The sequence below is a fragment of the Solanum lycopersicum genome, chromosome 3 (assembly GCF_036512215.1).
Source record: "Solanum lycopersicum chromosome 3, SLM_r2.1".
NCBI lineage: Eukaryota > Viridiplantae > Streptophyta > Magnoliopsida > Solanales > Solanaceae > Solanum > Solanum lycopersicum.
In genome coordinates, this window is record NC_090802.1 from 37,991,297 (window position 1) to 38,063,385 (window position 72,089).

Sequence of the window (72,089 nt, forward strand, 5' to 3'; positions counted from 1 at the left end):
GGTTCCGTAGGTTCGGTCTGCTTGACAAACCATTACTAAAACGGGCATAACTTTTTACTCGAAGGTCTAATTTTAACAAGGTCGGTGGATATGGAAAACTAATTCAATTATTTATCTTTTGGTATGTCATAGGAAACCTAATTCATTGTGTACTAAAAGTTTTGATCATTTAAAGTTGACTGACTGTATTTCCCCCCCTAATTGTCTGTTAATTTCCACCGACCGTAAATAAAACGACAGTCCATTCTTGTGAATCAGGGTTCTTGTTAGGGAAAGGGTAAATGGGGTGTTGATCGATAGACGTAGACTACTGACTGTAGGTCGTTCTATTGTTTGACACATAGTCAAATTTTCCTAGACTGAGATTTTGGGAATTTCTGACTCTATTGACGGATGTGCAGGATGGACTATTGGTCAAACTACAGTCCACCGATGGACACCATCTGTTTAACCTGTAGATTTTTAAAAATAATATTTTTTAGTCTATTTTGGATATGGTGTATTATAATCATCAACGTGAACATCAACATCAACGTGAATGTAAATGTAAATGTGAATGTGCACGTGAACGAAAACGTAAATATTACCATCAATTTTAATGTCAATGTAAACATCTATGTGAATATCAACATGAATGTCAACGTGAACCTCAATGTAAACATCAACATAAATGTCAGAATGAATGTTAACGTTAATGTCAACATGAACATGAATGTCAATGTGAACATGAACGTCAATGTGAAGGTTAATGTGAATGTCAACGTCAACATTAATGTAAACTTCAATGTTAACGTGAACGTAAACATCTAAGTGAAGGTTTATGCTTACGTACACATAAATGTCAGCTTGAACGTAAACGTAAACGGTAATGTGAACGTCAACATAAACATCACTGCAGATGTCAAAGTGAATGTAAATGGCAATATGTACATCCATGTAAACATGGACCTGAACCTCACCATGGACATCAATGTAAATGTCAATATGAACATCAACGTCAATATGAATGTTAACGCGAATTTAGACATCAACGTAGACATGAATATCAATCTCTGTAAACATCAACATAAATAGAAACGTCAACATCAATATAAAGGTCACTCAATGTGAACATCAACATCAACATAAACCTAACATCCTGGTAAAACAAAATGTGATTGACAATATAAATTTAATCATCAACGTAAATATCAATGTCAACATGAACATCAATTTCCAGGTGAATGTTAATGTAAATGTGAATATAAACGTCAATTTAACCGTGAGCATCAATGTGAATGTCAATGTGAACGTTACCATCAAGGTCAATGTAAACGTTAGCGTTAGTATGAATGTCAATATCAATATAAACATCAACATAAACATCAAGTTTAAAGTTTGCGTGAACGTCCACATAAACATCTAAGTAAATGAAAACATCAATATAAAGGTTAACGGCAATGTCAACATCATTGTAAACATCAACATAAACGTGGATGTCAACATAAATATCAATGTAGTGTCAATGTGAATATCAATGTCAACATCAACATCAACACGAATATCATCATTAATGTCATTGTCAATGTAAACGTCAATGTGAACATCAATGTGAGATCAACGACAATGGCAACATGAACGTATATGTTAATGCCAACATCAATGTGACCGTAAACGTCAATTTCTATGTGAACATCAATGTAAATTTCAAAATAAACATCAACATAAATATGATAGTCAACATAAACGTAAAAGTTATAGTCAACATAAAATATAACTTTCAAGAAAATGTAATCGTGTACTGAAGAGTCTTTTATGTTTTAAGAATTGGTATTGGGGTACATAGGCATTCCAATGCCCAATATTGAGTAATATTGGGTATATAAGAGAATATTCGCTTAAGGGTGTTAGCAATTTTTTATGTACTAAGATATACTTTGATGTTCAAATGCCCCAATTAAAGCTTGTTTAGGGAATGTACCTGCAATGAACACCCTAAGCTAATAAAATTTTTATTCTTTAGATTACACAAATTTAAGTACGGGGAATCAAAGTGTCAAGCCTAGGTACCATAGCACATTATCATTCAAAATCATCATGTAGAGTAAGTAGTGCTCAAGTATATAGTGAAGATCGCTGGGAAAACAAAAATGGGAAGCAACACATGTACAAAAATATGTTCTAACCAACCAAGTCACAAGCGCAACCGAATTTTGTTAGGGCGGTTAGGTGAAGGCGTACATATGGGGTCAAGCCATATGGGGATGAGCTTCCTAATCAACTCTCATATCTAACTAACTTACTTAATTAGATAACAAAGAAATAACCGAAATTAACTAACTAGTTCACCTAACAACCTAACACCTAACCAGGTCACACAAGCCTAGTAACTAACACAAGAAACATCTGAGTACCTAACCTAGGATGGTCTAAAAGGGTTTGTTATGGTCCTAACGACTTAGGGGTAGTTTATTAATTACCCTAGGTAACTTACTAATTAAATTATAATCCTTAAGCAAATTTACATAATTTGGCTAAGTAAAATGTTATTCAATTTTTAGTCAAGTTAGTTGTCGCATTTTCGTAATTAGCTAATTAATTTATTTAATTAGCTTAACTTGGTAATTATATGTTCCTGAGACCTAGAATCATGTTATTCTAGTAGAAACGCATACCTTAAAACAGTGAATAAAACACAAGAAAAATAGAAAATACTCTCGAGTTCTCTTAGGCAATTTCAAGGCTATTCTTAAAGATTTTTCGTGCAAATTTCAAGGTGATATTCTTAAATTAAATTCTACTGTAATTTATGAGTTTTCTCTCTTAGATTCCTTTATCCAAGAGGCTTTTCAACGTGTTATTAATTAAAGAATATCGAAACTATGATTGTTCCCAGTGACATTGTTGAACGTCCATCTCCCTAGTTATCCTTGTTTTTAATTCTAATAGTATGTATATGTGATCTTGAACATGTTTTTGGTATGTGGTGCCAACTGATCATTATGTGTAGGTTTCTACTATTTAATAATGTCAGATGTGACATATAGGTTAGATCCATATAATAAATTCCAATTGTGTTTGAGAAGATGAAATCATTATAAGTTATTTATGAAATTCAATTTATTGTTGATAACAATGAAGATTACTAATTTCTATTTGTGTTTTTCAGTAATTATGTTTTTAAATGTTTTGAATGTAATGTTTCCTAGAAGAAATAAGAATGTGAATCAAAACTTGTTAATGAACCTTAAATGCCAAATTAACTTATTAGCTTAGCAAAACTAAGCACTAAATTGTTTTATAAGCTAATCAAATGCAAAAATTTTGCTGCTTATCATGATGATATGTCTATTGTACATAATTAAAGTTAATGTACTTTGTCAATGATATTCTCTTGACCATTGTTTAGTGAAAGTTTGGTTTATGGCATCAAATTAGCTAGCAAAACAATGTCCAATCATGTTACTTCAAAATCATGTGATGTCCTACCAATCTCTACATCAATAAACTCATAACATAGGGTATGAAAATCAATGGGAAAGGTCCCAACATACTCTATCCACATGAACATGAGCTTCTTCTATCAAAGATGATTGTAATTCTTACTTGAGTGAGTTGTGAAGCAACTACCCATACAATATCTTACACACCCACTTAAAAAATTCTATGGACTACCTAAGATAAAATTATTCTCACTTAATACATCGACATATAAATAATAAGGCATTCTCCTCCCAAAGGTTATCAAAAGACATACTTAAGTAAATCAAGAAGATAACGCCCATGATTGACCACTTCAACATTTCCTAAATAATCCTTAAAACTAGGTAAGGCTTAGAGAAGGTCAACATAATAAACATCCTTCCTAACTATAGTCATTCCTAAGACTTATTTAGGTAACATACGAAGGGACACTTCCTATGCCCCCTTCTCACCTTAACTAGACAACCCTTAACTAATTAAGGTAAGTACTTGTTTATTTATCATGCTTTATTAACTTAAGTCATTCATTCATTAGTTAATTTATGACTCATTAATCACATAAGAAGATTCATGTCATAGTCTTGGACAAGACCTAGGGACTCTTACTAACAAATTCAAAGACTATCGTGCAATGTCTAGATAGTGCCCATACCACTACCAATGTAAGAACCCCAAAATGATTTAGGGTGTCTACACACTAACTTGTGCCTATAAGCTTGTTAAGATATTATAAAGTGTTATAAATCACGCTTGGGTGATTTGACATCATTTGAATGTCAAATGTCAACAGATGACCGAGATGTTTGATGACTAGCAATCTAAGGGGCCTGATGTGTGCTTATGTGCTTATGTGTGTTTCATGAGCTTATGTGTTCCTTATATGATAAAAAATGATTCCGTAAGTAGTATGATGTGTTCATGATGTTTAGAGGTAAAAATTTCCAAGAATGTCCAAGACATGCGAAAGATAGACCTTGAGACATGCATGTGTGTATCTTGATGGTGCCTCACATAGTTGGACGTGTTGCGTGTAATTTATTTGGGTGAAACTGATACAAAAGGTCCTTTACATGTAAATTTTAATATTTACATTTTAAACGTATGGGTATGACTCCCTAAGGAAGCAAGAGTCCTTACACAAAGGCCTAATTGTTGTCGATACACTACCTTTGTAGTAGCAATCGACGAGTTCAATTGATGCCTTGTCAGTCCATCGATGCCCCATCGATTTGGAGCGTAGGTTGAAAATTAACTTCAGGATCTTAAGACACCATCCTTCATAGCCGAATCATTCACTGGAACTTGATCATTTGTAGTAGCTTGCACATATGAAGGAACTTGATTGACTTGAGGAGTAGCCCCACATTCTCAATCTCTTCTTCTACTCTTCTCGCGGTTGTCATTCTTGTGTTCATCGCCTATAACCACAAGTCAACATCAACATAAATGTGAATGTCAATATCAACGTCATCATCGACATAAATGTTAATGTGAAGGTCACCTTAAATGTCAACATTAACATTGATGTGAACGTAAACGTCAGTGTCAACGTCAATGTAAACTTCAATGTGAATGTTAATATGAACTTTCATGTCGACATTATTGTCAACGCAACATCATTGTATGGATGAACGTTAACATAAATGCGTTGGCTAATGTGAATGTGATTGTTGAACGTCAACATCAATGTAAACATCAATATGACCTAAATGTGAACTTCGTCATGAATGTCAATCGGAACATTACCGTCATCATCAACGTGAACATCAACATCATTGTTAACATCAACATCAACGCCCACATCAATGTCAACATTAACATCAATATCAGCGTCGATAAACAAGTCAATGCTAACATGAACGTCAACGACAACGTCGTCATTAACATAAACATTAACATTTTAGTAAATCCGAACATGATTGTCAACATAAACATAAACGTCAATGTAAATAGGAACATTAACATAAACTTTATCATCAATTTAAAGGTGAACGTGATTTTCAATGTAAACATAAACGTAAACTTGCACATCAATGTAAATGTCCATTAATATTCATGAAAACATCAATGTTAGTGTGAACGTCAACATCAACATCAATATAAATGTAAGCATAAACGTAAACATAAAAATCAACATAAACATTAACAACATGAACGTCAATGTTTACGTCAGCGTGAACGTGAATATGAACAGCAATGTCAACATCTACACAATGAAAATGTCAACATAAATGTGACCGTCCATCTCAACATCAATGTAAACATTAACATAAATGTGAACGTCAACATAAACGTATATGTCAGCTTTTATGTAAACGGCAATGTCAATGTTAACGTCAATGTGAAAGTTAATGTGAACATCATTGTCAATGTGAACGTCAATATGAACATCAAAGTGAAAACAATGTCAATGGCAATGTCATCATGAATGTCAACATTAACATCTATGTGAATGTCAATGTTAATGTAAACTTGCACATCAATGTAAATGTGTACGTCAACGTAAACGTAAAATTTAATGCCAATGTAAACAAACATAAACATAAATGTCAACATCAACACAAATGTCAATGACTACGTCAACATCAAAGTCTATGTGAATGTGAATGTCAACATCAACATCAATATCAATTTCAACGTTAACTGCAACGTGTACAACAATGTAAATGTCAATATCAACTTCAATGCAAATGTCAACATCAATATCAACTTGATCGTCAAAGGAAATATCAATGTAGACATCAACGTGTATGTCAAGGTGAATGTGCACATCAACGTGAACAAAAAAAGTCAATGTCATCATCGATATAAATGTCAATATCAACATGACTATCAACATAAACATTATCATCCACGTAAATGTCAACATGTAGGTAAGTGTAAATATTCTCTTTTGACGTTCACATTGACATTAATATTAATTATGACATTGACATTAATGTTGAAATTGACGGTTAGATTCACATTGACGTTCACTTTAACGATCATGTTCACATTCTCGGGGATGTTCCTGTTCATGTTGATGTTTACATAGAGTTCATATTGACATTCGTGTAGACGTTCACGTAGACTTTAAAGTTCATGTTCACATACGTTTCAATTGACGTTAACGTTCACACTTATGTTTGTGCTGATAATTACATTTATGTTGATGCTGATGTTGATATTAACATTCACTTTGACATATGTATTTACGTTGACATTGACGTTTATATAGATGTTTATGTTTATAAGACGCTGACGTTGACTCTCATGTTGACGTTCACAATAACAATCACGTTAACATTCATATTGATATTCAGATTGACATTTACTTTCGCATTGACATTAACTTTTATGTTGATGTTTACATTGGATGTTGATATTTACATTCACATTTACATTGATGTTGATATTTATGTTAACGTTTATGTTGACATTAATATTAACACTACCTGTAAGGTTGACGGTCATGTTACGCTCACGTTGACGTTTATATATATGATCACATTTATGTTGATGTTAACTTTAAAGTTTACATTCAGGTTAATGTTAATGTTCATATTGACTTTAATATTGACGTTGACGCTTATGTAGACTTTGATGCTAATATTTACATTTACCTTTACATATACGTTTACATTCACACTTATGTCAACATTGACGTTCATATTAATATTGATATTGACGTTGACGTTTATGGTGATATTGCGATTAAAGTTCACGTTGACATTCATATTGATGTTCATATTAACATTCATGTTGATATTCATGTTCACATTCATATTGACGTTCATTTTTATGTTCACTTTACGTTTATGTTAACGATCACATTGACATTTACTAACACAATGACATTTATGTGGAAGCTAATCTTGTTGTTGAAGTCCATGCTGATATTGATGTTTATTTTGATGCTAACATTGACATTAACGTTCACATTTACGTTGACTATGATCTTGGTCTTAATGTTGACGTTTATGTTAGCATTTACATTTACATTAACGTTCATGTTGACCTTCACGTGGACATTCACGTTCACGTTGATTTTTAAATTGACTTTCATGTTTACATTAATATTGAGTTCACGTTCATGTTGATATTGACATTTACTTTGGCGTTCATGTTTAGGTCATTGTTCACATGGACATTCACATTCACTGTTACGTTTGTGCTGACATATATGTTTACATTGATGCTAACATTGACATTAACTATCACTTTGACATCCATGTTAACATTGACATTGACGTTGACATTGAAATTAACATTTATGAGATATTTATTTTGACTTTCACGATGATGTTCACGTTGACAATGTTGACATTGACATTCACGTTCACGTTTATATTGAAGTTGACATTGACGTTGATTTTGACTTTGATGTTGATGTTGATGTTGAAATTAATGTTCACATTGACCATTATGTTGATGTTAACTTTTACGTTGACATTTAAATTGACATTCATGTTTACGTTAATATTTATGCTGACGATCACGTTCATGGTAAATTTAAAGTTGACCTTTACATTAGGTTCTTGTTGATATTCATGTGTATTTTCATATTTTCGTTGACGTAAACATTAAAGTTAACACTCAGGTTTATGTTGAGATTTACATTGACGTTAATATTGATGTGGACTTTCTTGTTGACGTTAACTTTTACATTCACATTGACATTCATGTTGACGTTCACATTGATGTTAACGTTGATGTTTATGTTGACTTTGATGTTGATGTTGACATTTATATTAAAGTTCACGTTGACCATTACGTTGATGTTTAATATCATGTTCACATTTGCATTGACATTGAATATCACGTTCATGTTCGTGTTAATGCTTAGGTTGATGTTCACGTTCACGCTGATGTTCAGATTGACCTTTACGTTGTCATCCTTGTAAACGTTTGCATTTAAGTTGAGGTTAACTTACACATTAACATTTAGGTTTATGTTAATGTTCATATTGACATTAATATTGACGTTGACCCTAATGTTTATATTGACGTTAATACTAATGGTTACCTTTACATTTACGTATACGTTGATGTTCATATTTACATTGACGTTGATGTTCGTATTAACAACGAAATTGACATTGACGTTTATTTTGACATTAATAATAAAGTTCACAGTGACATCCACATTGACGTTTATATTAATGTTTATGTTAAGGTTCACGTTCACTTATATATTGAAATTGATGTTCACGTTGACTTTCATTTTTACATTCACGTTTATATAGATGTTGATGATCACTGTCATGTTTACCAACAAATTGAAGTTAATGAGAAGTTTTTGTTGATTTTGATGTTCACATTGACGTACACGTGAACACTTATTTTGTGCTAACATTTACATTTATTTTGATGTTGATATTGACATTAACATTCACTTTACATCCATGCTGATATTTACATTGACATTGATGTGAATGAGACCTTAACAATGACTTTCACATTGTCGTTCACATTAACATTCACATTGATATTGACATTCACGTTGATGTTGACATTCATGTTGGCTTTGAAGTTGACGTTGATATTGACGTTGACTTTGATGTTGATGTTGACATTGACATTATCGTTCAGGATAATCTTTGCATTGACGTTAACATTTACGTTTACATTTACGTTGACATTAACATTCACATTAACATTTATATTGACTTTCATGTTCACGCTGAATTTTAGGGTGATGTTCATGTTGGAGTTCATGGTGTACGTTCACGTTCACCTTGACGTAAATTTTAATGTTAACATTCAGATTTACGTTGACTTACACATTGACGTTAATCTTAATTTTGACGTTAACGTTTAAGTTGACTTTGATGGTTATGTTTATGTTGAAATTTACAAACACATTGATGTTCACATTTATATTATTTTTGATGTTCATATAAACATTGACATTGAGATTGATGTTTATGTTGACATTGACGTTAAAGTTCACATTGACGCATATTATTGTTCATTTTAATATTCACATTCACGTTCACATAGATGTTTATTTTCACGTGCGTTTATTTTTTTAGTTTGACCTTTACATTTATATTGATGGTCACTTTCACGTTTACCAATACGTTGACATTTACGTGAATGTTGATATTGATATTTACGTTCATGCTAATATTAATGTTTATACTGATGCTAACATTGTCACTAACTTTCACTTTGACGTTCACATAGACATTGATATTGATATTTTCATTGATGTTGATGTTTATATTGACATTAATGTTCATATTTCCGTTCATGTTAACATTCATCTTGACATTCACATGGACGTTCACATTCACGTTGATGTTTACATCAATGTTCATGTTGACATTGATATTGATGTTCACGTAGATATTCACAAACATGTTCACATTAACATTCATGTTTCACTTCATTGTTCACATTGACGTTCATGTTCACTCTTATGTTTGTACTATCATTTATATTTAAGTTGATTCTAAGTTTACGTTAACATTCACTTTGACGTCCACTTTGGTATTGACATATTTTTAGAAGAAATGTCCTCAGAAAAGATTAGTATATCATCAATATAAACAATTGAAATATGACTTATATGATTGAATTTAGAATTCATAATATTTTGAAATTCTGATTGGGCAATTTTTTGCCCAAAAGGCATGACATTCCATTGATATTGTCCAAAAAGAGACATTGAAAGTTGTTTTATATTTATCCTGTTCAGCAATTTGAATTTGCCAAAATCTCGATTTTAATCAAATTTACTTAAACATTTGCTTTAAGAGTTCATTTTAAAAGATCCCTTTTGTTAGGAGTCTGATAACGAATCTATTTTGAAACTGAGTTTAAAGGTTTGTAATTAATACCAAGTCTTGGGGAACCTCGTTCTTGTTCAGTTGCATTGTTAACATAAAATGCTGAACAACTCCATGGTGATTTTGAAGGATGAATAATTTTTTTACTCAAAAGTGTATGAATTTCATTCTTAAACATTTCCATTAATTCATGGTTCATCTGAATAAGCCTAGCTTTCGTAAGGATGGCTACATCAAAGTTAATGTTAATTCCAATGTCAACATCAACATAAACGTTAATAACATCATAAACATAAGTGTGATTGTGAAGATCAATGCGAACAACTTAAAAACTTGAACGTCAATGTGAATATGAACGTGAACATCGAAATGAATATCAATGTGAAAGACAATGTAAACATCAACGTGAATGTTAATGTTCATGTGAATGTAAACAAGAATGTTAACGTGAACATAAATGTCAATATCAAAATCAACGTCAATGTAAATTTAAAAGTCAATATCTAAATGAATGTTAATGTTAATGTTAGCATCAACATGCACAACAATATCACAATGAACTTCATTATCAACATAAGCGTCAACGTATATGTCAACATGTTCGTAAACGTGAATGTGATTATCAACATAAACGAAAATATAAATATAAAATGAACGTCAATGTGCACATCAACGTCAACATTAATATGAATATGAACATAAATATGAACGTTAATATGAACGTCAATGTGAACATCAACGTGATCTTTAATATCAACATCAACATAAATGTCAATGTTAATATAATTATTAATATGAACGTCAATCTCAACGTATATGTGAAAATAAACGTATACGTAAACATTACGGTAAACATTAGTATCAACGTCAATGTAAACAACTGTGTAAACATCAACATCAATATTAACGTCAATGTTAACATCAACATAAACCTAAATGTTAACATTCAAGTTAACATAAACGTAAATATGAACATGTTCATGAACGTCAACAAGATTGTAACGTGAACATTATCCTAAAATTCAGCATGAAGGTGAACTTCAACATAGACGTTACTGTGAATGTGAATCTGAACATTTATGTCAACGTAAATGTGAATGTCAACATCGAAATCAATGTGAACGTCAATGTAAAAGTCAATGTGAAAATCAACGTGAAGACCAACGTCAATGTCTCATAAACAATTATGTCAATGCTAATGTCAATGTGGACGTCAAAGGGAATGTTAATTTAAATGTAAGTATCAACTTAAAAATAAATGCTAGCACAAACTTAAGTGTGAACATAAATGTCAATGTGAACAATGACGTTCATGTTCACGCATATGTTTGTACTTACAGTTACATTTATTATGTTGTTGATGTTTGTATTATCATTTTCATTGACATATATATATACGTTGATATTGACGTTTATATTGATGTTGTTGTTTATAAGACATTGACATTGACACTCATGTTGACGTTCACATTAACATTCACGTTAACGTTCATATTGACATTCACATTGACATTAACTTTCATGTTGATATTATAGTTGACGTTGATGTTGACATCGACTTTGATGTTAATGTTGACATTGACATTGACTTTCACTTTGATCTTTACATTGATGTTGACATTTATGTTCACATTTACATTGACGTTGACGTTTATGTTAAAATATATGTTGACGTTAACGTTCACACTGCCTTTCAAGTTGAGGTTCATGTAACACTCACGTTGATGTTCATATATACGTTCACATTTATGTTGATGTTAACTTTAACATTAACGTTCAAGTTTATGTTGATGTTCACTTTGACGTTAATATTGACGTTAACGCGGATACATAAGTTGATGTTGATGCTAATATTTACATTTACCTTTGCGTATACATTGACATACACACTTACGTCAACATTGATGTTCATATTAATATTGATAATGACGTTGACGTTTATGTTGATATTGACATTAAGTTCACGTTGACGTTCACATTAATGTTCATATTAACGTTCATGTTGATGTTCATGTTCACATTCATGTTGTCATTAATATTCATGTTTATTTTCCTTTTTACATTCACGTTTAGGTTTATGTCGACGATCACATTGGCATTTACTAACACATTTACATTTAGGTGGACGCTAATGTTGATGTTGAAACTCATGCTGATATTGATGTTTATGTTGATGCTAACATTGACATTAACCTTCACATTTACGTTGAATCTGATATTGATGTTAATGTTGATGTTTATGTTTGAATTTACATTTATATTAATGTTCATGTTTACATTCACGTTCACGTCGATTTTTTGATTGACTTTCATGTTGACATTCATATTGAGTTCACATTCATGTTCACATTGACATTTACTTAGGTGTTTATGTTTCAAGTCAATGTTCACATGGATTTTCACGTTCACAATTATGTTTCTGCTGACATTTATGATTATGTTGATGCTGACATGGACATTAACATTCACTTTGACATCCATGTTAACATTTATTTTGTCGTTGACATTGTTGAGATATTGATGTTGACTGTGACGTTGATGTTCACATTGACAATTTTTACATTGACATTCACATTAATATTTATATTGAAGTGGACATTGACGTTGATTTTGACTTTGTTATTGATGTTGATATTGACATCAGTACTCACATTGAACTTTACGTTGATGTTGACTTTTACATTTACATTTACATTAACATTCACATTGACGTTAATGTTTATGATGATGTTCACATTGATAGTGACTTTCAAGTTGACCTTTACGTTAGGTTCTTGTTGAAATTCATGTGTAAGTTCAAATTTACGTTGACGTAAACTTTAACGTTAACATTCAGGTTTATGTTGACATTCACATTGACGTTCATATTGATATTGACTTTCATGTTGACGTTCACTTTTACATTCACGTTTTTTTGTACGTTGATGTTGACGTTGACGTTGATATTGACTTTGGAGTTGATATTGACATATATATTGAAGTTCATGTTAACGTTGGTGTTGATGATGAAGTTAATGTTTACATCTGCATTTACATTGAAAGTCACTTTCATGTTCATGTTAATGCTTATGTTGACATTCACATTCACACTGACGTTCATGTTGACGTTCACGTTGTTGTTCTTATATACATTTGCATTTATGTTTAGGTTACATTTATGATTAAAATTCAGGTTTATGTTAATGTTCACATTGACATTAATACTGACGTTTACATTGATATTTATGTTGATGTTTATATTAATTTTTAGCTTGACATTTACATATGCATTGATGTTCACATTTACATTGACGTTGATGTTCATATTAACAATGGAATTCACATTGACATTTATGTTGACGTTGACAATAAAGTTCATGTTGACATTCACATTGACGTTTATATTAACGTTTATGTTAATGTTCACGTTTACTTTCATATTGACATTGATGTTCACGTTGACGTTCCTTTTTACATTCACTTTTTTTTATGTTGATGATCACGTTCATGTTTGCCAACAAATTGAAGTTAATATGGATCTTGATGTTGATATTGAAGTTCATGTTGATATTGATGTTTACGTTGATTCTAACATTGACATTAACTGTCATTTTGATGTTAACGTTGACTTTGTTATTTAGGTTAACATTGATATTGATGTTCACATTCATGTTGATGTTTACATTGATATTCATGTTGACGTTCACGTTCATATTCACATTGAAGTTTACATTGATGTTCACGTTTCAAGTCGTTGTTCACATTGACATTCATGTTCACTCTTATGTTTGTGCTGACATTAAAATTTACATTGATGCTGACATTGACATTAACATTTACTTTGACATTCATGCTTACATTGACATTGACATTGATGTTAATGAGACCTTGACATTGACTTTCACGTTGATATTCACATTAACATTCATGTTCACGTTCACATTCTCGTTGATGTTTACATTCACGTCGGCATTGAAGTTGATGTTTATATTGATGTTTACTTTGATGTTGTTGTTGCCATTGACATTGACGTTCAGGATAACCTTTACATTGACGTTGACGTTCACATTTACATTTACGTTGACATTTATATTCACATTAACATTTAGGTTGACATTCATATTCACGATGACTTTGAGGTATATGTTCATGTTGACGCTCATGTATAAGTTCATGTTAGCTTGACGTAAACTATAACGTTAACATTCAGGATTATATTGACATACACATTGATGGTAATATTGATATTTATGTTGACCTTTAAGTTGACTTTGATGCTTATGTTTATGATAAAATTTATGTATATATTGATGTTAACATTTACATTGATGTTGATGTTCATATTAGTATTTACATTGACGTTGATATTTATGTTGACATTGACGTTAAAATTCAAAGACATATATTATTGTTCATTTTGATGTTCACGTTTACGTTCACATAGATTTTTATATTGACGTTAACGTTCATTTTTAGTCACCTTTACAATGATATTGATCAACACATTCACGTTTACCAACACGTTGACATTTACGTGGACGCTAATGTTAATGTTTACATTCATGCATATATTAGCATTTATTCTAATGCTAACATTGTCACTAACTTTCATTTTTTACGTTCACATTGACGTTGATATTGATGTTCCCATTGATGTTAATGTTTATTTTAAAATTTACTTTCATATTGACGTTCACGTTAACATTCACTTGTAATTCACATGGACGTTCACATTCATGTTGATGTTTACATTAATGTTCATATTGGCATTGATGTTGACGTTCACATTGACATTCATGTACATGTTAACATTAACATTCACGTTTCATTTTGTTTTTCACATTGACGTAAATATTCTCTCTTATAATTGTGCTGGCATTTATGTTGAAGTTGATGTTAACGTTTACATTAACATTTACTTCGATGTCCACATTGGCATTGGCATTGACATTGTCATAAACGTTTATGAGACGTTGACGTTGACTTTTACGTTGATGTTCACATTGACTTTTACATTGACGGTCACATTCACATGTACGTTGAACTTAAATGTTCACATTCATATTCACAGTAACTTCTATGTTAAAGATGATGAGATAGAGGAAATTAGTGGTGAGTTGGTAGATAAAATGGGGAAAGAAGTTGTGACACACCAAAAAGTGACCCCCATTCCTAAACCACAACCCCTATTTCCATAATGTTTGGTGAAAAAGGCCGAACATGGTAAATACCGGTGTTTTATTACTATGTAGAAACAACTTTCCACCAATTCCCTTTAATAGAATCTCTTGAACAAATTTCTGATTACCCCAAGTAATTGAAAGATATCGTTTCTAAGAAGAGATCACTTTGTTTTGAAGATGATCATCTGATGCAACACAGTAGTGCTATTGCTACAAGGTCTCATGTGCAAAAGAAAGAAGATCCAGGTGCTTTCACTATTCCATGTTCAATCGGGTTGTTATACTTTGCTAAAACACTATGTGATCTTGAGGCAAGCATAAATAACATGCCTCTCTCTTTTAATAGGAAGTTGGGTTTTTGTTAAAAAAATCTCACTACGATGCGGCTACTTATGGCTGATTGAATTGTTAAGATGCCTATTGGGATACTCTGTGATGTGCTAGTAAAAGTGGAGACACTTATTTTCCAAGCCGATTTTGTGATTGTTTATTGTGAGATGTACTTTGAGGTGCTTATTTTTTTGGAGACTTTTCCTTGTTACCGCTCGTGCCTTATATAGTATGGAGAAAGGGCAGATGAAGTTTTGGGTTAAACAATGAAGAAACGACTTTCAACATTTGTTGGTCCATTAGGCAGAATGGTGAGCTCCAATCGGTATCTGTGATACCCTACAAGGTAGAGAATTCTTCCGAGGTACAAATAGAAGAGCATATTTGTGTTGAGGCACTAGCGAAAGTGATCATGAATGTTGATAGTGACTGTATTGAAGAGTAACACCATGTCCCAGTTAAGGAATGTTAACCAAATTGCATATCGGAGTACGCATGAAACGTGCTATCTGTCGGGGTTCCCTTAACCCTTAGGATCGGCAAACCCATGAGCAAGTGCCATTCACATGGATCCTTTCTCTTCATCGGCTTTCAAAGTTCTAATTTGAATATTTTCTACTACTACAAAGATCTGCAACAACGGCCGCTCAACCTAGGCTCACGCCCAAGGTTTTGCAAGGACCGTCGTGTCCTCATACTCATCGAAGCCTGGAACTTGACCCGACGGCCGGGTGTAGGTTGCGCGCTTAAGCGCCATCCATAGTCGCACCGTCCTACCTATTTAAAGTTTGAGAATAGGTCGAGGGCATTGCGGCCCCGAGGCCTCTAATCATTTGATTTACCTGATTGAACTCGCACGTGAGCTCCAGCTATCTTGAGGGAAAATTAAGAGGGAACCAGCTACTGGACGGTTCGATTAGTCTTTCGTCCATATACCCAAGTCAGACGAACGATTTGTATGTCGGTATCCTTGCGGCCCTCCATCAAAGTTTCCTCTGGCTCTGACATAGTTCACCATCGTTCGGGTGCTGATATGTATGCTCATACTCGAACCCTTCCTAGAAGATCATGGCCGATCGGCGGTGCACCCCTTGGGGGATCCCACCAATCAGTTTCGTTGCACCTTACGGGTTTACTCGCTCGTTGACTCACACATATGTAAGATTCCTTGGTCTGTGTTTCAAGACGGGTCGAATGCGGAGCGCACATGCCAATGTCTAGAGTGCGAAGATGTCGAAGCACGACATAGGCGCGTGCTGCCTTCCACAATCAAGGAGACGGCGTTCTACGGGAGTATAGACAGCCCGGACTTCGGCCGCCCCCAATTTATTTTAGTCCATGCCACGAGTCGATCGGCGAATCGTGTTGTCACCGTTTCACATTCAAGTGAGTGAACCGCCTAACCCCATCCGCTTCCCTCCAAACAATTTCAAGCACTCTTTGACTCTATTTTCAAAGTCTTATTCATCTTTCCCTCGCGGTTCTTGTTTTCTATCGATCTCTCGCAAGTATTTAGCCTTGGATGGAATTCACTGCCCAATTTGGGCGGCATTACAGAATGACCTGACTCGTACACTGCGCCTTGTGGTCCATTAGGGTCTGGTTACGATGGGTTTCCCACCCTCTCTGGTGCCCCCTAACAGGGGACTTGGGCCTATTCCGCAGTTGAGGACGCTTCTCCAGACTACAATTCAGACGATGGAGCCGCCCGATTGTACGGCTTATCGTCAATGTGAACATCAACAAAAACATAAAAGTTAATGATGAAGTTATCATCAATGTAAATACAAACGTATACATGAACATCAACGTGAACATAACATGAACATCAACCTGAAAGTCAGTATGAATGTTAACGTCAACATAAACATTAACATGAACATGAATGTTAATGTCAATGTCAATGAAAATGTGAATATGAATGTCAAAATCAATGCAAAGTTCAACGTGAATTTCAATGTAAATGTTAACATAAACATCAAAGTAACCATAAACGTCAATGTCAGCATCAATGTGAATATAAACGTCAATGTCAAAGTGAACGTCGACGAGAAAATCAACATCAACGTCTCATCAACGTCAATGTCAATATAAACTTCAATGTCAACTTCCATTGTGGAAATCAAAGTGAGTGTTAAAGTAAATGTCCACATCAATGTAAATGTAAACGTCAGCACAAATGTAAGCGTGAATGTGAACTTCAATGTGAATGTCGACTTGTAACGTGAACATCAACGTAAATATCAATGTGAACATGAACGTGAACATCAACATAAATGTAAACATATACATGAATGTGAACTTCTACGTGAATGAAAATGTGAACATAAACATCAATGTCAATGTCAACGTAAATATCAACATCATTGTAAACGTCAACGTCAACGTCAAAGTGAATGTTAATGTTAACATTAGCATCAATGAAAATTTCAATATCATCATGAACATCATCATCAACATTAGTGTCCATGTAAATATCAATGTGTTGGTAAACGTGAACCTGACCATCAATATCAACGTAAACATGAACATAAAAATTAACGTCAATGTGAACATAACATAAATATGAACATGAACGTTGATATGAATGCCAATGTGAATGTCAATGTGAACTTTAACATCAACGTCAATGTAAACATCAAAGTCAATGTAAATATGAATATCAACGTGCACGTAAACATCAACATAAATATCAGAATCAATTTAAACATTAACGTCAATGTGAACGTCAACATAAACCATAATGTTAACATTAAAGTTTACGTCAACATAAAGTGCACGTACATATGAACGTCAATGAGAACCTAACATAAACGTCATCATGAAAGTCAGTGTGAATGTTGTGATGACCGAAGTCTACACCTCAGAAGAGACCAGCTTCATTGACCTTTCAGAGGTCGCAGACAAGCCTACATACGTCATTCTTACTTTGTTTAGGTTAATTTTAGCTAAAAACATGAAACTGTTTTTTTTGAAACATACATACTAATTATTCTATAAGATTCATGATTAATCACAATCAACCATCTAACATTAAGATTATCAAATGAAAGAAAAAGTTTATTATAGCATTAAATGTATACTTGCAAAAATGGCACAAATAAAATGTCTAAAGCAAAGGGGAAAGACACGCTATTGGAAAATACTACACTAGGTAAAATCCGATAAATAAGGTAGAATATAATGGGAAAGCATCCACAAAAGAAAGAGGACCTACCATGTCCGGATGAATGTTTCACATCCGGATAGTTTCAGCGTCAACCTATAGCTCTAGTGTCCACCTATCCCTGCACCTAAAATTGTAGAGTTGTATGTAATTAGTACACACTATAACAAAGTATGGGTATATGAAAGCACACAACAAGGACATGCATGAGTAAGAATATTTCATTCTTACAACAATGATAATAGAAGGTCAAGTCAGTGGACTTGCCAAATTGAGATAAATAAATTTTATGAGCTTTCAAATTTTGATTAGGAAAGTAATGCCATGAGAGTAACATACATCATCATACTTATAATATTGCACACAACACATAACATCTTACACATAGCATATATCTTAATTCATATAACACATAACATTGTTCATATCATTCATTCGTATGTAATTAGACTTTGGAATCATGGACATGACATTAAGACTTCCCATAAATGAGGGATCAACATATGGGACCTCAACTAGGGAGTCTTCTTTAGCAAGCACATAGTGTGTTTCATTCACTAATACATACTTTATTTCATTTCATTCATGGGACAATGTAAACACCAAGTATACCTAGGATGTAGTTTAAGACTTTCATAGGGTTCATTGTGCAATGACACAGATTGACCTATTGCCATTACTTGAATCTAACTCACCTATGGATTATCCTATCCTAACAACTTTGGTGTCACTAGTTTCGTTATGTGCATCATTTGAGGCAGGATTCATTCATTCATTGGGAAGATTAACCTTAACAGACATATATCATTTGAGCATCATGAAAGCCAGTGTCATGAAACCCCATACAGAAAAGAGGTGGAATCACCGGCAAATGTGAGCCAAAACATACTAGCGTACATGGGAATTGAACCCCGCTAGATCCCTATATTGGCCGAATAGGTTCGAAGCCTACGATTTATAAAGAGACCCATACCCGGCATGCAAGACAATCTCATCTCATCAGAGTTACGTGAACCTCTGCCTTTACCGAATGAAGGCATCACCACTCATAGCTAGTCTATGAGTGCTCAGTATAAAGTTCAATTACAGTCTACTCATACGTCATCGAACATGGTTTCTTGTATGAGGACATCATAGCTCAATATATTATTTTCATCTCATCAGTAGTATTAAGTGTGTTAATCTCAATACTTTCATTGAAGTGTTCACAGAGACTGGTTTGTTCATTAACTTTACACTCTCATAAGTGAGTATGTTTTGGTAAAATTAACTTAGGCTCATCTGAGATTTCTCTTATCTTTTATATTAGCCTCATATCATGTTGTCGCCGCATTCATTATCATTACTCCTTTTGATTTTCATATTTACACACCCGTTTTTATGTTAATGTTCATCTCATCATATGACAATGCATTTTGACATTTAATGTGTTTAAAACTCTTACTTAACCCTTCTAGGGTTTCGTCATTTCATTGTTCATTTCATCATTTCATTATTCATTTCATAATATGCCAATTCACATTGTCATTAGTGTGTTTCACACTCTTACTTAACCCTTCTTGGGTTTTATCATTTCATTACATACATCATAGGTTCACTTACTTTTAAATGTATGGTAGATTAATACGTGTACACATACAAACCATGAGGCTTCATTCATAGTTCGTTTAAGTGACTCATAACTTCCTAAGATTATGTCATACAAGACATATGCACCTTGTTTTTATGTCAAAATCTCGATTTCGATCTAAGTAGGAAGCATTATTATTTAACATTCAATTCACATATGACTTATGTATCAATATGGAATTTGTGCAAAGGAACCCAGTTTTCAAGTCTCTTGAACAACACTTACATTTTTTTATTAATTTGTGTTTGATCCATACGACTTTGTGACCCATGTTCGAATTTTTCCCTTAATTTCTCTCTACATATTTCTCTGAATGGAACTAAGAGGATGTGGGATCGAACCCCCAAAACCTCATTTACTTTTTATTTTTATTGCCTTTAAATTTCTCTCCTTTGGCCGAGGGCTTGTGGGTACGAACTCCCGTAGCTCCTCTTTAATTTCTTTTAATTTTTACCCTTAAATATGCCTAGAATGTCGTGGGTTCGATTCCCACGATTTACATCTCTCTTTTTTTCATTTCCTCAGTATCTCCTTACCTACCTAGAGCTCGTAAGATCGATTACCAGGCCTCACATTTCTTTTCTTTCATCTTCTTTATTCTCCTTCACTGCCTAGAAGTCGTGGGTTCGATTCCCACCCCTCACATTTTTTTTCTTTTACTCTTCCTTATATGTTATTTATACGCCGTGGGTTCGAATCCCACTCCTCTCATTTGTAGTTTTTTTTAAGTTACATTATCTAAAAATACCATTGTTCGAATCCCCTTCACCACATTTCTTTTTACTTCTTTATTTTCATGGTTTTAAACATGGTGAGGTCACGGGTTATATCCACCATGACCTCACTTGTTTTAATTCATTTTTTTCAAACATTTTGAAACCTCTTTGCTGACAGAAATTCATCAGTAGAAGCTGCAAATATTCTTTTAATTTTTCAGCATCCATACATCGAGTTACACCTTAGTTTTTAGGGGAATTTCGTAGTGCACTTAGAACGTTTTAGGTGTTTTTCATGGATTCATTTAGCCAAAAGATTATCCCTCAAATCATCAACATTTGAACTCATATAAATATCAAATATACATAAACATGTGTACATGAAATATAAATAACCATCATGCCATTTCAAATCCTAAACCATGAAAAATAGCCACGACCACACACACATACACAAATAGTTACATTTTTGGAGACAAAAACATATGTCCTCACAAACGTAACCTTTAATGTGAACGTTAGTGTAAATAATGACCTGAAACATGAACGTCAATGTAGATTTCAATGTGAACATGAACGTGAACATCAACATGAATTTCAGCATAAACGTCAATCTAAATATCAATGTGAACGTTAACGTCCACGTGAATGGCAATATGAATGTTAACGTAAACATCAATATGAACATAAATGTCAACATTAAGGTCAACATCAGTGTCAACGTTAATGTGAACGTTAATGTCAACTTGAGAATTAACATAAATATCAATATTAGCATGATATTCAACATCAACATCACCATCCTCGTAAATGTTAGTAAATGTGATTGTGATCATCAACATCAACGTAAACGTGAATGTAAAAATGAACGTCAATGTGAATATTAATAAAAACATAAATGTGAAAGTGAACAAGAACATGAACGTTAATATGAACGTCAATGTGAATGTCAACGTAAACTTTAACTTCAACGTCAACATAAACATTAATGTTAATGTCAACGTTAATATGAACATTAATGTCAATCTAAATGTGAATGTCAACATATACGTAAAGGTAAATATAAATATCAGCATCAATGTCAACATAATTGTCAATGCCAACGACAACATTAACATTAATGTTAAAGTAAACATAAACCTGAATGTTAACGTTAAGATTAGAATCAACTTAAATGTTAACGTATATATGAACGTCAAAGTGAATGTAATGTAAAATTCAACCTGAAAGTAAGTGGGAACGTCAATGTCAACATAAAAATTAACATGAACGTCAACGTGAATGTAAATATTAATGTAAATGTGAACGTGAATGTCAACGTCCATGTAAAGGTCAACATAAACGTCAATGTCATTGTCAACATCAACATCAAAGTCAATGTGAAGGTCAATATAAACTTTAATGTCAATGTAAATGTCAATTTCAATGTCAACATTAACGTAAATGTCAACGTGAACATTAACGTTAAAGTCAACATCAATGTCTTATCAACATCAATATAAATATCAAGGTCAATGTAAACGTCAACATAGATGTCAAAGTTAATGTTATTATGAACATTAGCATCAATATAAATGAAATATCATCACAAACATAAGTTTGAACGTGAACGTCAATGTGAACATTGACTTGAAATGTGAACGTCAATGTAAACTTTAATGTGAAATGAACTTGAACATCTACGTGAATGTCAACATCAACGTCAATGTAAACGTCAACATGAACATGAACGTCAATTTGAATGTAAACTTGAACGTTATCGTAAATGTTAATGTGAATTTAAACGTCAATGTCAACATGTAAATGTCAACATCAATGTCAACGTGAACGCAAATGTTAAAGTAAACTTTAATGTCAACATTATATTCAACCTAAGCCTCAATATCCACAAGAACGTAAATGTCAACGTGTTGGTAAAAATGAACATCATCATCAACATCAACGTAAACTTGAAGATATTAACGTCAATATGAACATCAACGTCAACGTCAACATTAATAGAAATGTTAATTTGAATATCAATGTAAAATTTAACATAAATTTAAGTGTAAACGTCTATGTTAATGTCAATATTAATATAACGTCAACGTCAATTTAAACGTGAACGTCAATGCAAACATCATAGTCAATGTTAACATTAACATTAATGTGAATGTCATCATAAACATAAATGTTTTATAAACTTTAACGTATACATGAATGTAACTGAGAACGTAACATAAACGGCAACCTGAAAGTTAGTGGGAACGTGAATGTCAGCATAACCATTAAGGTGAAAATGAATGCGAATGTCAATGTCACTGTAAATATGAACGTGAATGTCAATGTCAATGTAAAGGTCAACGTGAATGTCATTTTCAACGTGAAAGTCAATGTTAATGTAATGTCAATGTTACACGTGAACGTCAACATCAACGTGAATGTCAATGTGAATGTAAAAGTGAATGTCAATGTCAACATGAATTTCAATGTCGATGTCTCATCAATGGCAATGTCAACTTGAAAATCAAAGTTAATGTTAATGTCAACATAAGCATCAATGTAAATGTAATTGTCAGCACAAACATGAACGTGAACGTGATGTAAATGTTAACGTCTACTTGAAATGTGAATTTCAGTGTGAACTTCAATGTGAAGATGAACATGAACGTCTACATAAATGTCAACAAGAATGTCGATGTGAACATCAATGTAAACATCAACTAGAACCTGAACGGCCACATGAATGCCAAGACAAATGTTAACTTGAAAGTCAATATGAACGTAAATGTTAACGTCAATTCCAACATCAATTTCAACATCAAAGTGAACGATAATGTCAATGTTAGCATCAATGTAAAAGTATATGTCAGCATAAAGGTAGACATAACCGTGAACGTCAACATCAACATGAACGTGAACATCAATGTTAACATCAACATGAACATCAACATAAATTCTATTTTAAACGTTAATGTTAATATGAACGTGAATGTCAATGTGAACTTTAACGTAAATGATAACATGAAGTTGAAGTCAACGTCAATTTGAACTAGAACGTGAACAAGAAAGTAAATATTCACATAATTGTGAACGTTAATGTAAATGTTAACTTAAAAACCAACTTAAACATCAATATCAATGCAAAAATCATTGTAAATGTCAACATAAATATTAGCATCAACGTCAATGTAAACGCCAGTGTGAATGTTAACGTGAACGTAAATGTCAACGTGAATGTGAATTTGAACATCAACATTAACGACAATTTGAACGTTAAGATTAACATGAACGTATATATAAACATCATGGAGAACGTTAACGTATATCTAAAAACAACGAGAATGTAAATATGAAGGTTAACCTGAATGTCAAAGTGACAATCAATGATAATTTAAATGTGAACGTGAAAGTCAATGTCAACATCAACATAATGGTCAATGTAAACACCAACGTTAACATTAATGTCAACGTTAATTATAATAACAACATTAATGTAAACGTCAATATCAATGTCACCATGAACATCAACTTGAGTTTTACCATCATCGTCAACATCAACGTCTACGTCTACATCAATATTAATATCAATGTCAGTGTTAAAAAAAATATCAGTGCCATTATGAATGTCAATGGCAACGTGAACATCAACATTAACATAAACCTCAACATGATGGTAAATTCAAATGTGATCATCAACGTTAACGTAAACATGATCGTAAACATGAAGGTCAATGTAAACATCACTGTCAACATGAACGTCAACATAAACCCGAACATGAACATCAACATCAGTGTGAATGTCAAGGTGAACGTTAACGTTAATGTCAAAATAAACATCAACGTCATCATAAACGTCATTGTTAATCTGAATGTCAATGTCTATGTCAATGTAAACTTAAACATCAACATAAATCTAAATATCATCATGAACATCAACTTAAACGTCCGTGTGAACTCAATGTTTACGTCAACATTAATGCAAATGTCCACGTCTATGTGAATGTAAACTTAAACGTAAACAATATTATGAATGTTAATGTGAACGTCATTGTAAAAGTGTACATCAACATCAGCGTCAATATCAACGTGTACATCAATGTAAAAGTCAACGTTAGAGTCCACGTCAATGTCAACATCAACATCAATATCAATGTCAATGTCAACGTCAAAATCAACATGACTGTGAACATCAATGTTTACCTAAACATAAATATCAATGTAAATATCAATATTAAAGTCATCGCAACATTAATATCAATGTCACTATGAACATTAACGTCACCATAAATATCAACATAAACGTAAACATGAACATCAATATGAATGTTAATGTGAACCACAACGTCATCGTTAAAAGTGAACGTCAATGACAATGTGAACGTCAATGTGCATTTGAACGTGAAAATCAATGTCAACATGAATGTGAACATTAATGTGAGCGTCAACATTAACATCAATATAAAGTCAACACAAACGTCAACGTGAATGTCAATGGAAATATCAACGTGAACTTCAACGTGAAAGTTAACGGGAACATCAATGTCAATGTCAATGCTAACGTAAACGTGGACGTTAATGTCAACGTCAATATCAACAAGAACATCAACGTCAATGTGAACATTAATTTTAACGTCATTATCAACATTTATTTAAATGTCAGCATTAACATAAATGTTAATGTTATCACTGCCACAACGTAAACATGAATGTCAAAGTGTATATCAATGCTAGCATCGACGTGAACGTCAATATGAACTTCAATGTGAAAATCAACGTCAACGTGAATGTCAGTATTCATGTGAACATCAACATGAATGTTACTGTGAACATTAATGTAGATGTAAACGCCAATCAACATAAAACTCAATATAAATAAAAATGTCAAGATCAACATAAATGTTAATGTCAACGTGAAAATCAACGTCAACATAAACCTTTACATGCTGGTGAACGCAAATGTAATTGTCAAAGTTAACATTGACATCAATCTAAACATGAACATCTATATGAACATAAATATCAAGATAAACATCATATAAATGTGAACGTGAACGTTAATATCAAAGTAAACATGAATGTCAATATGAACATCAAGGTGAATGTTAACGTAAACATCAATGTAAGACTGAACGTCAGCATCAACATAAACGTCAATGTGAACTTCAATGTCTATGTCAACAAAAATTGAACCTCATCATAAAGGTAAACGTCTCAGTGAACGTCAACATCAATGTTAACGTCAACGTGAACGTCAACGCGATTGTCAATGTCTACGTGAATGTAAACGTTAATGTGAAACTTAAATATCAATAACAACGTCAATGTCAATTAATGTGAACGTAAACGTTAATCTGAATGCGCTTGTCAACATCAACATCAATATCAACGTCCATGTCTACATCAATATCAATATTTATGTCATCATCAATGTAAAAAAAATCTCAGCGTGAACGTAAACGTAAATATAATTATCACAGTGAACTTTAATGTAAATGTGAATATAAATCTTAATGTTGATGTAAACATCAATATGAACATTGACGTCAATATGAACGTCAACATTCACGTGAAAATCAATCGGAACGTTAATGTATTTGTAAATGTCAATAACCGTAAAGAGAAAAAAAATATAAACATCAATATCAACATAAACGTCGACATAAAATGTCAACGTAAACGTGAATATCAATGTCAACATATACCTCAACATGCTAGTAACATCAAATGTGATCATTAGTGTAAACGTAAATGTGACGTAAACATAGTAGTCAATGTGAACGTCAATGTCAATATGAACATCAACGTAAATGTGAACTTTAACGTCAATGATAATGTAAACGCGAATGTCAATGTGAACAGTAAGGTGAATGTTAAAGTCAATGTCAACATATATGTTAACAATAATGTCAATGTAAAAGTCACGTCTATGAAAATGTACACCTGAATGTCAACGTAAACATAAACGTGAGTGTGAAATGAATATTAACAAAAACATCAATATAAACAAGAACATCAACATCATCGTTATTGTCAACATAAACATTAATATTTTGGTAAACATGAGCATGATCGTCAATGTGAACATAAACATCAACCTAAACATGAATGTCAATGTTACCATAAATGTCAATGTGAACGTTAACGTCAATATGAATGTAAACATTAATATAAAAATGAATTCTATCACACGCGGGTTCTAGAACGTAGATGAGACCGGCGTCGTTAACCTCTTAGATTTCGTAGACAAGCCTCTTCTTCACTTTTATCACAATAATACTATTACATTTAACGGAAAATTTAAAACTTTTTAACATTACATAAGTGCACTTAGATTTTATATAATTTATGCATAAGAGTGATATACTAATAGCTCAACATAAACAACAATCTATTAACATATTAGCAATTGAAATGAAGAATTCAAAATATTATTAACAGTTGCCAAATTGGCCTTAATACAAAATCTTGAACAAATGTTTTAAAGGAAACGCTACGAACAATATCCACTATCTATGCCTAATCTACTAAAGCTAGAATATAAAGTGTAGGAATCCTCAAACTCATGAGGACCTACAAAAGTTTGGAGGTACTTGTCAAAATAGCTTCAACTGATAGTTAATCTTCTTCAAGGACACGCACCTATAAAAATAGTACTTGTATATGGGTTAGTAAACACTTGTAATAAGTATTGGTGTATGCACATAAACACATTAGGACTATGCATGATCAAGGAAAGCTCTTCCTATATAACCATTCTGTTTTTTGAAAGTGAAGTCACTGTACTATCTTTATTCGTTATTTATGAATCATGCTATAAATATAACATATTTTAGTGCATTTAAAGCACACAACTCATTTTCTATATGTACATAATACCTTGGGATCATGAACATAATCTAGAACAAGTCGAGCAAAAATTTATTTTTTTGCTCTCCATTAAACCCGAGAGCTCCTCTCCCTTTCTTTAGTTTATTTTTCATTCTTTTCTTCTTTTTGATGTGTATTTCGATGATCTCATTTATTCATATGTTTTACTTAAGAATTCAATAATTAATAATAGTCCCATTCCTACATTGAACCAAGTAAGAAATTCAAAAGACTAAGGAATTGATTTTACTATCCTACTTAGGAGTTATTCTTTCCATTCTTGTTATACTACGCATGAATTATTTATAACCCAATCTTTATTAGTTATTCCTATTATTTGATCACCTACATAATATTATGATTGTTGGATATGCCATTATTTTATCATTTGCATGAAATAAAGAGTATTGGATATTCCAATTATTTTATCATTTGCATGATATAAAGATTATTGGCTATGTCCATTTTTTGATCATTTGTATAATATAAAGATTATTGGATATGCCTTATTTGATCATTTACACATTATAAAGATTATGGGGCATTGATTAGCCCTTATATTTAATTCTCTTCATTGGCATAAGCCAATAAATGTAAAGACTTTATTCTTATCAAACATTGGTTATTTGATTTACTTATGATTTTGCTAACCTAGTTCACTTTGAACTTACATATCATCTTCTTTGATCTCATGTTCACTTTTAACATACTTTTTTTTCTTTCGTTTTTTCAGAAATCTTTATCATTAAAATGACATAGATCATGTGAAATAACATGAAATCGAGTGTCACTAATTGAAATTTGACTTACTGCAACACTTATTTAGCAACGGTTCTACCATCTTAGCAATATCTCACCTATTTCAACAGCTATAACTGTGGCCAAATATCCTCGACTGTAAGAGAACAATTCTTAAAATAAACTATTGCATCATCCACGTGACCGTCTCTAGAGAGAATCTATAGTAACAAGTTTTAAAACGGTCGCAATAGATAACTCTCTGCAAACGGTAATAATTCTGATTTTTCAGCCCTAAATAATTTTCCCTCCTAAAAAAATATATTTCCCTCCAATATAATTTCGAAAAGATACATTAGTACCTCCTAGAAAAATAATTATGATATATTAGTACCTTATTAAAAAATGTAAAAGAAAAAAAATGAAATTTGTTTCAGATGCTAAAACCCTTATTTTTCATAAACTTTCATCAAATAAATGTGAGAGAGCCTTTTTCTAGGTGAAGCTGTGAAATGAATATCAGAAGATTTTGTTGAGAAAAACAATATTTGGCTATGAAGCTCATTTGTGAAGCTCATTGGTGAATCTGTTGGTGAAGTTGTTATTGAAGCTCGTAGGTGAAGCTGTTGTTGAAGTGCGTTAGTGAAGCTTGTTTGTAAAGCTGTTGTTGAAACTCGTCGAGGAAAACAACCATCTCATTCTTTCTGGTGATGATTTTGAAGTTCGACTACAAATTCATCTTAATGGTAAAAAATGTTATAGTTTCTATGGTAGTTTATTATTTTTAAGTCCTCGTTAAATTAATTTTGTAAAATATTAAAGATTAATATATGGGTAAGTCTTAAATATATCTTATTTTCTCTAATATCGTTAGTGAATAAACATCCTCTATTTGATTTTGTGATATTTAATTAAATTTGAAAAGAAAGCACTCCGATTGGATTTTATACTTGAGTATTTAGGGTTAAGCATGAAGTGGATTTAGGGTGAAACTTGAAAAGCATTTGTTATTGAGTAATGCTCTAGATTCAAAACATTAATGCTTTCTGGTTGTCCGTGCTATATGCAAGCTTACCCACTATGTCATATGACTTTAAGATAAGCTAGATTGCTATTAAATATGCCCTCTAGATTGTTTAAGAGTTGTCTTGTCTTTATTGGAATGAATTTTATTTACTGTTGATGTTGATGCTTAGTAATGGACAGTTTGATTTCAAATTGAGTTTATCTGACTTGTTGTAGGTAAAACCTATGTTTTTGTGTTTGTTGTTGTTTTGTTTGTGAGTGATATGGCTCTAATCATTTTATGTGTCGAATTGTATAGTAAATTAGGTTTTAGGAGTTATCTATCGATTTTATATAAGTTTGGTTAGCATAGTTTCTAGTTTTCTGGTGGATTTACTGTTCCTATACTTCATCTTGTGTGCTTGCTTCTTTTTACATACCAGAATGTTATTTGTCTTGATATTCGGCTGGTTTTGTTTTTGTTTTGTTTCTGGGGAACATTAGAATGCTTCCATATAAAGGTGAATTATGTTTATGTTAACTACGGTAGTTTTTTTTTAATTAATCTTGCAGCATTGGTCCCATTTTATTGAAAATGAACGTCCCAATTGGACTCAAAATAAGACAATGAAACATAGAAAAAATAAAAAAATCAAAAAATGTACATTTCCATCAAATTCTTTTTCATTTTCTTTTTTTCTTGCATATGAAAATGTCTTCTTCCTTGTAGGTAAACCTTATGGTGGGAATTCTCATAAGAGAGTCGAAATCTAGTGCTCCAAGTTTGTGGATCTGTAAATATTTCTCTCTGCCTTTTTTTGTTACAGCTGAATTCTTCCTTAATATTCACCATTTGATGTGCATCTGGACAAAAATTACTCTTAAATTACTTTCTACTGGTATTTGTTTCACTTTTTGTTGACTGATTTATCTTAAGATAGTTCGTTTTTGAAAAACACTCTTGTCCTTTGACTGACTACAAACCTTGATGTAAATATTGTTGTTGTGTGACCCTGTGTTCTCTCATCTATTTTTTGGTAATCATGTTGTTGATCTCAACTTGTTTGGGATTAAGGCTGAGTTATCTTCAATTTTTTTTTGATTATTAAGGAATGTTTAATCTTGAGTATCACTGTCGTTTTACTTTGAAATACATTCAGATTCTGATATTTTCTATGTGTTTTGCTTGTTCGATTGAATGTTATTTTTCCTTATAAGTCATTGTAAGCATAAACATTGACACATAAGGCCCTATTTATTAATTAAAGTTAATGACATTATTTGGATTTGTGCATTTTCCGATATTGTGTTGATTATTTACGAAGCACACATTGATTTGCTTTGTCTGATTTACTACATACTTTACATGTTTGTTGTGTTTTTAAAAGCGGTGTCTATATTTTAAACTGGCTATATTATTTTTTGTACAAGTGTATTAGTCTTAGGAATTTGTGTGTCAATTTTTAACTTTGAAATTCCAACTAATAGAAATGTGTGGAACCTGAATTTGTTTTTAAAGTTTTTAACTGCTTGCACAATTAATAATATTTTGACAGTGAATGTACATTTTATTAAAAGAGACCTCTTTAACATGTCTTTTAGCATTCCTTCTCTTCCAAATTACCATATAACTATGGCAGGTGGGCCTTCATGATATGATGCAATTTTGGGGCTTATCTTTTTGGTTTACAACTTGAATGGCCTGCGATACCTGCTTCTTGATATTACTGCGAAGTTATGATTCAACTTGAGAGCTTAAACAGTCTCCTCTTTCAGTCCATTCCCTAAATCTTCTTACAAAGTCTCTTTCTCTTCTCCACCATATGATTTACTTAGATAGACAATATTTATTTGATTCAACATTTTAATATAGAAAGAATATAGTCCTTGTCTTTGTGCTTCATTAAATATTGTATCCATCGTTTGAAGTGTGACTATACAAGTTTATATTTTCAGTGCAACTTCCATTTCAATTGTTGAATTGATGTGAAGGTTTGAGATTCCATTATTCTAAAAGTTCGAGTTGTTATGTTTTGCCGATATTATTTGTACTCATGAATTTATTGGATTTAATGTTTTGCACATGTCATGTAGGGTATATATTCAATGGATTTGGAGATAAAAGTTGGATGAATCTTCGAAGATTCACCAATGAATATATTCATGGAGTTATTGATTTTCATGATAAAACATTTGAACGAGTTTAATAAGGAAATGCAATATTGTGTCGTTGTAAGAAGAGTGCTTTAATTGTAATTGACATTGCCAAAATATTGTAGAGGATCATTTGATTTTTCATGGATTTGTTCATGGATACACCAAATGGGTTTTTCATGGTGAAGGATTTTCCTAAAAAATAAGCAACATCCAACAGATGAAGAAGAAACTTCTAACATGCATGACAACATTGATAGAATACTTCATGATACTTTTAGAAATGTAGTAGATGTTCAGAGACATGAAGGAGTGACGGAGGGGCCATATGAAGATGCAAAGATATTTTTAAAATTAGTGGAGGAAGGGAAAAAATATTTGTTTCTACTGTGCATGAATTTTCCTAAGTTGAGTTTTACCATCTGGCTATACTTGTTTAATGCATTCACAATTTGACTGATGTATCCTTTTCGGATTTGTTGGACTTGATAAGAGATGCATTTCCATTTGCTCAGATACCCGACCCTTTTTACAAGGCAAATAAGGTCATGAAAGATTTGGATCTTCATTATGAGAAAATAAATGCTTTCACTAATGATTGCATATTATTTTGGAATGACAATGCAAAATTAGATAATTGCTCTGTGTGTGGAGCTTCATTATGGAAGAATATTCATAATGACTTAAATAATGAGGTTACAAAAATCCCAGTGAAGTTTTTAATGTACTTTCCTTTAAAGCCTAGTCTTTAGAGGATATTCATGTGTTCTGAAACATCTTTAGCTATGAGATGGTATGATATTGAATAACTTAAAGATGGAAATTTAAGGCATCCTGCTGATGGTGAATCTTGGAAGGATTTTTATTCATTGCATCCTGACATTGCTAATAATGCTTGTAATGATAGATTGGGCCTTTAAAGGGAAAGTTTCAATCCATTTAGAACTATGAGAATTTCCCATAGCACCTGGACAGTTATGTTGATGAACTATAATTTATCTCTAAAAAATTGCATGAAGTCGGAGAATATTATGTTGTCCATGATTATTCCATGTCCATCGTCTCCGAGAAATTATATAGATGTATACTTGTCAAACTTCGCTATTTTCTTTGTTAAAATTGTCAATGGAGCAGCAATCGTGGAGAAGCCCTCAACAAACCTATGATAGTAATTAGCCAAACCCAAGAAACTGCGAATGTCTCTACTAGTGACGGCTCTCAGGAGGTTCTTTATTGACTCAATCTTTTTTCGGATCAACCTCTACAACATGGTCGGACACCACATGACCAAGGAAGATCACTGAACTCAGTCAAAACTTGAATTTGCTGAATTTTGCATACATCTGATGTTCCCTAAGCACTTGCAATGTTATTCTTAAATTTTGTTTATTCTCTTCTCATCTCGTAAAGTATATCAGTATGTAATATATGAATACTGCGTCAAAAGAATCAAGGTATTCATGGAAGAGCATCTTCATGTGGTCCATAAACGCTGCTGGTGCATTAGTTAGACCAAATGACATGATAAGAAACTCGTATTGACCATACCTAGTATGGAAAGCTGTCTTAGGGATGTACTCTCGTCTCACTCTAACATGGTGATACCTTCACCGGATATCTATTTTAGGAAAAAAACTTGAACCTTGGAGCAGACGAAATAGATCATCAATTCTGTGAATAGGGTATTTGTTCTTTATTGTAACATTGTCGAGTTACCGAGAATCGATTAAAATTCTAAAGGTTCCATCCTTTTTCTTAATGAATAACACTAGAGCACCCCATGGGGATATACTCTACTTAATGAAGCCCTTAGCAAGTAGATATGTTAACTAAAACTTCAAATCATTGAGTTCAGGTGGAGCTTGAGGAGGATGTTAATGTAAATTTCAGCTTGAACGTAAACGTAAATGTCAACATGAAAGTCAATGGCAATGTCAACGTCAATGTGACAGCAATATCAACCTCAACATCAATGTAACTAACAACGTAAATGTCAGCATGAACAAAAATGTCATCGTAAACATGAATGTCAATGTGAACATCAACGTAGACGTAAATATCAATCAATGTACACGTCAAATAAACATAATTTTTAACATCAAAATGAACATAAACATAAAATTCATTGTCAACGTGAACATCAACGTCAACATGTAACTCAACATGATAGTAAAAGAAAATGTGATCATCAAAATCAATGTAAACGTGAATGTAAATATGAACATCAATGTGAACATCAAATTCAACATAAGCGTCTATGTAAATGTGAAATCGAACGTCAAAGTCAATGTAAATGTGAACGTTAAGGTTAATGTGAACGTTAAGGTTATTGTTAATGTCAATGTAAATGTAAACATCCACATAAGTGTGAAAATCAACGATAATGTATATGTGAACGTAAACCTGATAGTCAATATAATCTTTAACGTCAGTGTGAACGTCGATGTAAAAGTCAAGGTGAATGTTAATGTCAACAAAAAAGGCAATATAAACAAGAACGTCAATGTTAACGTCAACATAAACATTAATGTTTTAGTAAATGAATGTGATCATCGATATGAACATAAAAGTCAACATAAACATGAATGTCAATGTTAACATATCTAACATTGCAGGAAAAAAATTTACATGTCTAGTGAAGAGCCCAATAGGTGTATAGGAATGTGTATTGGGATTACGTAGTCTTCCCAATGCCCAATATTGCGATATATTTTTCATAGTATAGAGAATTGACTAAGGGTATTAACCAATTTCTATATATCCCAAATAAGCAAAATATTGAGCATAATTGAAAGTATTGGCTTAAAAAGATGTCAGGCAATTTCCTAACATTAATAAGCTTGTCAAAGAATTGTACATGCAAAGAAGACCCTAAGATAAAATTTGGTATTCAACCATATCAACCATTTTATGACATTTGGTATGAGGCATCTAATTGTCAAGCCTTGGTAGCATAGCACATGATCATTTTAAATGATCATGTAGATTATGTAGTGACCAAGTAGGTAGGATCCTTTTGACTAAGTAAAAAATTCCCAAATAAACCATAAATAATATTTTAGTTAGGAAATCAAAAGCAACCCTTGTGCAAGAACATAGTGGAGAATAGGCCACGAGGGGATCACCCTAACATCAATTTAATAGGTTATTCAAGCGTGGGGAGGGAGGTGTGCACAAGGGTTAAACTATGTGGGTCCGTGCTATTTAACTAATTCTAGACCCTAAACTACTTCCCTATCTAACCTAGGACAAAAAAAAATTATCTAGTAAACACGACAAACTAAGACTTAGTTGGGTGACACTAACCTTATAACTATATAAAGAGTAAGTAAATATCAATCTAGAAGAAAGCTTCCATAATGTTTGAGTCAACTATAAAAGATAAGATGAGAATGAAAGTAAGCAAAGCAACAATAGACTACTTATGATCATGTACTTGCACGTGGAAGTATCATGAGACGAGGCTACCACCGAGGTTGATAAGTAGGCTCCTTAAGTCCCTAGTCTTCGAACAATGTATAGAAAACATAGGAACTAGACTATGGTTTCCACCTAAGAGAGATATTACCTTTTTTCGATGTATGGAAGACGCCGGATTTCAAGTTTAGCTTACATGATCTATGTCAGTTAATGCTAAAAATATGTTCTTGGTTCACTAAAGCCGTGAGCCACTTTTTTCTGCGTGGAGTAAACACATGATATGAATTCGCCGTAGCCGAGAATCCCTCCTTTTCGGTGTGGGGAAGAAACTGGATTTTATGAGTCTCACATGATCTAGATTTATTTTAACTGGCGAACCACCTCCTTTCGGTGTGGAGAAGACACTGGATTTCTTATTAGCTCACATGATCTTAATTCTAATGTTTATGTATTCCAGATGTGTTACTGGCGTTATATTGTAATGTATAGTTATGTTGACTATAAGAGTATATAATTTCATATAAATTGTATTTGTCTTGGAATGTATTCTAAAATTGATGTTTTGTACTTAAATGTGGTTCTTATACTTTTACTTTGTTGTTTTACTCAAAAAGAGCATATTTCTCACAAATTCCCGTTTTTATGTTTTTGTGCATTAAGCCATGCTCAGTACATGCATTGTACTAATTCAATACATTTTATCGTATCTAAATGTGTAGGTGTAAGGTCAAAAGCATCTTCAAGCGAAGCTTGGAAACTAGGATTTTTTCAAGCAATGTGAAGTATGTCCTCGCTTGACTTGAGAGAATAACTATCTTTAGATATATTTTATTAAAAGTGTTACAATGGAATAAATATTTCTATATTCACATCATATTGTCCGTGCCCCAAGGTATTTTTGAGTCTAAGATTGACATATGTTGAGGGTTAGTATTTTCCTGTGACATTAATATGAACGATGTTTTAAAATATTTTGTCTGAAAATCATTGGTTTTGTACCACTTTTCATACATGTATGCAAAAAATTATGTCAAAGATCTTGTACAAGACCTCCGAGAGGTTAAGAATGTCGTATCGCACTACGAGAGTGCCTTACCTTCTAGGTGTGCTCTCGGGGTGCAAGAATTACATCAATATGGTCTGGTGATTTCATCCTTGATTCTACTCTCATTCAAGGAGAAAATTTCAAAGGAATTTAGAAAGATCTCAAAAAACCTATTTCGAACTCTAAGCATTGGCTCTTTCACAAAAAGGTTTAAATTGATGATTTACGAAGTATTCAATGTTAATTATAGTGTTTTGATCAATATTTATCAAATCATGTATTCGTTAAATTCCTAATTGTGTCTCCAAATTTTGTGTATTTATTATGATCTAATAAAGATACATTCATGATTACATAGTTATGGTCTATAGACTAAATGTTGTCTGTTGTTGTAATCATTAATAGTTTGCCTTATAGTGTTGATATCTATCTTGGGTTAAGATGATTTATGGATATGGAAGAATTTATTGTCTTGACTTATGTGAATGATAATGGTTAAGTTCTATAGTTTTGTGTAAAATGTTGGAGATTTTAAGTAATGCTAATTGTGGCTATTGGGAGGTGGTATATTGATTGAAGGTATTTTTCTTTTCATGTTTATATATGATTATGAAAATTTAAATGAATTAAGGTTTCTAGGGCCTAACATGTTTTTCCTAAGGTTATAAGGTCCTATAATTACTTATAATATGGATTATAGGAAGTGTGTAATGTTTGAGGTGATTTGAAAGTCGAACGTCAAGGGACGACCAAAACGTTCGACGACTAGTCACCTATGTGTCTCATGTGTCAATGCGTGTTTATATACTGTATTATTTGAGTTTATGAAGTCATAAAATTATTTAAATGATTCCTAAATATGGAATATTTAATTTCAAGAATTTTAAAGGTTAAACGACCAAGAACGTCTAAGACGTTTGAAAGATCGCCCTTCAGACTCTTAATGTATGTCTTGATGGGGCCTAGACTGTTTTTATGTGCTAAGTGTATTTGTTTTGGGTGGAAATCATGTGGGATATCAATAAATTTTAAGGAATTTATTTATTTTGGAAATGTCGGCTATGACTTCTAAAGGGCTTAACGAAAGGCTCCACAAGAATGACCCAAGGCTGGTCGAGACACTGCCTTGGCATCGTCAATCAACAGACCAAACGATTGCCGGATGGTCAACCAATTGTACGTTAGTAAGATATCGTAAATTGAAACCTATACTGGGAAGGTCTCAACCAAATATTATTCTAAGGACTAGTAGACTGAAGACAAATGACGACTAGCCGATTGACCAACGACCAAACGATGGGTTCCGTCTATGGTGGGTTGCAGCTACTGTCTTATGTATGTTTAATTAGAGGTGTGAATTGGAAATTCAAACTACGTCCTATGCAGACTATAATAGTTATATTTATATACTTTTGGGTGTATATAAGTTATGAAACACGTCAAGAACCCATTCGAAATCCTTTCCCACAAAATTGAACCTTTCCCTCCAAAAATATTCTCCCTAGAAACAACCATTTTTGGTGTAGATCAAAACATATTGGAGCTTTAATTTTCATGGATGAATCATAAAATTATAGAGGTTTTAATCTAGACAAAGGTATGGTGATCCTTCATCTCTAAGTAACCTTTCACTTGGAGAGTTCTTGCCAAAGATTTCGTAGAAGATTATATGATTAATCTCTACAATCTTTCAATCTAGCCATGGTGTCTTTCTCAAAAGGTTTTAAATTGCTAAGTTATAATGAATTGATGTTAATATATTTGTTAGAAGTGATTTTACTCCAATTGCATGATGAACTCATGCTCCTTCTTCAAATCAAGTTAGTCCTTGCATGGGCTTTGTGATTATGGCTTGTTAATTATTTAATTGTGATTTTCTTACATTGAATTGCCTAAATCTACTGTTATTTACATTTATTGATTATAAATTGATTAGTAACGATCCATGAGAATCAATGTATGAAGATTTAATTATTAATAGCGTATGTTTCTAAGTGTTACAAAGAATGTCGATTATAGCAATTGTGTATGATTTCGATCATGAAAAGCATCATTGTAGCTACTGCCTTTTGTTGGAATTATTGATGTATTTTGGGTGTAAATACTTGATGATCAAATTAAAGAAAGGGTTACATGAATTGATCTAGATTCATATAGTCTATGAATTGATAATGATATGTAGATGATGTGATCTATGTTCAAAGATGAATTAAGTATGAATAAGACTTGATTTCTTATCTAATTATCTACTTCCTAGAATGTAATTTATTGATAAAATATGATTGATCATTAATACTTTGGGATAATTTGTAAGATTTCCTATTCTCTACTCCACATAGAATTGATAGTTTAATGCCAACGATATTATCTTGATCTTGTAGTGATGTAAGCATTATTTCGATATGATTAAGTCTATATTTATCTACTGACTTAGATTTATATTATTGATGAAATATGATCTGTAATCCATGCAAGTTAAATTGGTAGATGGGCTATGTCCTTTTACCCTTTAGTCTGTTAATGTATTCTACTAGTTGTAACATCACCTCATTGTAGATTATGCTTAACTTCATGTATTATTATATTAACTTATGATACTTCCCTATTTATAAAAGAGTAGTAATGGTCAATGATGACCAAAGGTAAAGGATTGGTAAGAATACCTCTACTCTTCTACTTCTCTATTTCATTATAGTAATGTTGATGAAGCCTTGTATGGCATTGTGTGGTATTGTCCACCTATGGTGGCAGTGTTTACTTTATTGTTATTATATATGTGTTGATTATGGCCTTGAAGGAAAATTTATGAATATATGAATATGTGGTTATGATTTCACACTATATGATGTTTAAGCCTACATTCATATTCTAGGTTTTATGGCTATTGTATAAACATGTGCATATCCATGTTACAGTAAAATAAATGTGCTGCCATCAATGAGTTGAAATAGTTAATAATCTCATACATATGTACTCCTACGTGAATGCATGAATAACACAAGTTATGTATCTTAAGTGTTATATGAAGTTAACTTGTCTACTATGCTATTGTGTGTTGTGTGGTTTATGCTTAATAGAGTATTATTGTCAAAGACGGTAGTTGCCTCAATGTTATTTTATTGATATACATTATGTGATAATGTTGACCAATCTACACACAAACTCACTATATATACATGTTACAAGTAGTATAAGTCATGGTGTCTAAATGAATGATAGTTCTCATATTCACTAATGTCTACTACTACGCATGATAAATGTTGTGTATGATGTTAAGTATATAATATGATGAAGTATGAAAGTTCATTGTATCTTAGAGTGTTGATATGGAAGGATTTCTCATATCGATACACATATAGACTAATGCTTTTATCTATTAACACATGTGACTTTATGTGTTATGTGAAAGGTTTGCTTGCATGTAAACACACACACACATATGAATGATGATCTAGTTTATAGGGGGAATATGAAAGGTGTGCCCAAGAATACTATAAAACTAGATAGGTGCTTGAATATTCTATAAGCATATGAGGAATGAATATCCTAATCGTATGTTTTATAAATAAATATAATAAAGGCTTTTCAATGAAAGGAACATAGATTAGCACCGAGTGAACTTGACATTTAGAAGTGTTGACTTCCCTTGGGGGAAGATTCACTATTTTTTCCTTATAGAGTTTTTAGTTACAATGAAGGAATACTCACCTATGGATCCACATGAGATGTTGACTTCCCTTTGAGGCAGATTCACCCATGTTTTCTCATGAGAGGAGGCCCCAATCGCCCAATGGCATGTAGATGGATTATACCTATCACTTAGTTCCACAAACTATGATTGCCACATAGGATCTAGCAAAGTGAATTCATTTAGGATGCTAGGATATGCATTAATGTTCTACCTTTGCTAGGAAGGAACACCTTTGATTGGTGTAAGGCTCTACAACACCAAATTCTATGTTTAGCACCCATGGTCTTAGTGTCAATTAAGGCTACAGTTTCCCTCAAGTAAAATAGAAAATGGAAATAAATTAATAGGATCCTAACTAGGAGAACTTAAGGTAAGTTACTTAGGATAGGTAAAAGTAATGAACCCATCTAAACATGGCACAAGTAGCTCCCTAGTAAGTCCTACGAAGGTGACCTATTATGTATGATTATGTTTATGTCCATATGCATTACATTGTAGTATTGGTATACTTTTTATGAAGATGTGCACGGTCTGAGTCTATATTATGTGGTCTTATCTTTATATGAACTATGTTGGTCTAAATGACTATAATATGAAGGTCTATTATTGAGATGAATGAAGTTTCCTTCACTTACTAGTTGAGGTATGAATTGAATATTAAAGGTTTGTGGTCTCATGAAGGGTTTACTAAAAATGTCTAGGGTTATGGGGACCCATATGTTCATTGCACTAGTAGACTAAGATTTGGGTCATGAACAAATTCTTACAATAAGGAATATGAAAGAAGTAAAAGTGTGTGTGCAAGTTAGATGTATACTACTGTAATTATCCTATGCTATTGGCTTAAATATGTCTCTGCTGTGTTATACTCCTATGATGGAAGGTTTGTCTCGTGTAGATGATATGGATGTTTCATTGTAGCTTTAAAGTGATGCATTGCACCTAGAATCACTAAAGGGTTACTTGCGAGATTAATGAATAAAAGGGAAGATGGCTCACTGTTAAGGGATAACTAGTTCACTGTAATGTGACGTTAAAATGTGAACAAATTCTATAAGTGATCTTATGAAATGTTTGGCCTTTGAATACATTTATATGAAGTATGTGAATGATGTAAATGCTATTGAATAAGGTTATCATGAAGATTTACTCATAAAGGTATGAAGTATGATTTCAAGAAAAAGTCCCTTTGAAGTGTATGTTTTTGCATGGTTGTCATATTTAGTGCATTCTTGTACTAACTCCATTCTTCACACAAATAGTAGGTTATGTATGCTTAAAAAATTTCTTTAATGGTGAAGAGATGGATAGATTTTTCCCAAGCTCAATGAAAAGAATCCTTAGGTTGAAGGATCTCCTACTAATGTCTTTATTGTAAAGTGTTTAAAAGTTGTATAGTTGTGTCTTATGTTTTAAGTATCGTGTCCCTAATGTACTCTAAAGTGATTGTGTCTAAGATGCCAAAGAGACTTAGGGTTTAAATATGTATTATGACTTATATTATATATATATATATATATATGATATTAAGTTTCTATCATATGATGTGCTTTTAAAAGTTTTAAATTTCCGCTAAATTTACCAAGTCAATGCGATGAATGAAAACTATGGGTTTGTATAAGACCTCAGAGAGGTCAAGTACACTATGTTACTTCTAGGGGGTTCTCCTCGGATGTGAAAAAAAACTAACAAGAGTCACTATCGAATGATGTTGTATCTTGTATTGTTAAACTTTGTTGTCTCTACTTTGTACTTCTATGATATTGAAAGATTAAAGGAATGAAAGTCTAGGATCTATATATCTGAAGTAGGTACCCTTTTATGAAAGAGTAATGTGGAACCTTGAATCAGAAAAGAAGGTTTATAACAAATTCATGATGTGGTACACAATAATGGTTGCCCATTCTTTAGAAAAATAAGGGTCTTAGAGGTAGGTTTACTGGAACGACATATATGTAACTCTAAAAAAGTCAGATGATCTATTCGTTGTAATGGCAATACGAGTTGGTAGGGGTTAGTGATGGTAACTTCTCTCATACACTTATATGAATAGAAATACTCTATGATAACCAACGCAAAGCACCGTGTTGATACGCTTGTGTAGTATCCCTACTTAAATTATGACATGAAATTACAAAGAAGCCTTTGATATCCCCTGAATAATGTGTTTGCATCAGATGTGTCCTTAGTTCTACCATTGCAAAACAACACAATTTCCACCATGTTGGGTCTTATGATACTGTATTCCATTCCTGTGTAGTCTGGTTTATGTTGTTTAATGTCTATTCTCATCATGTGGGATATGCACTCTATGCATTGGATAGGTTCTATAATGGGTAAGTTGTTATATGGGATGTTAGTTGCATATGGAATGAGTAGGCTTAGAATATTCCCAAGTGAGTTCCCTAGGATTTCATAAGACCTATGAGAGGTATAGTACGCCATGTGGCACATAAAGGGTACTCCTGGGTCATTACAGATTGCAAGAAGCGACACAGCATACTCGACTTTGAAGAGGTATTATACAAGCATCATCTATAATTCGTTGCATGCGCATAGTTAAAAATAGAGAAGAGTTTAAAACATTCTTCACACACAAAATCACTTTAATTAAGTTGCAAGGGGAATATTTCTATCTTTATACACTTATGGCTCAAGACCACCTAATACTTCAGAGAACAGCATTTTGGACTAATCCCATAAACACTTAAAAAAACTTAAAAACCTATCCATCAACCATAGGACATCAAATCCTCAATCCCTACACTTTCGTCAAAAGGGGAAGAAATGGGGTTAGCACTATTAAGCACTTAATATGGAAGCCTTACAAAAACCTGGAAAAAGGGCATTTATTCGAGAAAATTGTTTTCATTTCATTTAGTATAACTTCATCAGAATACATGTATCTGAGACTTGAACGTTCATACATGACATACATAAGCGTCACTAATAACTTTAGAACGTACAATATATGTAACGATTCCTTTACCTTTACCTTTAGCCTTCACTTCAAGTAAATCGTTAAGCTATGCCTTGTACAATGAGAGAATCGTGTTATATACCACCATGAATACAAAGGTACCACCTTAGGATCATCACACTGAATTTACCACCAAACCCTTCATCATTACATTAAAAAACAATAAGAGACATGGACATCACATAAATCACATTATGATCATTAAGACTAACATAATAGACAACCCATAAACTTAATCAATGTGAATGTAACATGTCATAATACTACTCACAGTAACAACTCCTTTGAAGACTTCCTAAACATTAATGTACGTTAAGACATGACATGAAATCAACTCATAGTACAATCTAATTTTTATAATATGCATATTTACATCAAATAAAACATAACATTCTTCATTAGCTTTTATTATGTTATAAAAACAATCATCAATTATACATAAGCTCACATTCTTATTAATGTCATTATAAGAGAGCAATCATTTCATTTGCATCATAAGGAACACACCAAGACTTCTCCTACATTCCTAGTTTCGAAGTGCATAGATGGTGTTTCATTCCACAACCCATACTAAGTAAAATACCCTTAAGATGACCTATTTTATTATCTTTGACTTTAAGGGTAAGACTGAATTAAAATAGACCATTAGAGATTAACATGGAATCCTAGTAGTAACCCTTACAGAACGAGGGATCCCTACTTACCTATAGTAGGATCATTCATTTACCCTTTATGTGGAAAACCACTAGCTAGTTAAATGTAGACACATAGTTATAGAATAGAAAGATTGATACTAGAGATACCTCGCCTCTTTATATGGGTGGGCATCCATCTCATGAGATTTCTAATAAGTACCTCTCCTCAACTGAAGGAATAGCACTCATCTCTATCATATACTCGCGATTCTTAGCATTAATCCCCATGAAGTACATTACATTAGTTCATTATGGTATACAGAACTCCTACTATACACTCAGCGACAACTCACGGGAGAGTATCCATTCTAATCCACTATTTATACATCGGAAAACTCAAATAAATATAACATAGCTACAAAAAACTCTACGTCTACTCACGGGTGAGTATCCATCTAAAATCCCACATTCATTCATTAATAAAGGATTTCAAGATTGCTACTATATACCTACCTTAACATAAGTGAGGGCATACTTTTTCAATCCCAAATTTCATCATTAAGATTACACTTGAAAATAACCTTTCAATAGACTCACATTTCTTAACATCATCATTAGCTTCGTTTGTTCATTCATGTTTGTGTGTACATGTGTGGGAACAGTCTTTTGCATAATCACTATCATTTATATAAGTACCTTTGAACTATGTTCACATTGCATACATAGTAATCAACACACAATATTCTTCACATTAGAATTTTACATATCATGATAAAAATTGAATTCTTCACAATATGGCTACAAAGACATGATCACCATAAATATACATTAAGTATTCACCCAAATCATAAGTGGATCGATCCATACAAGAACAACTCCCGAATCACATCGAAATTAGGTCTACTTACACCTCTCTAAATCCATAGTAACCATTACATAATTCTCTAACAATTATCTATAATGGAAATCGATAACAGTAGAATTCATAATGCAATTCAATGTAAGAATAAATACATCATTGTTCAATCATAAGTATACACTTAATAAAGAAAATATATGAATTGTAGTAAATAATGGGTTGATGAGGTTTTTTACTTATAAAACAAATTTAACATCAATAATATCATACTTAATCGTTTAAAATAGTTTTATGCAAGAACCGGTGAGTTTGAGGGAAAAGAGGACTTTTCCATAAAATTTTGAATTCTTGAAAACCATTTGAGATTAGCTCTATGTTATAGATATTGGTATATAAAGAACCCCATAACTTATTAGATAAAATCCTATGAACGTTCAAGAACGAATAAGTTGAAAACCATAATCCTAATATGAACTTGACCTTGACAGTCAATGGAGTTATCAGAGAACATTTTAGGAGTGGATTTAAGAAATGCATTCTAAATTGGGGTTTAAATGCTTTAATGTATTAAAGTAGTTAATAACACTATAAACAACTATCCATGCATTTAATTGGCAAAGGGTGAAATTTACCAAAATACCCTTGGCATGGCCGTGTAAATTGATTGCATGCAGGTGTGACTAACAATTCCTCCACCTGAAGACGATACGCAGAGTGATGGGCCATCCATCACCCTCATCGTTTTTGACAAAGACTCATCAATGGAGGCAAAGGTTCCACAGGTTAATAATAGGCCTATGCCCATGAATTATAGGTCGTCACTCGATTAAATTGACGTAGGTCAAGGCCATAACTCATCAACTTTTTGTAGATTGAGGTATAAAATGAGGGTCCTCGTCAAGGACACTTTGGATGGTTGTTTGGAGATTTTAAGATGGCGTTTAACCCCTAGACATGCCAATCTAATTACTAGGTTAACTTTTACATGTTTTAGATATGAAAAGACGCTCAAACGTCAATGAAAACACACTACAACACACTAGCACCAAAAACTAGTTTCTTAACGTTTCGGATTTCCCGTGATTTTTTACCTTGAAAATCATTAAACCAAACTTTGAAAAAAATCATTATTTTATCAGGCTACTAACTTCCAAGACACTTGTAAATCTCTACTTCATCTTATTCCACTTAAGGGTCATTATAGTTTCCAAATAGGTTCCTTCTACCTTCGTTGGGTCTTGGTTCCCAAATTAGTGTCTCATGAGATTGAAAACTTCTACCTTAGTCAAGTTTGGGTTTTTAGAAGGAATATCGTCTACCAATAAACTACGTGAAAAAATACTTCTTTTTCTAGTGGATCCACTCAAGCTAAAGGTTTTGTTTTACCTTAATCAAGTAGGACAACCCCTTCTTGATGTGGGGTAGGCATGGGATTCCATGATAAAGCTCTCATGGTACAATGTCAGTTAATCAAGTACCACTGTGATAGAATTATCTATAATAGGAGTTACGAACTATATCAGTTATTAAGATTTTCTTAGTTTGTATGGGATATTATGCATACATTGTAAAATAGACACTTTGATTGTTCTTATGGTTCGTTTCCATTATAATAATGTGATCAATATTTGTAATATGCTTCTATCTTATTAATTTTTACAAATTTTCATGATGAACTCTAAACTTGGTAAAATGGATAGTTTTAAATTAAATGTCCCTTTATTGAATCTTTAAAGATTCTATGTATAGCTACCATAGTAAGAGCATTTTTGTAATAACTCATATTTCATACACACTTTTCAAAAAAGTGTAGGATCGGACATTTGAGGTAATTCCTTCAAGTTCAAAGGTTTGATTTACTATTCACTAAACCTTGTGCTATATCCTCATAGATCTAAGGACAATTGATATATTATTGTTTCATTTCATTTACTGTACTAGACTGTTGAATTTCCATTTTTTAAGGTTTGTGACCATATCTCGACTTTTGTTTTGCTTTAATTAAATCCTCTTATGACTTGAAAATGTGGTTTTAATCTTTATTATATATTATTTATGTTATGATTTGCTAAATTGTAAAAATCTTAAAGTCTAAATTCTAATCTAGAGCCTAACATGAGAGTCTAAGAGTTGTAAAATTATTTAAAGGTTAAACATATTGTACATATGTCATCTAGGAAGTTTTAAAATTAAAATGTCCATGACGTTCGGAAACATGTTCAAGAGGTGCTAGCGTGCCTTACTATATTTGACAAGGTTTTAAGGGTCGGAATTTTATGAAATTTAGTGATAAGGCATATTTTATGTATTGGAGTTTGTTTATAGTAAAAAAATACAGGTAAGACTCCCCAAAGACAACCAAGAGGGTCCTTGAGGATGATCTTTGCATTTTGGTCAATAAGTTGTCATTGAGACAGTGTCTATCTAAGTGGTACAGTAGACCAGGCATAGGTAAATAAAAAGGGGCGTCGATTGCCTCCATCGACAAAACTTATCAGTATTTCATAATGGTCATTTTGGTATGTATCTAACAAACAGAATGGATGTGCAGCACGGAGCAGGGCTTGGTCGTCGACTGACCTACGACCCATATGTCTGGGTCTCGTATGTTAGGACACTGGTTGCTACTACGGTTTTGGTTATATTAATAAATTAACTAAGTGGTAAGTAAATTTTTAGGGGTTAAGGGAGATTAATCTATTTTAGTTAATAAATTGTGTAAATACCCCATACCTAATTAAACGAAACCCAACTCCCACAACTCCAAAAACCCAATTAATTTTCCGTCTCTCTACCAATTAGATGAAATCCATTGAAGACTAGGTGAACATATACCGTATGAAAGAACGAAATTTTCTTCATCATTCTTCATCATTTAAAAAGGTATGTAACTCCTTTCACCTTTGGTATTCCTTTCCCCAAAGTGTTCCTTCAAATTGATTTTAAAAAGAAGAATTTTCATTTGGGTTTTCTTCTATATACAAAATTTATCTTGTAAGTTACTTTGTTAATGATTTCATTAGATAATCATGAGTATATTTGGAATTATTATAACTCAATTATGTTATTTCTTGATTAATTACCCTAGGTTGTGAAGTAGATCATGAATTTTACCTAAGTCCCTAACCCTAGGCTATGAACTAGTGATGAATTCTTGTGTAGTGATTCAATTGAATTCATTATTGACTTAATTACCATTGTGTGATGTTATTACTGCAATTTTTGGGTTGATTTGGACGGTTGATGGTAAAACCTTGGAGATGGATTATGAAGGAGATTGGGATAACCGTTGTGATCTCAAACCTTTACTTCAATTATGATTACATGTTTTTATTGATAATATTATAATGAAGTATACCATATGATAATACTGCTTACGGTTTGTATAATTTTGAATTGAAATGTCTTGATTATTTTATTCTGATATTATGCTTAAGACTTTATGATATAAGGTTGGTGATAAAGTACCTATATGTCTTACTATAATATAATGATGTTAATGTACTAATCTCACATGTGAGGGTTGTAATGAAAGGTATTGTCATGCAATTCTTATTATGCTATGACTATGAATATATAAGTGGTAGATCCTATGACTTAAATTAAGTTATGATTATTAATGAAAGACATCACTAAAGGGACTCTCTCTTTGCATCGAGTGAGCTAGTAGTGAAGAGTGTCCCTTTCCACATAGGAAATGTAGGATCACTAATGTACTCACGATATTGGAGTCTATAATGAATGTACCATAAAGATGGTCCTAACTACATCTCCTTGTCTTGAACTATGTCACCCCCATAGAAGTGCTAGGTAGTGGATCCACGTAGATGTTATGTTCATGATTTCGTAATACCTTGGCAAGTATTCCACCTTCCTTCGGTGTAGGGTTCCATGACACTGGTTTCGACATTGTCTCGTGTGACCTATGTCGGTTAAGGCAAGATGTTTCCAAAAGGAAACTGAAATAATACAGTGGGATCTTACTAGGATGTGTTGAGGGGTTTAACATAGTTTAGGTGGGATATGGGACTCTACCTATACATTGCACTGGTTGGCTTTGAAGGAAGTCTTAGAAGGATGTTCATTTATGCTTATATGCTTATAAATGTTAATTATATGTATGTGGTTATTTTACATGTTAATGACATTATGTGATTGTGGTTTCACTTATGAACATGTGGTTGGTATCTATTGTTAAAGTATGATGATGTTTACTCTTAATCACATAGTATGTGAAGTGGACATCTCTTATGGTTCTTGATGAGTTTATATGTTAAGGGAGGTTACGGGGCCTTACTTAGTCATTACATTAACGGACTTAATGGGGGTTCATGATTAGTGGTCTTGCTTGGGTTATGATTCCATGATCTCTTGTACATCTTGTTGATATTATTAATTGATCATAGAGTTGTCTCGATTATGTACTTAACATGTTAAAATGCATGTTCACTAGACTAGACTTAGTATTGTTTGTCTTGTCATGTAAATGGTCTTCTTTTACAAAGATGTGCTGTTGACTTGTATTGATTCATGATTGTGCATAAGGTTTTTCGAAGTAAATTAGCATTCTTTAATGAAATGTCCCTTTTTAGCATGATTTCTACATTGTATGCGCATATGAATCCATACTTAGTGAAAGTAATGTGCTACCCCGTTTCTCCTTTTTTCCCTAACAATTTAGGATTCGGTCAATGAAAGGTTCGTGAACACTTTGAACAAAGGCTTGTATCATTTCTCCAAGTGTGGGTCTGTTCTCATGTTCCAATGATGATGCCTTTCGATCAATCTATCTATCTAACTTTGTTATAATCTAAAGACGTTCATTTCATTGACGTTGTTTCAAGATATTATTTGTGTAAGGGCTATGACAAAATTGTACTATTCCGTTTAGATGGTTAAATATTACACATTTATTTTTAATACTATATTATATGTGTTTTCTATATGTGACATAATAGTAGAATACTATGTAATATTCTTATACAAGAAGTCTATCTATACTCACTAATATATGATGTGTAAGCGAGAGGTCTAAGCAAACCTAATGAAATAGTGTAGATGAAATTTTTTAAATTTTCTGTGTTTTTAACCTATGAAATGTTATAATGAATGCTAAGAGGTTAGTCTTAGTCCTCGTAGAGGACGCCGACACTAGTTACTTCTCGTGGGTACTCCCTAAATAATACAAAAATGAATTATATAGTTTATTTATTGGTTTTATGAGACATGTTACATGTATAGGATACTGTTGAGTCGTTGTAATTGACCTCTTTATTCGATCACACAAAACCTTGATGAAGTTTTTGTTCGTTTGAATAGCAAAAATAGGGCAAAAGCCTAAATTTAGGATGTAGTGAAAACGAAATAAGGTCTTGAAGTATGGAAAGTTCAACCTTTGATGGATTGTTATGGAAAATATGGAACTTCTCCATGTAAAAATAAGAGGGGGAAGAAAACATAGAAAAGAAACATACTGAAATAAGAGAGGTTGTGCAGTAAAGTGAGTGTAAATAGTAAAACAAAATTGGGTGTCTTGTGATATTTGTTTAGTTGAATAATGGGGTTGATTATTATAATATTTGAATGTCAAGAGAAAAATAAAAAGTGATTTTCTTGCAATACTTCATGAAGGTAGAAGCCATTATGACTAAAGGACTCTACCTTTACATTAAGCCCTATTACAAGCCTTAAAAAGGATCAATTTGATCTTTAATTAGCTGAAATCAATGTTGATTGCAAAATAAGGTCAAACCTATGGGTGTAGTCATGCATATGTTCATTTTGGTGAGTGAGAGAGTTGTATGCGATTTAATGACTTCAAATTGTTTAGTAATCTTGTATTAATGTGGAATCATCTTTATTGTGAGGGAATTTGAATAACTTTGATGTGTTTAAACTTGCAATTGAAGCAAACACTGTGGTCTTGAGTAAACATCATTAAGGTGAATCACAATTTGACACATTCAGTGCACAATTGATCATTGTATGAGCATCTTTACCCTTTTTGTCAGAATTTATGTCGAGTCTTAAGAGGAACTATTTGAATACATCTTTTTTGAGCTATTTTCTCTTGATATTTATTTGAGGACACAAAAGAATAAGTTAAATGTGTGTTTATGAGTATGATATTTTGACTCATTTAGGTCATTCTTTTTATAGTATAGGTGTTCTAATATGAAATTTTTGTTGTCTAAAATAATGTTAAAGTTTTGATTTAATGGTATGAGCCTAACAAGCATAGCAAGGACACAACTATAAAATCAAGGAACTAACAACTAAAGAATAGAAGAAAAGTGATTGCGAAGACCACTCGGTGAACCACAAGGTGGTTCGTTAGCTCGCCAAAGTTCTATGGGTTCAGCTCGAGAAAGTAAATCATAAATTCTATCTTACCTATCTATCTCAAGAGAATATGTATATCAACGTTTTGGGATGTTTATATTTTTAAGCTATTTAAAGTTCGAGAGAACTCACTTGAATCGTAGTAGTTGTTCGACAAGAAACTATTTCAGTTATACGGTAGCTTAACCACTGTGGTTTCGCAATTCATTAGTAATTTCAATTACCCATATAGTAAATTGTCCTATAATTGATCACATATTGAGAATTTGTCCCACAACATAGCATTTGCTTATAGGAACTTAATCCACAATCCATAACATATAAGACCTCACCTTTTTCAGATCACACTTAAAAAACTACCTTCTTTATTTCAATATGAGCTTATTATGAACGTATAGAGAGAAAATGCTTCCATTTTATCAACAAAACACCAAACATATTCTATGCAACTCTCATGAAGAGTGTAAGGCACACTACATAGGAGGCATTATCTAAAGATTAATGATTAATGGTGGTAAAATGTACAAGAACATCAATGACATTAGACAGATTTCCCTTGAAACATCCTTTTGTGCCTTAGTGTGTTCCATTGAGTTTTACATGTTCGTTTTTTATAAAATTGAAATGAGACGTCCTGAACTCTTATAAGAACATATTAAGGTTGGAAACTTCATGGTGAAGTCCCCCTAGGACCAACCGAGCGTCCTTGAGAAAGGACCCAATGTGTGAGCCAAGGTTGTCCCTACCAGCGTCACCTACGAATGGCATCGACGCCTAGTAGGTTGATCGATGCCTCGTAGGTAAGAGTCATAGGTTATTAAACAGAGTAGAGATCTTAATTTATTAAATAGAAATATCTGAAACCATCGATGGACATCTAACACGGCCTCCTTGGGGACCTACGTCCCCTCGATGGTGACAGGAGTTTCGTGCAAGCTCATTGTAAAGCATAGTGGTGAATTGGCAAATTCACCCCATATTTAAATAAATAAATTGGAGATTTTGATAATGTTATTTTGTTTATCATAAATAGGTTTATAAGTTTAAAACACATAAAAGATGAATTCACTTCTCAAAATCTAAACCCAACTTCTCTAAAGAGCTTTATAGAAATCCATTTGACCAAAAACTCAAGAAAGAGCTTGGATTAAAGAGTCTTTGGCGATTCTTCATAAATTAATAATAAAATTCTAGGTATATAATCAACTAAGGTATGTTTATTCATCCTTGAATCTCACTTCTTCAACAAGCCAATCTTCGAAGTGATTTTAAAAGACTTCTTAAAAGATGAGTTTTCTAAATTGTAATCTAGCCATGGGTTCTTGCATAAAACAATTTTATAATTCTATATTGATTGAATTGAGGTTAATTTAAATATATTAGAATAAAAACTGTATGAACCCATGCAATTGATGCAACCCTAGATATGACTATTTTGTGGGTGATTATGTTATGTCTTAATGCTATTGAATTCTGGTGTAGTTTGATTTTGGATATTGAATTATGAATGAATCATGCTAAAATTATTAGTAGTCTTCCATTAATGTATAAATTCATGTTGTATTATCTTTCGTTCATTGTATATTGTAATTATTTGACTTAATTTGTGATCATGTCCACTCGTAAGAGCCTTTGAGTATTGTGTTGGTTGAGTTGACTATGGATTTTAATGGTGAGGTTAGAATAATGGTATGTTGACCTAAAAATTTATATATTTTATATACAAGTTCTTAGCTGATGATGATGATATGTATGGTCAACTTATGGTGGAGGTGCTTATGTGCTATATTTGTGAATGATATCGCCTTGTTGTCATTACTTTATGAATTTTGACTCAATGTTTCCTCGTCAGCATTACTTTATGTATTATGATATTATTATGTTATAACTAGAATTTATGGATATTATGAATGTCTAGATGAGTTAAGTGTTTATGTGGAGTTGAATCATGAGTCTTCTAGTTGATAATGTCTGTGTCTAGTGGAATATAGTGTATTCATTAGGTACATTATTTGATTTTTAAGTATTATATTGTTAATACATGATATGATAGTTTTGATACTTAGATTGATGATACTATAGTAGTAAATATGATGACCTATAGATGATATTGGTTATACTTTTCTACTTCTTGAATGATATGTTATATGTTATAAGATGAAGTATATATATGTCTTATTTTAGTAGACTTTTATCCCTTACATGATATATGTATAATGTGAATATGACTTCTTCACTTAGTATGCTAAAGATTCTTCAACTTGTGTACCATATTGAATTACTCTATGAATATAATATCTATCGCCAATTGAGTATGGTTCGAGTAGTAGCTATAGTTACGGATGCGTTTACAAAGAAACCTTTCATATTCCTTAACAATGTGCCTACATAGGTTGTGTCCTAACTCTACCATTAGAAAGTAGAACACCCTTTATCGTAGTAGGGTTGACTTAGGATTCCATGCATAGCTAGAATTATGTATGTTGGTTATTGCCTATTGTCTCCCTTTCAACACAACCCTTATATGTTAGATCAACACATTATCATCATCATTTCACAATAAGGAATATAAGCAATTCATAACAAACCTTTTATCATTACATCTTAAGATAATCACATACCTTCACAAAATAAATACATTTCAATTATATAATCATACAAACACCTAGTTAATACAATCACATTTCATGCTTCAATTGAACTTCATCACCAATTAAAGCCATCACAATTGAAGTAAAGGTCCGTGATAACAAAATCTCACCGATTCTCCCTTAATAAGCCATCCTCATTGGTATTACCCTCAACCAATCCAATTTAATCAATTAATAGGTGAGATAATTTATTAGTAATTAACACAAGAACTAACTCAATTGCATCAATAATAATGAATTCAACATGAGTTCATAACCTAGGATTAGGAAATTTGGGTCAATTCATGTTCTATTTCAAAAAATTTGTTAATTCATTAAAACTATCATAATCGAAAAACAATACATCATAAGTTAATCATTATTATAATAATAAACCATAAATAATACAATTTATATGATCAATTTTTTATTAGGAAGAATTCCATATAAAATTCATTATTTTGAAATCAATTTTGGAAGAACTATTTGGGGAGAAGAATCCCAATGGTGAAAATTCACATACCTAGTTACTTGTTGAACATTGATAGACAAAAGAACCCTTCTTGCTTAATTAATTAACATGACCTATCCCTCCAATGGATTTCATCTTTTGGAGAGAGAATGTAAAGAGAAGGAAGAGCAATTTGTGTTTTGGGAATTAGGGGTGTTAAGTTGGGTTTAGGTTTACGGTAGTTTATTTATTGACTTAGCTAACTTAATTCACCACCCCCTAGTACCTAATTAACCTCCTTAATAGAGTAATAATTTAATAAACACATTAATACTTACCAGAAAATTGCAGGCTTAACCTACGAGACCCTAACCTAAGGTCTATAGGTTAGTCGACGGGCCATGGGACAAACCATCCTACAGGTCCATCAATAATTTGAGAGACCTGTTCACTTTGATATTTTCCAAAAATGAATTAGAATTAAACAATAGAGGCATCTACGCTTCTTCATCTCACCTATGCCCCATTGATGGCACGCATAGGTGGACATTGCTTGCACTCACCATTTAGCATCTTTGGGTCAAAATGATGTGTCCTCCTCAAGGACATTTAGGGTGGTCCTTGGAAAGTCGAACCAGGACGTTTTGACCCTAAAACTAATCTAATATGATTTAGAAACAGCTTTGTCAAATTTCTACTCCTAAAACCCTATGAAATAAGCTAAGTCACCCTAGCATCTTTTTGTATTAGTCTCCGGACATCGTGGACATTCCATAACGTTTTGAATCTAAAACTTCTTAAATGAATTTTATATATTATTATTAACCTTAAAAGATTTTTACAACTATTATACACTTGTGTAAGGATCTATATTGGGTCTTGTACTTTTGGAGTGGCACATGAATAGTGTGATTTCTTTAACCTCATTCTCTTATACCAAGTTTGTCACGACACAGCGACATCACCTTGATGTAACCGGTATCGTCGTCTACTAAGAGGACAAAGAGTAGCCTCTTAGAATTTGTCATTACATTTCATAGGTTAAAAAGTGCGGAAAATTAAATGTTTTTACTACTTATGGAGTTAACTTTGACTCCTCGCATATGAAGCATACACAGGCTTCTCATTTAGCCAATATAAGATACAGAAAATTAGTCTAATTTTTCGTCTCATATTGAAGCATCTAAAATGAGTAGAACCATCAGGCATAGCCCATACTTTTTTTAAAACAAAAGACACATATATGATTATACAATAATAGTGTCGATATGAAAGAGAAAGAAACTAAATAACATTAGAGAATCACAACTTCAAGTAGCTATATAGAGGAATCATCATCGGATGATGATGACCTACAAAACACTTGGGGAATATCCAAGTGGTCTTGCAAATGGACTTCAAACTTCAACAACCTAAACCTACATATGTGTAGAAAATGTCGAGAAATAGGTTTGTACACCACTTGTACTATATATGGAAACATATGCACATATAACATTGTAAACGTGCTTAAAAGGACATCTATTCAAAACCAGGCTAATTTATTTTAAAAAGCCTTTGTGCACATACATGAAAACATATAAACCAATGAGCACATATTCATCAAGATAAGACCATATAAGATATAAGACAAACATCATCAAGTAATGTCAAGTCAACATGTATAGTAGCACATAAGAGCACATAACCAAACAGTTCCAACATGTTGTCATATATCAACAAACCATTTATAGGAGTTCATAAAATTACAATATGTGCAAGACCCTTAATCATAACCCATTACCAAGCTTACATGAGGAATGATCAAGTGAAGTCCCATAACACCACATAACAAAGTAAACCCAATGAAAGACCACAAGCAATGTCTAACTTCATATAACATAGTATCCTGAGTAGTAGTCATTATATTTAAATATATAGACAAAAACATGTTCATAAGTGAAATCAACATCATATAGGATCCTCAACATGTAGGTTCATCATTAGCATAACATCCGACTAATAAAAGCATAAAAACATCCTCCTAAGACTTCCATCAAGGACAACTAGTGCAATGCATAGGTAGAGTCCCATACCCATAACTACACTAATATGAATACCTTATGTCATCCTTGTTAGAGTTCACATTATTAAATCAATTTTACTTTTGAGAACAGTTGCCTTTACCGACATAGACAACATGTGCTAAATGTGGAATCCAGTGTCATAAAACCCAACAATGAAAGAAGGTGGACTACTTGACAAAATAATGATAAAACATTAACATTGCATTTTAGGTGGATTTACTAGCTAGTATTCTTGTATCAGTGACATACATCATGATCTAGAAGACATACTTGAGAACATGTTTATGTAGCATTGCATTGTTATCTCTATTTCATGAGTGTCTTCTGAACCTACGTTCCCATATTGGGAAGGGACACCTCTCATAACTAGCTCAATAAGTGCTAAACAAATGTCCCTTTTTATATGTCTTGAAGTCTTTATCATTATCATTAGGAATTACCTAATAAATTCATTTTAATACAACCCTCATATATGAGGTTAACACAATATCATTATCATATCATAATAAGGAACGTAGTTAATTCATAAGCAACATTATATGATTACATATAAACCATAATCTCACAATTCACATAATCAAGGCATTTCAACTGCAACTTCATACCAACATCTATTTAATATACTCACAAGATACATTTTAATTAAAGTTCATCACTATATACAAGCCAACATAATTAAAGTAAAGGTTTGAGAATACAAAATTTTACCAAATCTCCTTCACAAGACATCAACCAAGGTTTTACCATGAACCAACAACATTCATCTACTATTTGTATTAATAACATTATATAATAGCAATTAACACAGGAACTAAGTCAATTGCATCATCACTTATCAATTCATAACCTAGGGTTACAGAAATAGGGTAAAATTCATGATTTAATCAATAGATATAGGTCTAACATGGAGAAATGCCCTTATTCACGAATAATCAATCATATTAAATCCATAATAAACAAAAGAAACCAAGAACAATTACAATTTGAAAGACAAATTTCGGATTAAAAATGTAATCCATATTTTTATCAACCTTTGGTAATTAATTTTAAAGAACACTTTAAGGATAGGAATCCCATGGTTAAGATATCACATACCTTGTTAATCCTTTAATATTGATGCATAAAAGTGATGTTCTTGCTACCCTAAAACCCCTTGACCATTGTATCGGATGGGGTCTTTTTTAGGGAGAGAGAAAGAATAGATAAGGAAGAGTATTTGATTTTTGGGAATTGAATTGTGTTATGTTAGTTTTATAAGATTTAAGTCGTTTTTAGTCCCTTAAATAACCAAACTAATAGTCCCTTAACCCCTAATAAAACCATTAACTAATTATATAAGTGAAGTTTGACAGTATGATCACAAGTCTGACCTATGAGACCCTAACCTATGGTCCATAAATTAGTTGACGCCCATTGCACCAACCGTCTTGTACCTCTGAAGGTAAGTTAAGAGACCTTTCCTTTAGGAAAATTTTGGAAAGTTCTTAAGTATGGGACTACATAGCCATTAAAGTACAATCCCTCATGTAATACTCCATCAATTGCATGCTTAGGTGGCTACAGTCTTTTCACATCTTTTAGTCATTATGGCAGGATAGTCCTCAACGTCTCTTTTGGTGGTCCTTGAGGAGTCTTATGTCTCGAACCTAGAGCACACCCTAGAATATATGACACTCTCAAATCACACAGAGGCGTACTTGACCTCTGGGAGGTCTTGTAGAAGACTTTCATATCATTTATCGCATATAAATGTATGAAAAATAGTGCAGAATTAAAACTTTTAGCATGAATATCTTAAAACATCTTTCATATTAAAATCATAGAAACACTAAGACTCAATATGTGTCATTATTATATTCAAGAATACATGGGAAATAACCAATGTAATGCAAATATAAAAATATTTTACTCTATTACAATACATTGAAATAAAAGACATTTAAAGACGTGTATGCCCACGAGTCAAGTGAGGACACGGTTCAAACTTTGCTTGAATGATTACTAGAATCAAATCTTCTCCTCACGATCCTTTTCACCTTCAACCTACAAATACTTGTACTTTGTGTTCCTTGATGCATAAAATCATGAAAACTAATATATATTAGAAAGATTCTCTTTTAGATTAAAACCTCATATCATAAGCATATGAAAAAAATTTAACATCTTAGAAACATATAATATAACACATAATCATTTTATCACATTATATGGAACATTACACTAAACATTGTAACTTTATAGTGATTAATTCCAATAATAGAGTGAATCTATTTAACATGTTACTTTCTCACCAAAAGATATTGTAAGACTCACTAAAGTTAGACAAAGAGATATTTTATATACAACATATCTAGGCAAACCTAAATATTCCTTAAGACCACCTATAATGATATATACACACTTACAATACACCAAACACATAAACACAACATCCTCCTACCAAAGGTTATTTTATATTTCACATGAGCAAGTTGTGAATGACTGCCCATAGAATACCTTAACGCACACAAAAGAGATCCTTTTTACTAACTAAGATAGAGTCACTCTAACCTTATACAATAACATATCTATAATATGACATTATCCTCCCAAATGTTATCAAAAGACTTATTTAAGTAAATCAAGAAGATAATCTTCATGATTGACATCTCCAAGATTACATAAATAATCCTTAAGAGTACCTAGGTTTCGATCATGTCTACATAATCAACCATCTTTCCTAACTAGAGTCATTATTAAGACTTATCTAGGTAAGATACCTAGTGACTGTTCATGTGCCTCCTTCACACTTTAACTAAAAAACCATTAACTACTAAAGATATGTACTTATTTATTTCACATACTTTATATCATAAGTCGTTACATTGAATAATTCATTTAAGAGAAATTCATCACATAAGGACATTCAAGTAATGGTGTTGGAGAAGACCTACGGACTTACTCACTAACATCTTCAAAGCCTAATGGTGCAATGTCTATATAGCGTACCATACCACAACCTAAACTCCATAGAACTTCTCCAACACTATAGGGTTTCCCATATAATGAGAACAAGTAATAACCAACATACACCATGGTAGCTAAGCATGTAATCCAGAGTTTTAACGTACTCCGATAGAGGGTGTTCTACATGCCAATGGTAAAAGTTAGACACATCCCATGTAGGCACATGGTTAAGAAATATGAAAGGTTTCATTATTCTCCATTTTCATGATTAACGTTGATTAACTCTCCTATCAATACTCACTCCGTGCTAGCCTTTGTTTTCATAGAGTATTTCAATAATGGATTACATGAAGAGGTTCATATCTACTTCATAACAAATCATTATCGCCATACCAAAATTGTCGCCTTGGGTTTCCTTAAATGATCAATTGGATAGCTTAATGATTTCCCTAAGAATGAATTCGTTCCTTTCTAGCCAATCAATACCTAAGTCAATTATGCACACAAGAAGGACACCGTGATGGATTTTGAATTCAAGGATATTATAACCATATAACTAGGTTGAAGACACCACAAACAAGACCCTCTTAATATCATTCAAGGTCACATGTCATTCATACATACAAGACTAAGAAGATATAGAATCCTAAGTCAAGAAGTCACATTTTCATTATACATGAAAAATTAAGGAATACAAGTCTTCCAAAACAAGACGCAACATACTTCACATATAAAATATCATTCTAGAAGCATGTAAGTTCGACTAAGCATAATTACTTGTCATCATACACACTTCTATAATATCATTAATATAATTATCAAAAGAATCACATAGAAACTTAGTAATAATCATGCATCAACTATACAACCACACACATAATGACATAATAATAGTCTAACATGATCACCTAACAACATCAATAAAAGAACACATACCTAAACTTCATCACAAGTAGATAGATATAATCATACTTTACATAATCAACTACACAAATCATCATAATACATCACGTAATTGGTGAAAAGACTAAGACCATCATCATACATAAAGAAACAACGACAAGGCAAAATCATTTACAAGTAAATAACATCGCACTGTCACAAAAAATGGACCATAAAAATCACAAAATAATTAAATAAAATAATAAACATAAAATAAAGAGAATAGGGGAATCTTATCACCAATCCATTATCACCACTTCAATCTATAGATAAATCATCCATTACAATTCCAAAAACGACCTTACCCATGGGCTCTATTCAACATAATTATCAAAATACTCAATGAATCTAAGTCAATTAAATATATATTTATCAATATATGACAACCTAGACACCAATTGAATACAAATATTACATTATTTAATAGCCTATAGAAAATTACAGTAGAATTCATAAGTATTAAGACAGTATCAATTAACCCATAAAGTATTAAAAAATTAGGGTTCATAGTTTAAATATGTAAGGACCTCATATGATTTAAGGTTCATAGAGACTTACTTGTTCCTAACAAGGTTTCAAATATGTTTATCAAGTGTTTATCACAATTCTGGAATTATTTGATGTTGTTTTGAAGACAAACGTTCAAGAACATTAAAGACGTTTGAACGTTAGCCCTTGGATGTACTTGTGTATTCTTAAGATGTTTTGATGTGTTTCATATGTGTTTTTGTTCTAAAACAAGTAGGGCAGGACCCTATTTTGTATATCAGTGTATTTAAGGTCGAGACATTAGGGTACGACTCCCCAAGGTCCATGTAAAAGGCTCTCAAGAAGGACCCGAAACATTTCCTAGACACTACCTTGGAAGTGTCCATCTACGTCCAAGGAATGACACCTCCTCAGTGTACCTACGTCCGTTGTTGGGGGGTAGTATCCTCATAGTTATATTGGGGGAATCTCAAGCCATATGTTGAGCCTCATACAAAAATTAAAGTTTCTAGTACTCAACGTCATTTTTGGGCGTTGATGTATCCTACATAAAGCTGCCTGCGCACAGTTTCATTAAGGGGTGAATGGGAAATTCATCCCATATCCTAACCTGACCCTAGGAGTTTATTTTATATATTTTGGGTATATTAAGTATGTTTTAAGATAAAACCCCCAAACCCAATTCATTCTTCAACATTGGTGTTTTTCTCTCAAAAGAAACCTCTCTAGAAACCTCTATTGGAGATGAAGTTCAAAAACAACTTGTAGATGGGATTTTGATGGTTTATTTACAATGTTTTTGCAGTTTTCTTTTATAATGAGGTATGGTGATCCTTGATATCTATATTACATTCCATTTAAAGGGTTTCTTCCATTGATTTGAAATAGATTTAATGATCAAATTGTGTGTTGTTCAATATAGACATTGGTTCTTTCTCAATTTTTTTTTCAAAAGCTTGATTATGATGAATGATGTATCAGCAACTGTTTTGAATGTGATTTTTAATCAAATGTGATGATTTACCCTTGTTTCTTCTAATTATAAAAATTAGCCTACAATATGGGCATTGCGATCTTGGTTCTATGTTAATTGAATAATTAATCAAGAATGTGGAATTTTCTATTAGTACTTCCTATTATGTGAAATGATGGTGAATTATATAAAATTTATCCATGTGGATGAAGGTTTCAATGTTTGGTATGGTAGACCTACATTCATCTAAATTCTATAAATTTTCAATAGATTGATGATGCAGTGTGCATAATGTGAGCTTGACACTTTAGTAATTAAAGCATGATTTCGTCTACGTTATGAAACTTTAATCAAATCCCTACATTTGAATTTTTTATGAAATATGAGAAATGACAAGTGATGATCAAAGGTTGGTTAATTGGTAAGATTTCCTACTTTCTCTACTTTCCTTTAGAGTTGCTAGTTGAGTTAGCCATGTGTGGCATTGTGTTATATGGTCCACTTATGGTTGTTGTGTTTAATTATTTTCAATCTATATATGTGTTGATCATGGAACTGAAATAAAATTCATGTAACAAGAATGTGTGATTATGATGATCACATAATGTCACGACCCAAATCGGGCCACGACTGGCACCCACACTTATCCTACTGTGTGAGCGAACCAACCAATCTAACCCCAATCGTTTACCAATAATAACAGAAAATAATGCAGAAGACTTAAACTCATTAATGAAAATCAATTAAATAACTTCTTAAAAATCAACAACATTTATTATCCCCAAAATCTGGAAGTCATCATCAAAAGAACATCTATCCTCAAATTACTAATCTAAGAAACTAAAATACATAAAAAGCTAGTCCATGCCGGAACTTCAAGGCATCAAGACATGAAGAGGAAGATCCAGTCCAAGCGAGAAGCATTAGCTCACCCTAATATCCGGAGTAATGAAGACTGGCTAGAGTTGCGGTTGAGTTGAAGATGACGGCACGTTTGCTGCATTCCACAAATAATCAAAAAGAAAACATAGAAGTAGGAGTTAGTACAAAACACATGTAGTGAGTAGATATCATCGGCCAACTCAAAATAGAAAACAGTATATATCAGATAATATCATAAAATCAACTACAATACTCAATATGCGGCATTTACAATTACCATAACCCTTGGTCATAACACCAAGCTCATCAATGAGGACTCACGCCTCCTCATCATACTCATTTTGGGAATTAGGTTCATTAGATTGAGTATATTACATCTTTCAAGATTCATTATCTTTATTCCTCTCGTGTCGGTACGTGATACTCCGCTCCTCAATATACTATCCATGTGTCGGAACGTGACACTCCGATCCTCATTCTATCCTGGTGTCGGAACGTGACACCCGATCCATATTCTATCCTGGTACCTGAATGTGGCACCCGATCCATATACTATCCTGGTGTCGGAACGTGACACTCCGATCCTCATTGTATCCTGGTGTCGAACGTGACACCCGATCCATATTCTATCCGGGTACAGGAACATGGCACCCGATCTATATTCTATCCTGGTGTCGGAATGTGACACTCCGATCCTCATACACTATCCTGGTACCGGAACGTGGCACCCAATCCATATTCTATCCTGGTGTCGGAATGTGACACTCCAATCCTCATATACTATTCTGGTACCAGAAAGTGGCACCCGATCCATATTCTATCCTTGTGTCGGAACGTGACACTCCGATCCTCATATACTATCCTGGTACTAGAACGTGGCACCCGATCCCCTAATCTCACTACTTTCATTCATCAAGCCTTCTTTTATACAAAGGCATCATCATTAACAAAGTACATTAGGATTTATTTTTCAAGATTTAGGATTCAATAGTTTCATCATGCTTATTTCATCACAATTATATCATCACAACATGCAAACACATAATTAAGCATATAGAAGGGTTTACAACACTACCCAATACAAATCATTCGCTATTAAGAGTTTACTACGAATAGTATAAAAACCATAACCTACCTCCACCGAAGATTCGTGATCAAGCAAGCAATTTCCCCAAAGCTTTGTTATCCTCTTCGTTCCTCTCTCTCTTGATCGATTCTCCCTCTCTTGTTCTTTCTATTTTTCTTATTCCAACCCTCTTTCTTTTACCCTAATTAACATATAATTAAGTATAAAAGATGACAAAATAACCCACTAATTAATTTAAGGTTATCTCCTTTAACCCTCAAGAAATTGGATTATTAATATTCAACCACCAACTTTATAATTATAAGCAGGAATAGTCCAAAACGCCCCTTAAAACATTTACAAAAATCCGACTCAGCCTGGGATACGCAGCCTATGACGGGCCGTCGCGCCTGCGACGGTCCGTCTTGCTGCTTCGTCGCAGAGTTCAGAGACTCAATTCTCTGAAGAGTCTGTGATGGTCTGTCACGCCTGTGACGGTCAGTCCTGCTATTCCGTTACGAAGTTCAGAGAGTCGATTTCAGTACCCATTTTTCATAATTTCTAAGTGTTTTGAAACGAGACCCCTCGACGGTCCCTCATGCTCATGACAGTCCGTCGTGGGTTCTGTCGTCTCAGCCTATTTTTCCAGAAATAAAATCTGCTGCTCAAAACGACTAAACAGGTCGTTACAATACATACCAATTTACCCATCGTTCGTCCCCGAACGATCACAAGAAGGAAAACAAGGGTGAAAAGGAGTACCTGAATCTGTAAACAGGTGTGGGTATCTTTCTCGCATATCAGCCTCTTTCTCCCAAGTGGCTTCTTCAACTGGTCAATTCTTCCATTGAACTTTGATTGATGCAATCTCCCTTGATCTCAACTTGCGAATTTCTCTATCTAGAATGGCGACAGGCTCCTCCTCATAAGTCAAATTTTCATCAAGCAAGACTGAATCCCAACGAATAATAGAGTTTACCCCAACTCGCTTAAGTACTTCAAAGGGACCTATATACCTTGGGTTTAATTTACCCCTTTTACCAAAACGCATTACCCCTTTCATGGGTGAAACCTTCAGCAAGACTTGTTCACCCTCCATGAACTTCAAGTCTCTAACCTTTCGATCTCCATATTCCTTTTGCCTACTTTGCGCCGCTAACAGCTTTTCTTGAATAGATTTCACTTTATCTAACGATTCTCTCAGAAGGTCAGTAGCCCAAGGTCTAACCTCAAATGCATCAAATCACCCAATAGGAGACCTACATCTTCTCCCATATAGTGCCTGAAATGGGGCCATATCAATGCTTGAGTGATAGCTATTGTTGTAGGAGAACTCTGGTAAGGGTAAGAAGCTATCCCAATGACCACCAAATTCTATCACGCATGCACGAAGCATATCCTCCAACACTTGAATCGTTCGCTCAGACTAACCATCGGTCTGAGGATTGAATGCAGTACTAAGGTCCAACCTAGTACCCAATTCCGCATGCAATATTTTCCAAAACTTAGAAGTAAACTGCGTACCTCTATCTGATATGATGGAGAGTGGAACCCCATGCAACCAAACAATTTCTGAGACATAGATTTTGGCTAACTTCTCTGCATTGTAAGTCACCTTGACCGGAATGAAATGAGCAGACTTAGTTAACCTATCAACAATCACCCAAATAGAGTCATACTTACCCAATGTCTTTGGAAGACCAACCACGAAGTCCATTGCAATTCTCTCCCACTTCCATTTAGGAATGGGCATTCTCTGAAGTGTTCATCTCGGCCACTGGTGTTCATACTTTACTTGCTGGCAGTTTGGACATTTGGCAATAAAATTAACAATATCACGCTTCATTCTACTTCACCAAAAGTGTTGCTTTAGGCCATGATACATCTTGGTTTCACTAGGATGTATAGAATACCTTGAACTATGAGCCTCTGTCAGAATAGTGTTGATCAAATCATCAATGCGGGGTACACATACCCTTCCCTTGATTCTCAAAACACCTTCCTTATCGATTTGTGCTTCCTTAGACTCTCCTCGTAACACCATATCCAAAATTCGTCTTAGTTTCTCATCATCAAACTACTTTCCCTTAATCTGGTCAAGAAAAGAAGATCTCGCCTCCACACAAGCCAACAATCCTCCCTTCTCATTTACATCTAACATCATGAAGTCGTTAGCCAGAGTCTGAACCTCTCTAGCCAATGGACGTCTAGAAACTTGCAAGTGAGCTAGACTTCCCATGCTCCCTGCCTTTTTACTTAAGGCGTCTGCCACAACATTAGCCTTTCCCGGATGATACAAGATAGTGATATCGTAGTCCTTCAGTAGTTCCATCCACCTCCTTTGTCTCAAATTCAAATCTTTTTGAGTAAAGACATACTGTAGGCTACGATGATCCGTATATACTTCACACTTAACCCCATATAGATAGTGTCTCCATTGCTTTAATGCAAACACTACCGCAGCCAACTCCAAATCATGGGTCGGATAGTTATGTTCATGCACCTTTATTTGCCTCCAAGCGTAAGCAATTACATTCTTGTCTTGCATTAGCACTGCACCCAAACCCGAATAGGATGCATCACAATAGACAATGAAATTCTTACCTTCCACGGGCAAGGTGAGAATTGGTGCAGTAGTCAACAAAGTCTTGAGTTTCTGAAAGCTTTCCTCACATTCGTCTTACCATACAAATGGAACATTCTGCTTAGTCAAGTTCGTCAATTGGGAAGCAATGGAAGAGAATCCCTTGACAAATCGACGGTAATAGCTAGCTAAACCAACAAAGCTCCTTATTTCTGAGACATTAGTAGTTGTTACCCAATTCTTCACTGTCTCAATCTTAGAAGGATCTACAATCACCCCATCCTTCGAAACCACATGCCCCAAGAAGGATACTGCATCTAGACAAAACTCACACTTGGAGAATTTGGCATAATGCTTTTTCTCCATCTACATTTCCAATACCATTCTCAAATGCTCTTCATGTTCCTTCTTGCTCTTTGAGTATACCAATATATCATCAATGAATACGATCACAAAGAGATCCAAATATGGCTTAAAAATCTCGTTCATCAAGCTCATGAAAGCAGCAGGGGCATTCGTAAGACCAAAAGACATTACTACAAATTTATAATGCCCATACCTAGTTCGAAAAGCAGTCTTTGGCACATCCGTTGCCCATATCTTCAATTGATGATAAACAGATCTCAAGTCAATCTTAGAGAAGACACAAGCACCTTGTAACTGATCGAACAAATCATCAATGCGAGGAAGAAGATACTTGTTCTTAACCGTTACCTTATTTAGTTGTCTGTAGTCTATGCACATTCGAAAGCTCCCATCCTTTTTCTTCACAATTAATATCGGAGAACCCCAAGGAGATGCACTTGGTCTAATAAAGCCTTTGCTTAGCAACTCTTGAAGTTGTGCCTTTAATTCTCTTAACTCCGCGGTAGCCATTCTATAAGGGTGTATAGAAATGGGGCGAGTACCCGGTTCAAGATCGATGCTGAAGTCAATATCTCTATCCGGTGGCATACCCGGAAGGTCTGCGGGAAACACATCTAAAAACTCATGAACTATCGAGATCGACTCAATTGGAGGTACTTGGGTAGTATCATCCCTGAGATGTGACAAGAATGCTAAACAACCCTTACTAACCATTTTCTTAGCACGAAGAAAGGAGATGATACGAACCGGATTGGAAGTATAGTCACCCTCCCACACTAACGGATTTGTCCCAGGCTTGGCTAACGTCACAGTTTTATCATTACAATCCAAGATCGCAAAATTTGGAGAAAGCCAAGTCATAACCAGAATTACATCGAAGTCAACCATTTCTAAGATAACCAAGTCTACATGAGTATTGCTCCCCATAAAAGTTACAAGACAAGACCTATACACGTACCATTCCTTAAGACTGTACTAGACTTGTTCTTGTGTGATGAGACCAACGAACCTAATGCTCTGATACAATGTTTGTCACGACCTCAATCATGCCGCGACTGGCACCCACACTTATCCTACTGTGTGAGCGAACCAACCAATCTAACCCCAATCGTTTACAAATAATAACAGATAATAATGCGGAAGACTTAAACTCATTAATGAAAATCAATTAAACAACATTTATTATCCCCAAAATCTGGAAGTCATCATCACAAGAACATCTATCCTCAAATTACTAATCTAAGAGTATCTAAGAAACTAAAATACATAAAAAGCTAGTCCATGCCGGAACTTCAAGGCATCGAGACATGAAGAGGAAGATCTAGTCCAAGCTAGAAGCATTAGCTCACCGTGATATCAGGAGTAATGAAGACTGGCTAGAGTTGCGGTTGAGTTAAAGATGACGGCACGTTTGCTGCACTCCACAAATAATAAAAAAGAAAACATACAAGTAGGGGTCAGTACAAAACACAGGTACTGAGTAGATATCATCGGCCAACTCAAAATAGAAAACAGTATATATCAGATAATATCATAAAATCAACTACAATACTCAACATGCGGCATTTACAATTACCATAACCCTTTGTCATAACACCAAGCTCATCAATGAAGACTCACGCCTCCTCATCATACTCATTTTGGGAATTAGGTTCATTAGATTGAGTATATTAACATCTTTCAAGATTCATTATCTTTATTCCTCTCATATCGGTACGTGACACTACGCTCCTCAATATACTATCCTGGTGTCAGAACTTGACACTCCGATCCTCATTCTATCCTGGTGTCTTAACGTGACATCCGATCCATATTCTATCCTTGTACCGTAACGTGGTACCCGATCCATATACTATCCTAGTGTCGGAACGTGACACTCTGATCCTCATTCTATCCTGGTGTCGGAACGTGACGCCCGATCGATATTCTATCTTGGTACCGGAACGTGACACCCGATCCATATTCTATCCTGGTGTCGCAAGGCATCATCATTAACAATTATACCAAGGCATCATCATTAACAAAGTACATTAGGGTTTCTTTTTTAAGATTTAGGATTCAATAGTTTCATCATGCTTATTTCATCACAATTATATCATCACAACATGCAAACACATAATTAAGCATATAGAAGGGTTTACAACACTACCCAATACATATCATTCGCTATTAAGAGTTTACTACGAATAGTATAAAAACCATAACCTACCTTCACCGAAGATTCGTGATCAAGCAAGCAATTTCCCCAAAGCTTTGTTATCCTCTTCGTTCCTCTCTCTCTTGATCGATTCTCCCTCTCTTGTTCTTTCTATTTTTCTTATTCCAACCCTCTTTCTTTTACCCTAATTAAAATATAATTAAGTATAAAAGATGAAAAAATAACCCACTAATTAATTTAAGGTTATCTCCTTTAACCCTTAAGAAATTGGATTATTAATATTCAACCACCAACTTTATAATTATAAGCAGGAATAGTCCAAAACACCCCTTAAAACATTTACAAAAATCTGACTCAGCCTGGGATACGCAGCCTATGACGGGCCGTTGTGCCTGCGACGGTCCGTCCTGCTGCTCCGTCACAGAGTTCAGAGACTCAATTCTCTAAAGAGTCTGTGACGGTCCATCACGGCTGTGACGGTCCGTCCTGCTATTCCGTTACGAAGTTCAGAGTGTCGATTTTAGTACCCATTTTTCAGAATTTCTAAGTGTTTTGAAACGAGACCCCTCGACGGTACGTCGTGCTCATGACGGTCCATCGTGGGTTCCGTCGTCTGAGCCTGTTTTTCCAGAAATAAAATCTGCTGCTCAAAACGACTAAATAGGTCGTTACACATAATGTGAAGCATATGCCTTGTTTTATCAATATAGGAGCATGTCCTAGGTATTGATGATGTCTTCTATAGTTGAATGATGTTGTTAGGTTTAGTTATAGATTAGGTACTTCCATTGATGATGAAAATATGGTGAAGGACCCCTACCTATGTACCCCTATATGAATGTGTGATCAACTAATGTTAGTAGATTTTGATGCAAATATTGAAGTCGTCTTGTCTCCTATGAGAGTTTGTGATGTGTGTTCTATGCTTAAATGTGCATTATGGTCTTAAGAGGGTGGCTACCTCAATGTATTTTTAATAGCAATTATGTGATCATGTTTACCAATGTACTGACCCTTATACCTCATGCATGCTTATCAGTAATATAGGTTCATGTTCTCTTATATGGTGATGTCTACACTATGAATGTAAAGGATATGTCCATGAATTATGTTATGTATCCCTTAACTACTATGCATGTAAAGTTTATGTCCATGAAGTATGTTATGTATCCCTTAAATAGGATGAATTGATAGGTGTACTAGTATGGACAAGCGTATAGGACCTTTTGTATGCAATTCACATGTGTGCGTTGATAACATAATTCCTATGTTTGTAATCCATGTACATGAATATGAATGCATGAGTATTTTATGATTATGAACTATAGGCTATGATGTCAAGTATATGATATGATGATGTATGAATATGCATTGTATGTAAATGTGTTTACTTGAAAGGATTTCTCATATAGTTACACCTATACAGTTATGCATGAATGAAGTAAAGTGTGAATTTATGTGGCTTAAGAGTGCTTATGTGCATGATTTGCGCACATATGTGCACTCACACACACATCTACAGTGTCATGATTCATGTATGATGATCTATACAATAGAGGGTATCTTGAAAGGTATTAGAAATTGTATCCTAAAATAGATGGTACTTGAATATGCTATGTCCATGCGAAAGGTTTTCGCAAATAAAATAGGTCGATAAAAGTATACTGTCATCTATGACCTATGAGCTACGAATATGAGGATTTAACTCTTATAAAGCATAGTTTTGTAAAGTAATGATTAATACTAGCTTTTCAATAAAGGGAACTTAGCTTAGCACAGAGTATGGTTGACCGAATGAGAAGGTGTCCCTTTCCTAATGAGAAAGGCTTGCACACAAATTTCATAAGAAGGAAAATATAATGCCTAAGGGAATAAAGAGGGTTCTAATATATATCTCCTAGTTCCATAAACTATGTTTCTCGATAGGAACTATTAAAAGGGTCCACCTAAATTCCCATAATTATTCAAGTCTTAACTATGCAAGTAAGATACCTCTCTTTGTGTGAAAGGATGACACAAATATCCATGTTTGAGTTGCATGATGTTATTGTTGGTTAATGTAAGACCTAAAAACAAGATAGAGTTATAGAGACTAACATGTATGTATTAATTATATAAGGTCTTAAAATTACATATAATATGGTTTAGAGAAAGTGTGTAAAGTTTGAAGTGATATGGAAGTCGAACGTCAAGGGACGACTAAAATGTTCGACGACTAGTTGCCTTTGTGTATAATGTGTCCATGCGTGGATTTTTGATAAGTTTTTATGTCAAACGACCAAGAACATCCAAGGCATCCGAAAGATAGCCCTTAAGACGCTTAACATGTGTAATTATGGGGCCTAGCCTTTTTGAACGAGTTGTAGGTATTTAATTTTGGTGAAACTTATGTGGAAGGTATAAAACTTTTTAAGGGTTGCATTTCCATTGGAAATGTCAATGTACGACCTCTAAAGCTCCCCAAAGAAGTCCCCAAAAGAAGGACCCAAGGGTGGTAGAGATACTGCCTTGGCTGTATCAATCGACGGACCAAACGACGGCTTATCGGTTAACCAACGGACCATAGGTGAGATCTCATCAATTTGTAATTATTTTTGGCAGGTATCAAGAAAAATATTTGTCAAGGACCAATCGAGGGAAGAAAATGCAAGGTCCATCGATTGACCTACAACCTGTAGATTGTTTCGTCGATGGTGGCCTATAAACTGGTGCCTTTGTGTGTTTCATTTAAAGGGTGAATGTTAAATTCACCCCACGTTCTAACCTGATTATACTAGGACTATTTATATACTTTTGGGTGTATTTAAGGATTAAAAACGTGATCAACCCCACTTCCAATACAATTCATCAAATTAGACTTTTCCCTCCAAAATTAATATCTCTAGAACCTCCATTGTTGGTGATGCTCAAAAACAGCTTGGAGATTTGATTTCCATGGATGAATGATCATGTTTTAGAGATACTAATGTACATAAAGGTATGATGACCCTTCATCTTTTAGTTATTCTTCCATTTAGAGAGTTAAATCTTAATATTTTCAAAGAAAATAATATGATCAATTTCTATTCAAATAAACCATGTTTTCTTTCATAAATTGATTTCAAAAGCATAAAATGAATGTATTGATGATTATATACTGATTTGGATGTAATTTTCAATCCAATTATATGATGAACCCATGTTCTTTCACAAACTCGATTTTAGACTATGTATGGCTTTATGATCTTGATCTTATGCATAACGATTTGTGATTCAATTATGCTAATATGCTTATGTGTACTATCTAGTATTTATATTGATGGTGAATCGTTGATGAATTCTTCATGTAAATCCATGTATGAAGATTTGAACAATATTAATGTATATTCTATGTGTTCAGTGTAACTTTGGTCTTTTGATGATTTAATGGAGAATTCAGTTGTATCTACTATCTTAAATTGAAATTATGGAAGAATTGTAAATATGTGATTTTATCTTGGTCAATGTTGGTTAGCCTATGATTCTTCTACTTTTCATGGATATCTTAAATAACATGTTAACTGTTATCTAAAGGTTATTGCATGGTAGTAGGATTTTGTG

General features: G+C 33.2%; 2 protein-coding genes across 2 annotated transcripts; both read right to left on the reverse strand.

The window, feature by feature from the left end:
• Positions 1-483: 483 nt before the first annotated feature.
• Positions 484-936, reverse strand: LOC138347568 (uncharacterized). Its single transcript, XM_069295864.1, has one exon. It carries the CDS (start codon positions 934-936, stop codon positions 484-486), a length of 453 nt encoding a protein of 150 aa, XP_069151965.1.
• Positions 937-17,927: 16,991 nt separating this feature from the next.
• Positions 17,928-48,525, reverse strand: LOC138347569 (uncharacterized). The gene is made up of 12 exons (XM_069295865.1): positions 48,469-48,525; positions 33,889-34,388; positions 26,924-27,145; positions 25,697-25,775; positions 25,284-25,421; positions 24,931-25,086; positions 24,673-24,882; positions 24,524-24,582; positions 23,840-24,177; positions 22,463-22,722; positions 22,290-22,379; positions 17,928-18,227 (listed from the first exon to the last, which is right to left on the reverse strand). The coding sequence occupies exons 1-12, from the start codon at positions 48,523-48,525 to the stop codon at positions 17,928-17,930; spliced, it is 2,409 nt and encodes an 802-aa protein (XP_069151966.1).
• Between the last annotated feature and the right edge of the window lie 23,564 nt (positions 48,526-72,089).

Coding starts and splice junctions, on each gene's coding strand:
- LOC138347568 (XM_069295864.1), bottom strand. CDS start 936: ATGGATGTACATATTGCCATTTACATTCACTTTGACATCTGCAGTGAT.
- LOC138347569 (XM_069295865.1), bottom strand. CDS start 48,525: ATGTCGAAACCAGTGTCATGGAACCCTACACCGAAGGAAGGTGGAATA. Junction 34,389..48,468: donor AAGGTGGAATACTTGCCAAG/GTATTACGAAAT, acceptor ATTGACTATCAG/GTTTACGTTCACATATACAT. Junction 24,583..24,672: donor ACGTTGACATTAATGTTAAC/GTTGGTGTTTAC, acceptor TTTGACATTCAG/GTTAACCTTCATATTTACAT.